This window comes from Bidens hawaiensis, unplaced genomic scaffold (genome assembly GCF_021521415.1).
Source record: "Bidens hawaiensis isolate Kalapana, Puna unplaced genomic scaffold, B.hawaiensis_p1.1 tig00016156_1, whole genome shotgun sequence".
Classification (NCBI taxonomy): Eukaryota; Viridiplantae; Streptophyta; class Magnoliopsida; order Asterales; family Asteraceae; genus Bidens; species Bidens hawaiensis.
The window spans coordinates 403311-459044 of NW_027492471.1; the positions used below are offsets into that span (position 1 = coordinate 403311).

The following is a 55734-nucleotide window of genomic DNA, read 5'->3' on the forward strand; positions in this document are numbered from 1 at the left end:
TGAGTTTTCATTCTATACATACCCTATATTTGTACATACATAGTTTTTTTTTATGTTTTTTCTAAATGTGTTTGTTGTTAAAAGAAATGAACAGTTTTTGAGAAAAGTGTTTAATATGATGAGAAGCTAATGTGTCAGTTTGTAGATATTTGTTATTGTGAGTGTTCTAAAGAACTGTTTGGCAACCTTGCGGTAAAACATTAAGAGGCATGATTGATTAAACTATTACTTGAATGGGTCTAACATGTTTAGAAAACATATATATTAAAATCAAATGTTTGTTTTTAATAAACCAAACATATATACTTTACTTCGAATTGTTAATATGAATGTATCCGTGATTGTATTTTGTCGTTTCTTGAGCAAGATACATCTTATAATTACCAAGCATGTAATTACGAAGGGCAATAGAAAATTAGAAATATAAAAATATACATCTTATAATAAACTGTCAACTTTTCTCTCACTACCATTTCTTGCTTATATATATTTGCTGCCATAGATTTCAAATGTTCATGCCAAAAAAAATGTCTTCTTTTCTTGTTTCTAGTGCTTCGTTTTCTTCATCTCTCTTACCATCGGTTAATAATAATAATAATAATAAGAAGAAGAAGAAAAAGAAGAAGAAGATGCAGCAGCAGCAGGATGTGAAACGCAACACTGTGAAATTCAGTCCTAGCATATGGGGGGATCAGTTTCTTACATTCGATGAGGTTTCTTTTTTTTTTGTCATTATAAACACTACTAGAAAACAATGCATTTTCCTACAAATAGTACACACAAATTTCCTACGACAAGTAATTCCAACAAATTTCAAACGACTTTTCAACAAAAAAAACTAGCTATAATTTTGCTAAAATATTGCAACAATGTAGTGATAACACGATTTGTTCAAGCGTAGGAGGTTTGTGTAGGAAAATTGTAGGAAGTTTACAACATGTTTTTGTAGCAACTTTGTTAGAAAAGTTGTTGGAAAATGGTTGAAAATAATTGTTAAGCATGTGTTTTTCCAATACAACATTTTTGTTGGAAAATTGTTAGAACATGGGTTTTCCAACGAATTTCCTACGAAATTCGTCGTAAAAAATGCATCATTTTCTGGTAGTGTTAGCTAACGATACACATTAATATCTGATATCTAATCCCACATCATTGCGACAGTCGTCCATGATGTCATGATCAGAATGACGTTTTGATGTACCAAAAAAATTCATAACCGTCGGATATTGTTCTTACTAATAATTTTTCAAAGTTTCATATCTCGTTTTTATCAAAATGACTGTCTCAGAGTTTTGATGGTGATCATTCGATATTATGTGAAATGATTGAAATTAGATTAGCATGACGTACCATAAATATAATTCCTGTTATGAGTGAGAAAACAATCAAGGCCAGTTATGAGGTAGGGTCGGGCGATTGACAGACGTCCCCGGCTCAATACTTCGATAGGCCTGAATATTTTTATTTTTTTTTAAATTATAATTACTTTTTTTGAAAAAAAATTGTATTCTTAATGTTTAAACCCAATCATTCAACTAATTTAAGGCCCAATTTTTTTTTCACATTCGTCTCAAAAAAATTTCATGATTCTCGGAGTTGACCCTGAAAACAGTCTTATAAGCTATTTTGTCATGTAGGCAGATGATATAGTGATTCAAAAACAAGTTATTGAAGAGCTCAAAGAAGAAGTAAGAAAAGAGCTAATGATCACTAATGCATCAATGCAACATGTGAAGTTGCTACAACTCATTGATGCAATCCAACGACTCGGTCTCGCGTATCATTTCGAACACGAGATCGAGGAAGCCTTGCAAAATATCTATGATACATATGGCGAAAAGTGGATTGATCATGATGCCCTACAAAGTATTTCACTTTGGTTCCGACTCCTACGACAACAAGGCTTTAATGTTTCATCAGGTATAATTGTGTTTGGGATTCCTTATTTTACCTCCTGGCTTTAATGTTTCAACAAGGCTTTAACTTATTTAAGACATGAGTTATAAGTTACAAAGTTGTAACTTATATCTTATACACTACAAAATCTAACTTTTCTAAACACAAAATAACTTAACTCATAATTATAAGCTATAAGGAGCTAAAATAAGGAATCCCAAACACCCCCTTAGTTACAAGCGGATCGAGTATGAAGATGTAACCGGAAAAAAAAACTAATGGTATAAAAAACTTATAATATATGATCTATTAAAAACTCAAAATATAATACTTTATTATTTATGATGATTTTATATATCTTATAAAGAGTTAGATGCACTTGAGTAGCAGACAAATAAAGACGCCTCAGTTTACTCCCATAAATTTCCTTTGGATAAAAGGTATATCTTTATGAAAAGACACACGTTTTAAATAAAGAAGAAAATCATAAATATATGTATCTTATTAGAGTATTCATATCCCTATTCTATCTTCAAACTTTAAATTATATAAAAGTCATTATTTATTTTTTTAATTTTAAAAAGTAGTAGTATTTTCATACTTTATCATTATCTTTTCTCTATTTCATTAACAACCACTTTGTAAACAAATACTAAAAAATTATAGAGGGTGAACATCTTTTCAAATATACAGAATTATCATTAACTCATCTGTTTTCTCTGGTCCAATGTTGTAAAAGTAGGATTACAGGGCCGAGTACTCTCCGAGTATTCGTTACAAGGTATGTAACCGAGGCGAGTTTCTGTAAATCCGCCTAGTTACTAAGAATCGGTCAAATGGGATCAACCTCAGCCAGAATCACATCTTATCGGTGAACTTGGACCGATTTTGACTCAAAAAAATAAAACATAATTGTTATTTCAATAATATTAAAGAACAAATATCAATTTTTTAATTAATGATTAGTAATTTTTAAAATATTTTATATTTAAAAATGTATTTCTTTTATTTATATTGATATTCACCTATTTTGTTATTAATATTAGTAAATTTGTTATATTTGACATATATATATATAATAACCAAATATTAATTTTCTTTATATTTACCATGTCCGAGTACTCTCCGATTACTCCCCGAGTACTCTCTCCAAGGGGGTCGGCCGCCTAGGGACCGCCTAGCGACTTTTGCAACATTGCTCTGGTCACAACAGCCTAAGCTATCCCCTACATTATATAAAACTCACTCACAAAATATAAAGAATAGGATGTGAATGCTATAAGACTATGTGTAGCGGTTTAACTAAAAAGTGAAAAATGTAGCGTCCCATTATTGTCACGTACGCATAGCGTTCAACAATTTTACTCAAAAGTAAAAATGCTTAATGGTTGAACTTAAAACACAAATATTGTTTTTTTATATAAAAATATGTGTATAAAAATGTGACTGATTGGATATAAATGGTGACACCACCACTTGAGCTCCCTTTGCCGCCCTTGGCTTAATGGTCTAGTGGAGGTTTGGTAAGCAAAAGATATTGAGGTGGCTTCACTAAAACCAACCTAATATTTATAGGTTGTGCATATATAAAAAAAGTATATGGTAAAACAATATGTTTTTTTTTCCGTAAGGTCATTTAACAATTTTGTTACACTTAAAAAAAATCTGTCTTTTTTCTTTTAAAAGTCAGTTAACAATATTGTTCACATAAAATTCTTTATACATATTAAAATTGAACATACATGATTTTTTTTACTTAATAATATTACGTGAGAAAAAAATCTGAGATGATGTATTAAGTTGAACATGTGACAAGACAAAATATTTTATATTTTGTTTATAAAAATCACTCTACAAGTTAATATCGACCACAATTGATTTTTATTTTTTACTTGCTAATATTATGCATGTGAACTAATATTGTGCATGTGAGACAAAACTTGAGATGAGTTGCTGTTTTAATTGAACACGTGGCAAGGTAAATTCCATACAGTTTTCATTTTTTCGAAAATTCTTAAAATAAGCGTTTATGAACATGTTTTTAAGGTTTTAGGTGTATTTTGCAAGAAATTTCCAAAATAAGTATTATAATCTAGTCGTGATGAGTAGTTTGTATAACCACGTGTCTTTAAACTAACCGTAACGAGCATATTTACTAACCATTTACTCGTCACGACTAAATAAATTTTATGTCTCGTAATCAACGTCCACGAGTAATCCATAAATTCTTTAGTCGCGACGAGTAGATTGTAATGTTAAATTAGTCGCAACGAGTTAACTACTAATAAACTACTCGTGTAGAGAATGTAAACTAGGTAAACTAGTCGTCATGACTAAAGGACTTATGAGTTACTCGTGAGCAGACATGAAGCTTATTTAGTCGTGACGAGTAAATGATTAGTGAACTTGCTTGTTACAGTTAGTTTAAGGGCGCATGCAAGTTTTAACTGGTTCTACAAACTACTCGTGTGTAATCATAAATTACTCGTCACGACTAGTTTATAATACATATTTTGTGAATTTCTTTCAAAAGACACTTAAAACCTGAAAACGTTTTCATAAACGCTTATTTTGGGAATCTTTCCTTCATTTTTTCTTTTCTGTTTTAATAAATTCAATAAGTTAATAATAACAATTATTTTTTTTGAACAACCAATTTTATTGAAAACCAAGGACTAGCGAGAAACTAGCCAACCAAACATCAATACACCCGCAAACAACATACCCGAGAACAAGATTATAAACAAAAAGAAAAGAAACACCAAGTTTCCCAATCTACCCTCACTAATTTTACCATGTTCTTCACCCAAAAGTTAATAATAACAAATAGTTTATAGAAAGCAATTTAATAAAATAAATCAGCTTAGATGATGTAACTAAAACAAAAAGAAATACTAAAAATATATACAAGGATTGTATAAATAAATTTATTACAAATTTATGTACAAGTGATTTTTATCACTATTATAATATAACTTGTGAATATGTTTTCATGATTTCATCCAATTATAATTAAGTGGGTTTTAAAAAATTAGTATGTTAAAATACTTTAATTATAAAAAAACAGAAAATATGTGTTTTTAAGTGAAAAATACTATTAAAAGACTTTTAGAAAAAAAAACAGAAATTAGTATGCTGGTTTTTTACGTGCATAAAATTATCAAATGACTTTTATGAGTAAAAATACAAATTAATATGTTGGCTTTCATGTGGAAAATATTGTTAATAGACTTTAGGAGAAAAATATGAAACTATGTTGTTTTTTCATGTTTAGCAAAGCTACTCCAAAAATTTTAAAATTGAGCTTTTCAAAAATACTTTTTGCTTTTCAAATATCAAAAAAACAAACAAGCAAAAATTAAAAAGCTCACTTAAACACCCCCTAAGTAAGCAATTCTCTCATGTATGTCATGTTCTACCAATCTTCCATTGTCAAATCACTTAAACTCTTAATTAACTACCCAAGTACCCAACACACTTTAATTTTAGATACCACTTCTCTCAACTACCATAAAACCATTTCTCTCTCGTAAATAAATGACAAATATATCGGATAATCGGTTGAGTGCCTAGTTCCAAATCAAACACCTAGTGTCTATTTCGGGTACTTATTACCGATTTACATGACCCAAAAGATGGGGTGTCCCTTTCTCAAGAGCACGGAGTTAGAAATTTTTTTATTTTAAAGGGTGTGATATGACACATTTAATATTCGATAGCGATATGGTATATTTAACTTTATCAAGGTCATGTATATATTTATTTATTATTGGCCAGGCTCTTTAACAAATATGGTGGGGGTACTTTATGTGTTTCTCTTTTCATTCATTATATATTAGGGTTTTTCTATAAGATGTTGGCCATACAGATTTTAATAATTCTTTTTAATTAAAAAGACGGGTATAATAATCGATTGATAAAATTTAATAGAGTTATATAATGCAACCGAGAGACCAAATGGTGACGATCTAGCAAATTAACAGTTGGGGTCATTTCCTTCAAAATTTTAAAGTTATGGACAAAAGATGAAGTTTTAACAAACCGCATAGATCAAATGAGTAATATATCGAGTAATTTATTTTAAAAAGAAATTATAGATAGTGATTTTTGAAAATAGTGTTTTGTATAATGATGGATAAAACGCTCCTTTTATATTTCATAGAAACATCCAAACGATTTACAATGAAGTGGCGGGCAACAAGCTGCGCCGCAACCCCCTTTTGGATAGCAAACCCAATCCGACTAAAAACAAAGTTTTGATTCTTATGGGCTGATACGTTACTATACACAACTTTTTTATGGACTGATACGTTACTATACACAACTTTCTTAAACACATATTTTCAAATATATGTTTAAAAGAGGGGTATGGGTTAATCTTAAAAAAAAAGTTACTATTCTACGGAGTCATGTAGTGCAAATCATCCTTTGAGAAATAAAAATAGCAATAAAATGATTATAAATAATTAAATATTATACTTTGAGTTTTTAATACAACATGCTATTAGTTAAATCTTAAATTTGAACCCTAAACTGAGATGAGGACTTGCATAATATACGTTACAGGAATATTTAAGAAACATTTGAATGAAAAGGGAAATTTTAAAGAGTCCTTGTGTAATGATGCTCAAGGAATGCTTGCTTTGTATGAAGCATCGTATATGAGGGTGGAAGGCGAAAAAGTACTAGATGACGCCCTCGAGTTCACTAAAACTCAGCTTTCTATCGTAGCGTCTTGTGACCCTTTATTAAGAACCCAAATACAACAAGCACTAAAGCAGCCGCTCCGGAAAAGATTGCCAAGGATAGAGGCCGTGCATTATATACATGTTTACCCACAAGAAGCTTCCCATAATGAGGGCTTGTTGAAGCTTGCAAAGTTTGATTTCAATGTCCTTCAATCAATGCACAAAAAGGAGCTCAGCCAAATTTGCAAGTACGTAGCTTATAAACAGCCTTTACTTTATCCTAGTTGAAGAGGTAGGTCCCAGCAGAGCCCAGTTGGACCCGCAAGACTCACCTTGAACAGGGACGTCTGCGCGGTTGGACCCGCAAGACTCACCTTAAACAGGGATGTCTGCGCAGTTGGACCCGCAAGACTCACCTCGAAGAGAGACGTCTGCGCAGTTGAACTCGCAAGACTCACCTTAGAGGGACATCTGCGCAAAGACCAACTGGATCCGCAGGACCAACCATGCTCAGAGACGTGACGTCCTTACGCGCAGTACGCAAGCTGTTCCCGCAGGAAAAGCCTCCCAATGGTGACGTACTCCGCCTGTTCCCGCAGCTACGGATACTAGCCATCAGGGAAGGCTACCCGCACAGCAAGGCTACACGCACAAGGCACTAACTCTCAAATAATTCAGTAATGTCACCTGAAGAGGGAATGAGCAAGCCGGGAATACTCCCGCCCAAAGCCGGGAATTTTCCCGCCCAAATGAGCCAGTCCGTACGCTACTGGAGGACCTTTTGTACTATACCTGCCAAGGTATGGACAAAAGATCTGACCAAAGCTGCGACAGCTCACTGACAACAGTACGACGAGCAGCACGCTCTAGTACTTAATGTCACTATCAGCCGCTGCCTACTCACCAACCCTTGTCGTGGCACGTGCATAGCCTGCAGTTGGTGGAAAAGGAATAGTACACAGCCGGCCATGTCACTATCAGCCGCTGCCTACCCACCAACCACCAGCACGGCACGTGCGTAGCCCACAGTTGGTAGAAAAGGAATATAATACAGCCGGCTGTACCTTCTTGGACACCTACCTTCGGCTATAAATACTCCAACACCTTGGAACGGTATCATCGTCTTCTCTCTAGCTATTTCTCTTAATATACCCTTATATTCAAGAGCAATCTAGTCTGATTCTCACGCCGGAGGGTGGTCACAAGGAGGTACCCCCCCCTTCTCAGTGACGAGCTCACGGTGTCTGTTTTGCAGGTCATCAGAAGAATAACCATCTTGACGGACCTAACCCTCGTGGGAAACATCTATTTAACCCCCAGATTATCCGTAATCTGCCGTGGTCAATTAATGTTTCTTCACTAGTTGTTTATTAATAGTATTTAGTTTAGAGCATGTTTGGGGTTGAGTTTGAAAATTGTTTATTGTCTTATTTGCTTTTTCAAAAAGCCAAGATTATAGGCTTTTTGAAAACTGTCTTTTAACCCTTTCAAAAAGATAAAATAAAAAGAATTTTTGTGATTGCCAAACACCATTTAACTTATTGACTTTTTAAAAAAGCCAATAAGGTATTTTCAAACTCAATCCCAAATATGCTCTTAATCAAGTTATGAAAACATATATGCTAATCGAGTGAAAGCTAGCTAATGCAAATTAATATATGATAGATGGTGGAAGGACTTGGACATGGAACAAAAACTACCTTATGTTCGAGATAGATTGATAGAAGGCTACTTTTGGATACTAGGAATCTTTTTCGAGCCTCAACATTCTCGTACAAGAATGTTCCTAATGAAAACTTCCATGTGGTTGATTGTTTTGGATGACACATATGATAACTATGGTACATATGAAGAACTCAAGATATTTACTGAAGCTGTTCAGAGGTACACATATATAGTGCATTATTCTTCTATACTTTTTTAACGGCAAATTTCGTAAAAAAAGACTAGCGGGAAACTAACAAAAACCCCGATACAAACAACCAACGAAACTAAAAGGCGGAAAGAAAAACACCAAAGAATTAAAACTATTAAAGAACCAAAAATTTCACAAGATCCAACAAAGGGCTTCAAACCCTTTTTCTTCTATATATAGTTAAACAAGATATTCCATGCCCTCGATAATCATCCTCAAGTCGCGAGCCAACCTAATTGTTGCATTAACCTCCTCCTTTGTATAGTCACGGGCCGTAGGACAATCCTTAACAACTTGTGACTCATCAAGCCCTTCCTCACTTAGCACATCATCCCGAAGATGCTCTTCAAACATACAATTATGAACAATCTCCTCCACTACCATAGGATCCGGCTGGTTAATTTTGACATTTCCAGTCACCAATTTATTATGTATAACACTAGCACTACAGTTCATTACCCAAAAAGACGGGCCAGTTCCTCGTCAACTCAATTACTTGCATCAACAGGATCAGAGAGCACTTCAAATATGTTATTGGCCAATTGGCCCCTGAACAGCTCGTGAATAGTTAAACCCCGTCTTAATCATGTTAGCACCACTCGCGTTACCACTCGTACCCGAATTTTTATCCTTACTTGAAACCGGTTTTTCATTTTCACATATCCCCAACAATCTATTACCTGTAGTACTGCCACGAACATCAGGACCAACTCTTTCTGACGTCGGAGCATGCTTAGGTGGTTCGTTAGTGGTACCATTACCTTGTCGGTTCTTTCTAAAAACAAGGGTAAAATCAACCAATTTATCACTAGCTAGAGATTCAACAATGATAGGTGTTTTTATTGAATGCTCTTTGGCGGCCTTTTATGCTAAATTAAATATCTTTATAATTAGTATAATATTCCATTGTTAATTTATATTGGGTAGATGTCAATGAGCTCCTTGGATGTGCTTCCAGAATATATGAAACTAATATATCAAGAACTATGGAATCATCACCAAGGAATGGAGGAATTACTTGAAAAGGAAGGGAAAGCATACCAGATGCACTATGTGAAGGAGATGGTAAGCTCGATATCCTCTTATGATCGAGCAATTCATAATTAACTTATAAATGTTAAGTCTTGTATAATTAGCAAAATAAATTATGGTTGTGCCATTGCTTCATATGGGGATACAGGCTGAAGAGGTAGGTCCCAGCAGAGCCCAGTTGGACCCGCAAGACTCACCTTGAAGAGGGACGTCTGCGCAGAAACCAACTGGATCCGCAGGACCAACCATGCTCAGAGACGTGACGTCCTTACGCGCAGTACGCAAGCTGTTCCCGCAGGAAATGCCTCCCGATGGTGAAGGACTCCGCCTGTTCCCGCAGCTTCGGATACAAGCCATCAGGGAAGGCCACCCGCGCAGCAAGGCTACACGCACAAGGCACTTAGCTCTTAATCATTCAGTGTCACCTGAAGGAATGAGCAAAGCCGGGAACAATCCCGCACAGTGGCGGGAGGGGGAATACTCCCGCCCAAATAAGCCAGTCCGTACGATACAGGAAGATCTTCTGTACTGTACCTGACGAGGTATGGGCAAAAGATCTGACTAAAGATACGACAGCTTATTGACAACAGTATGGCGAGCAGCATGCTCCTGTACTGTATGTCACTATTAGCCGCTGCCTACTCACCAACTCCTGTCATACCACGTGCATAGCCGGCAGTTGGTGGAAAAGGAATAGTATACAGCAGGCCTGGTCACTATCAGCCGCTGCCTACCCACCAACTACCAGCAGGGCACGTGCGTAGGCTACTGTTGGTTGAACAGGAATACTATTCAGCAGGCCACACCTCCTTGGAAACCTACCTTCGGCTATAAATACCACAAATGGTATGACCATCTCATCTTATCATATCTTACCATATTATCATCATATTATACCTGATATCTGCTCTAGCAATCTCTTAATATACATTTATATTTAAAGAGCAATCTAGTCTGATTCTCACGCCGGAGGGTGGTCACAAGGAGGAACCCCCCCTTCTCAGTGACAAGCTCACGGTGTCTGTTTTGCAGGTTATCAGAGGAACCATCTTCTCTGGGTCTAACCCCTCGTGGGAAACATCTATCTAACCCCCAGGTTATCCGTAATCTGCCCGGGGTCCGGTTAGTGTTTCTTCATTGGCGCCATCCGTGCATAAAAGCTAGAACTTCATTTTTCTCCAGTTTTTTCAAACTTCTAGAAAGATGGTTAAAGAAACTCCGGTAACCACAACCCCAGCTACTGGGGGGAATACCGGCTACACATTTTTTACAAACACTACCCCGGTTACCCAAGCCGGGGCAAGTGAAGTAAATTTTACAAACACTACCCCAGTTACCCAAGCTGGGGCAAGTGCAGTAAATAATCGCTCACTGGGATTCACCGATACCCAGTTAGAGAAACGAACAAGGCTCCCCCGCCAAACACTCGATGAAGTTAAGGCATGGGCGGAGGCACGTCAGAAGGAATTCCAAGCTGAGTTGGACGAACGCTTGCGTTCCGTCCAACAGGCTGACGAATTCGAAGAATACTTGGATGATGACTCGGAGGAATCCGACTCCGACGCGAACCCTCGCCATAGGGCAAAAGGGAAGCGTAAGGAAACGGACTCCCAACCGAGAAGGCATTTTGGAGAAGCCTTCAAACCAAAAAACACAGGTGGAAGTCTACGTGACTTCTCCAAAACATTCAGACCAAACGTTGCAAATGCGGGAACGTCCAAATTTGCAAGGGACATTGCGGAAGCAATCGCCCCAAAAAGTGCCAAACAAATGTCCAGCATAGGCACATATGATGGTATATCTGACCCAGATGATCATTTGAACAGATTCATAGCAGGGGCAACCGTCAGTAGTTGGACGGAACCTACGTGGTGCTACATGTCACACCCGGCCCTGAGCGGCGGAAACAGCCGGGCGCGCGCGAGTGGGGATTGATAATTAAGCACGGGCCATTGCAAACATTCAAAGATTTTCATTGCGCATGAAAAGTTTAATACAAATACATTACATTGTTTAAAAATTATAAAAACATCCAAGTATAAAAACTGTTGATTTCCACGCCATATCCCCTTGCGCGGCGGGAACAACCACGCGCATCGAAGGGATAGAACTAAAATCTTCCAAAAAGCTAGTTTTAGATGTTCAGCGTGAGGTGCTCTAAGTGTGACTCCATGCGCTACCTAGTTATCTCCTGAAAGACACGTAAAAACATTCGAATCAGTATAAACTGAGTGAGTTCACAAGTTTTAGTAACTTGATAAATCGTATTGCATCATAATCTTGATACAAATCATTCTGAAACATAATTCTGATATCTTCATTAAAACACATGCTTGGTAAAACATAGTTCCATCAACATATTCTGATAAAATCGTTCCGCGGTTTACGCGCGAACATTTCTGGGAACTGTGCTCGTCTATGCAAAGTGGCGCTGCCACTACGAGCTAAAATAAGTAATACCGTCCCGCGGGTTACGCGCGAACGTTTCAGGAAAATGTGCTCGTCCATGCAAAGTGGCGCTGCCACTACGAGCTAATCAATAATTCCGTCCCGCGGGTTACGCGCGGACGTTGTGCCGGAAAACAAGGCGCTCGTCCATGCAAAGAGGTGCGACCCCTACGAGCGGGCTCAAACCCATAGTACTGCCCCATGACCATACTAGGCACTCGTCCATGCAAAGAGGTGCGACCCCTACGAGTGGGTGGATCAAACCAGCAGTCCCTACCCTTAGAGTTCCAATGGTAAAGTGATCACTTACTCGAGTTCTAGCGCACACACATCGAAAACCTTAGATAACCGTTCGCATTGCTCATCATGAAATATAATTTAAACACATAATCGCTTGCATAGCTTGTAAGTATACCATGATAAAATATTACTTAGGTACGTGTCCCTCGCCCCGAAAACAGTTTAAAAACAGTGAAAACAGCGAGGATAGGGGCTGTGAGACTCACCTGTGGTTCTTGTTAAGGGATTAAATCGAGATTCGGGTTTTCTTGGTGTTGGCCTTGGAATTGAAGGTCTAGAATACGATTAAATAACAAGAAGCATATATATTAAGATCAAGAAATAGGAGAATATAAGGGTTGGAAAGTAGATCTCAAGGTTATATTCTCGGCTTACCTAGTAACAGGATCGGAAATGAAAACAACGGATGCTTGGGAGAGGATTAGTGCAAGTTTGCAGTTCTTTGAAGTGTGTTTTGGGTGATAATTTAGGTTACATATTTATAGGCAAACTCAAGGGAACACAATCCCTTGCTTTAGGGGATTGTAATCTTTTCATATCTAGGGGTAATGATGATAAAGTATGGAAATTATTATTATTTATTTAAGAGTGGAGTAGTGGATAAAAGATTTTGATTTGATTTGGTCAGGACATGCAGGTCTGGGGTTGGTGAGAATAGGGTGGCTGACAGTTGACTTTTCGTGTTACAGTGTGCTTTTTCAGGTACTTTTGTTAGTGTACAGTAAAAAGTGGAAAATCTCTGAAACACGCTACTGTTTCCTTTTGGGCGGGAGTAATCTCTTTACAACTGGAGAATAGACTAAGTGTTCTGCGCGTATTACTTTGTGCGCATAGCTTTCTGCGTGAAGGACATTTCTTTGCTGCGGGTAGGTGCGTGACCTTCTCGCAGTCAGGGACATTGAGTTTTATTTGTAGATTCTCCAGGTGGTCTTGGTATTTCAACATAGTGATCAGTTATGTTGAAGTCAACTCCATCTTGGAGCTTCAGACAAACTAGCTCTCAATGTTCCCGCCATGCGGGGAGGTTAGTTCCCTTCCGCACGCGCATAAACGATTTAGGATGCACCCGCCTTAGCATCATGCGTGACGGTCAACCCATTAGACATCATAACGTTAAGGTACATGAAAACATAAAGCCAAAACATTCGCGCATGGCGCATATAACATATGCCCACGCTGGTTCTTAACATGGCGCGCTCGCGCAGGGCGCACATAACAAATGCACGCGCTGATTCTAACATAGCGCGCTCGCGCAGGGCGCACATAACAAATGCACGCGCTGACTAACATGGCGCGCTCGCGCAGGGCGCACATAACAAATGCACGCGCTGACTAACATGGCGCGCTCGATATTTACAATCACCTAATTATTAGGTTGATTACTTAGTTTATAGGATTGAGAATTTTACCGGGTGTCACATTCTCCCCCTGTTAAGCGAATTTCGTCCCGAAATTTAGGAGACGTTGCTGGCAGAAGCCATGCTCTGAAAGAGGTGTGGGTATTTCTGGCGCATTTGATCTTCTCTTTCCCAAGTGAATTCAGGCCCACGCCTCGAGTTCCATTGAACCTTTACTAACTTGATTTTGCTTCTGCGCAACTTTTGTTCATTCCAATCGGTTACTGCTATAGGTTCTTCTACGAAGTGCAGCTGTTTGTCGATGTGAATCTCTTCCAACGGCAAAATCAACGTTTCATCAGATAAACACTTTTTGAGGTTGGACACATGAAACGTATCATGAACTCCACTGAGTTCGGCGGGTAAACGGAGTTTATAAGCAACCGGACCGATCCTTTCCAGAATCTCAAATGGTCCAATGTAGCGCGGATTCAACTTTCCTCGCTTGCCGAAACGGGGGACTCCTTTCCATGGAGAGACTTTCAAAAGTACTTTATCCCCTACTTGAAATTCCAATGGTTTCCTTCGCACATCTGCGTAGCTCTTCTGTCTATCGCGCGCTGTCTTAAGGCGATCCCTTATCTGAAAAATCTTGTCTGTTGTTTCTTGGATCAATTCTGGACCAGTCATTTGCTTTTCACCCACCTCAGCCCAGCACAGTGGGGATCTACACTTGCGCCCGTACAAAGCTTCGAACGGCGCAGCCTTGATACTTGTGTGATAGCTGTTGTTGTAAGAAAATTCAACCAATGGGAGATGAGTATCCCAGCTACCACCGAAATCGATTGCGCACGCGCGCAGCATATCTTCCAATGTCTGGATTGTTCGCTCGCTTTGCCCATCCGTTTGAGGATGATAAGCTGTACTCATATCAAGGCGAGTACCTAGAGCTCCTTGTAACGATCTCCAAAATCTTGAGGTGAACCGACTATCTCTATCAGAAATGATGGACACTGGGACTCCATGTTTTGAAACTACTTCTCGAATATACAATCGGGCTAACTTTTCCATCTTATCGGTTTCCTTGATCGGCAGGAAGTGTGCTGACTTAGTTAGCCGATCCACAATAACCCAGATCGTGTCGTAACCCCCAGGTGTCCTTGGCAGTTTGGTGATGAAGTCCATAGAGATTTGTTCCCACTTCCACATGGGAATTTCTGGCTGTTGAAGCAACCCTGATGGTTTCTGGTATTCAGCCTTTACCTTCGAACACGTCAGGCACTTACTGACATACGTCGCGATGGCGCCTTTAAGATTGGGCCACCAATACAGCGCTTTAACATCTTGGTACATCTTGTCTGCGCCAGGATGTACGGAATACCGCGTCTTGTGAGCTTCGTTTAATACTTGCTCGCGCAATCCTCCCTTGAGAGGGACCCATATGCGGTTAGCGAAATATAGATTGCCGTTCTTAAGTTCCAAATTCTTAATCATACCCCCAAGGGATTCGTTTTTAGCAAACTCTGGTTTCAAAGCTTCTTGCTGAGCGTCTCGGATGCGGGTAGAGAGATCTGCGTGAATGGTCAACCTTAGAGCCTTGACTCGTAGCGTTTTTATTCGCTCCTTCCTACTTAGCGCGTCTGCTACCACATTCGCCTTTCCAGGGTGGTACTTTATTTCACAATCATAATCGTTCAACAATTCAACCCATCTTCGTTGCCTCATGTTTAAATCCTTTTGATCAAATATATGTTGAAGGCTCTTGTGATCCGTAAAGATTACACACTTTGTACCATAGAGGTAATGGCGCCAAATCTTTAGCGCGAAGACAACCGCTCCAAGTTCCAGATCATGCGTTGCGTAGTTCTTCTCATTGGTCTTGAGTTGGCGCGAGGCATACGCTATGACTTTGTTTCGCTGCATAAGGACACATCCGAGTCCCTGATGTGAAGCGTCACAGTAAACGACGATGTCGTTCGTCCCTTCGGGCAGAGACAAAATTGGCGCACTACATAACTTCTGTTTCAACATTTGAAACGCTGCTTCCTGATTTTCGCCCCAAACAAACTTCTTGTCTTTCTGAGTTAGCGCGGTCAGAGGTAGAGCTATCTTGGAGAAGTTCTCAATGAAGCGTCGATAGTAGCCAGCTAGTCCTAGGAATTGCCTCACCTCAGTTGGGGTTTTTGGCGCTTCCCAGTTTTCGATGGCCTTGACTTTGGAAGGATCAACGTGTATTCCTTTCTCGTTTACAACGTGACCGAGAAAATGAACTTCTCTAAGCCAAAACTCGCACTTGGAAAACTTCGCATACAACTTTTCTTTCCTTAACAATTCCATAATCAATCTCAGGTGTTGCTCATGCTCGGCCTTGGTCCGAGAGTAAATCAGAATATCATCTATAAACACAATCACAAACTTGTCCAAGTATGGTTTGCATACGCGGTTCATCAGATCCATGAATACAGCCGGCGCATTAGTTAGCCCGAAAGGCATCACTAAGAACTCATAATGGCCGTATCTAGTTCGGAAGGCTGTTTTCGACACATCTTCCTCATGGACCCTAAGTTGGTGGTATCCTGACCGTAGATCTATCTTCGAATAATAACTGGATCCCTGCAACTGGTCAAATAAGTCGTCAATCCTCGGTAAGGGGTACCGATTTTTGACTGTCAGCTTATTCAGCTCCCTGTAGTCAATACACATTCTGAACGAACCATCCTTCTTCTTAACAAACAGTACTGGAGCTCCCCAAGGTGAAAAGCTTGGGCGTATGAAACCCTTATCCAATAGTTCCTGTAACTGATTGGATAGCTCTTGCATCTCAGATGGAGCTAGTCGATAAGGCGCTCGAGCTACTGGCGCAGCTCCTGGGACCAAATCAATACGAAACTCGACTTGTCGCGGCGGCGGTAATCCGGGCAAATCTTCAGGAAAAACTTCTGGAAATTCGCGCACTACTGGTAAGTCTTCGATTCTTCGCTCATCTCCTTTCTTCTCTACGACATGCGCCACGAAGGCGTAGCACCCTTTCCTTAGGCACTTACGCGCCTTTAGGCACGAAATCAGTTTCGTCGCAACTCCCCTTCTTTCCCCTTGAATTACCAAGGTTTCTCCGTTCAACAGTGGGATCCGAACCTGCTTCTCATGGCAAATAACTTCCGCGTGGTTCTCGACTAACCAATCCATACCTACCACAATGTCAAAACTTCCCAAGTCTATTGGCAACAAATTAATATTGAACCCGTGACCTCCCATGACTATTACACATTCTTCAGTTCTTTCGTTCGCGCATAACTGCCTACCATTGGCTAGTTCTATAGTATAAGGCGTGTCTAGCCTACTGGTTGCTAAGCCTAGGGAGTTTTTAAACTCAGCAGATATAAAACTTAGGTCAGCGCCAGTATCAAATAAGACAGATGCAAAATGTCCGTTAAGCAAAAACGTACCAGTTACCACATTCGGCTCTTCTTTAGCTTCGCCTGCGCCGATCACAAAAGCTCTTCCGCGAGCTTGGTTTCCCTTTTGCGGGCAATCCCGACTAAAATGCCCTGGCTTCCCGCATGCGTAGCAGTTGTCGCTTGCTCCAGCTTCTCTGACACGGCAATTCATCGTCTTGTGCCCTGGTCTGCCACATTTGGCGCATTCGATTCTTGCGCATTCACCCTCGTGGTGATACTTGCATTTGTTGCACCATGGGCGAGGCCCGCTGTATCCTTTCCTTGATGGCTCCGCGGCTTGGATCGCGTAAGCCCTTACGTTCTCCTGCTTCTTGAACGGTGGCTGCTTGGAGTCGGACCCTCGGTGGTGAGAGTTCCACTTCCTCTTGGGATCAGAGGTTCGCTGCTCGATTCCGCGCGTAGTTAACATACCCGCACGGACCGTATCCCTTGTAAGGGTGATGGCCCGCGCTACCGCCTCATCAAAGGTTGGAGGCGCTGCGGCGTTGAGCGGAACCCTAACAACAGGAGGTAACCCAAAAATATACCTCTCGATCTTCTTTTCCTCCGTGTTTGCCATGTCTGGCACCAACTGGCAAAGCTCGTTGAACCGGTTGTTGTAGGCGTCGATATCCGTTCCTACCATGGTGTGGTTCCAGAATTCCTGTTGTAGGTTCTGAATTTCTGCGCGAGAGCAGAACTTTCTCATCAACATTTCCTTCAGTTCCTCCCAGGTCTTGTGGAGAGCAACTTCTCGCCCCAATGTTTTCGTTTGAAGCTTCCACCAAGACGAAGCTGCTTCTTGGAACATGCAGGTCGCGTAAAGGACCTTCTGGTTATCACTACATCCGCTAATGGAGAGAACTGTCTCCATCTTGTCAATCCAGTTGTAGAGCCCAATGGCCCCTTCGGTACCCTTGAATGGCCAAGGCTTACAGGCCATGAATGTCTTGTATGAGCATCCTTTGTCCAAGGCTCCTGATTCGGGTTCTGGGGTCTCATTCTGACGACCCTGACTTGATTCGGCCTTGCTGGCCTCATGTGTTGCGATTGCTTGCGCGATTATTTCCGCGAGTTCCTCGGGTGTCATGGTAATTCCTTTGGCTTTAGTTGGAGGCATTCTCGCTTTAAAAGAGAATGAAAATATATCAAACTTAGCGCATGTACTCTGAGCACATAATGTTATCATTATTTACTAGACACTGTGTGACCCGTGTTCCTAAGTGTGTGTATAGTTTCTTTTGAAAATATTTTCTTTGAAAAGTATTTCATGTGATTCCCCAACGGTTATAGTCTAGGTTAAAACTTCTTTTCCTAGTTCGCTATAACCAGGGCTCTGATACCAATCTGTCACACCCGGCCCTGAGCGGCGGAAACAGCCGGGCGCGCGCGAGTGGGGATTGATAATTAAGCACGGGCCATTGCAAACATTCAAAGATTTTCATTGCGCATGAAAAGTTTAATACAAATACATTACATTGTTTAAAAATTATAAAAACATCCAAGTATAAAAACTGTTGATTTCCACGCCATATCCCCTTGCGCGGCGGGAACAACCACGCGCATCGAAGGGATAGAACTAAAATCTTCCAAAAAGCTAGTTTTAGATGTTCAGCGTGAGGTGCTCTAAGTGTGACTCCATGCGCTACCTAGTTATCTCCTGAAAGACACGTAAAAACATTCGAATCAGTATAAACTGAGTGAGTTCACAAGTTTTAGTAACTTGATAAATCGTATTGCATCATAATCTTGATACAAATCATTCTGAAACATAATTCTGATATCTTCATTAAAACACATGCTTGGTAAAACATAGTTCCATCAACATATTCTGATAAAATCGTTCCGCGGTTTACGCGCGAACATTTCTGGGAACTGTGCTCGTCTATGCAAAGTGGCGCTGCCACTACGAGCTAAAATAAGTAATACCGTCCCGCGGGTTACGCGCGAACGTTTCAGGAAAATGTGCTCGTCCATGCAAAGTGGCGCTGCCACTACGAGCTAATCAATAATTCCGTCCCGCGGGTTACGCGCGGACGTTGTGCCGGAAAACAAGGCGCTCGTCCATGCAAAGAGGTGCGACCCCTACGAGCGGGCTCAAACCCATAGTACTGCCCCATGACCATACTAGGCACTCGTCCATGCAAAGAGGTGCGACCCCTACGAGTGGGTGGATCAAACCAGCAGTCCCTACCCTTAGAGTTCCAATGGTAAAGTGATCACTTACTCGAGTTCTAGCGCACACACATCGAAAACCTTAGATAACCGTTCGCATTGCTCATCATGAAATATAATTTAAACACATAATCGCTTGCATAGCTTGTAAGTATACCATGATAAAATATTACTTAGGTACGTGTCCCTCGCCCCGAAAACAGTTTAAAAACAGTGAAAACAGCGAGGATAGGGGCTGTGAGACTCACCTGTGGTTCTTGTTAAGGGATTAAATCGAGATTCGGGTTTTCTTGGTGTTGGCCTTGGAATTGAAGGTCTAGAATACGATTAAATAACAAGAAGCATATATATTAAGATCAAGAAATAGGAGAATATAAGGGTTGGAAAGTAGATCTCAAGGTTATATTCTCGGCTTACCTAGTAACAGGATCGGAAATGAAAACAACGGATGCTTGGGAGAGGATTAGTGCAAGTTTGCAGTTCTTTGAAGTGTGTTTTGGGTGATAATTTAGGTTACATATTTATAGGCAAACTCAAGGGAACACAATCCCTTGCTTTAGGGGATTGTAATCTTTTCATATCTAGGGGTAATGATGATAAAGTATGGAAATTATTATTATTTATTTAAGAGTGGAGTAGTGGATAAAAGATTTTGATTTGATTTGGTCAGGACATGCAGGTCTGGGGTTGGTGAGAATAGGGTGGCTGACAGTTGACTTTTCGTGTTACAGTGTGCTTTTTCAGGTACTTTTGTTAGTGTACAGTAAAAAGTGGAAAATCTCTGAAACACGCTACTGTTTCCTTTTGGGCGGGAGTAATCTCTTTACAACTGGAGAATAGACTAAGTGTTCTGCGCGTATTACTTTGTGCGCATAGCTTTCTGCGTGAAGGACATTTCTTTGCTGCGGGTAGGTGCGTGACCTTCTCGCAGTCAGGGACATTGAGTTTTATTTGTAGATTCTCCAGGTGGTCTTGGTATTTCAACATAGTGATCAGTTATGTTGAAGTCAACTCCATCTTGGAGCTTCAGACAAACTAGCTCTCAATGTTCCCGCCATGCGGGGAGGTTAGTTCCCTTCCGCACGCGCAAAAACGATTTAGGATGCACCCGCCTTAGCATCATGCGTGACGGTCAACCCATTAGACATCATAACGTTAAGGTACATGAAAACATAAAGCCAAAACATTCGCGCATGGCGCATATAACATATGCCCACGCTGGTTCTTAACATGGCGCGCTCGCGCAGGGCGCACATAACAAATGCACGCGCTGATTCTAACATAGCGCGCTCGCGCAGGGCGCACATAACAAATGCACGCGCTGACTAACATGGCGCGCTCGCGCAGGGCGCACATAACAAATGCACGCGCTGACTAACATGGCGCGCTCGATATTTACAATCACCTAATTATTAGGTTGATTACTTAGTTTATAGGATTGAGAATTTTACCGGGTGTCACACTACATGTTCCAAATGACGCTTGTTGGGGCTGCTAGAGCGTGGTTCGATCGTCTACCGGTCAACCACATCTACGACTGGGCAGACTTCCAACAGAAGTTTAGCCAACACTTTAGCCAGCAAAGAAAGTATACCGAGGAGCAATGGACAATCCTCAAATGCATTCGAGAGGAAGATGAATCTTTGCTAGACTTCATCACTCGCTTCAACTCGAAGAAGCTAAGTCTGGGTAACGTTAGCGAAGATCTTGTTCGCGCTGCTTTTATTCAGGGCGCGAACGACCCAGAGCTCATCCGCACCTTAACGGGTAAAGATGGCATGCCATCCACATGGGATGCCATCATGACAGCAGCTAAACGCTTTGCAGAAACGGAGAAGCAACTGGGTAGAGATCTCCCACAGAGCACAAACCTCTACACCCAGAAAACAAGAGAAGACAACGTCCTTACCGCCCGATTAAACAAAAAGCGGAAGCTAGGCATTTGGCAGTCAAGGGTAAACTTTGACACCTCATCCGGCTTGCAACATCGGTTAGGCGGAAGGGGTAACGTACAGTCGAACCAGAACTCCAGATGGACGCCGCTCACCAAAAGTGTCACCGAGATATTCGCCACCGAGGAGCTCCCATGGCCAAAGCCTCAAATAATCCGACATCGTCACAATGCTGATCGGAGTAAATACTGTGACTTTCACAGGACAAAAGGCCACAACACCGAAGAATGCATAGACGTAAAGGACATGGTCGAAGCATTTGTCAGAGATGGGACGCTCGCGCACCTCGTGGCGCAATGAACGCTGAGCAGGCTGATGCGTATAGAACCCTAGCTGGGGAAAACACGAATAAAATTCCAGCTTCAATATGGAGACTACATGCTGCGTAAAGAACGAGACCCCGAACCAGGTGCGTATCGGCTCGATGGCACTCCCATCCCAACAACATGGAAGGGAGCTCAATTACACAGTTTGCATGTAGATCAATTCCAAATTTGTAAAGAAAAGGCCAAGAGCCACTTCTAATGGAAATGATTCTCCTTAAAACATCGACGCTGATGATTTTACATTAATACTTTATGAACTATCAACACTGATGCCGGTTTTCACCGCATACATAAGTGTGAGTCGTTGCATGGGGAAGGCGGCAAAACCCGCATAAACCCAAAAAACGGCAAACCTTCACGCAGGTCAGTTGAAGGGGAAAAGTTCAGTCATCCCACTAAATGAAAGTGCCGGTCTATCCGCATGAATCATGATAGAGGAAACTGAACACTAACCTATTAACAACCGCGCGTCGAACGGTTAATTTATTCAACACGGATATGCCGGTTTTTCACCGCATAATTACGTGGAAAGTCGTTGCATGGGGAAGGCGGCAAAACCCGCATAAACCCAAAAAACGGCAAACCTTCACGCAGGTCAGTTGAAGGGAAAAGTTCAGTCATCCCACTAAATGAAAGTGCCGGTCTATCCGCATGAATCATGATAGAGGAAACTGAACACTAACCTATTAACAACCGCGCGTCGAACGGTTAATTTATTCAACACGGATATGCCGGTTTTCACCGCATAATTACGTGAAAAGTCGTTGCATGGGGAAGGCGGCAAAACCCGCATAAACCCAAAAAACTGCAAACCTTCACGCGGGTCAGTCGAAGGGGAAAAGTTCAGTCGTCCCATTAAATGAAAGTGCCGGTCTATCCGCATGAATCATGAGAGGAAACTGAACACTAACCTATTGACAACCGCGCGTCGAACGGTTAACTTATTCAAGAAAATTTCTAACAAAAGGATGAGGAAAACCTACACGCAGGTCAGATATAGGTAAATTTTAGCCATCCTACTAAGTGCAAGTGACGGTCCTACCCGCACAATCACGAAAGAGGAAGCAAAACTTCAACCTATTATCTACCACGTTCAAAGGTTAACTTATCCTAAACACTTAGAAATTTCAAAAAAGGATGAGGAAAACCTACACGCAAGTCAGATGTACGTAAAGTTTAGCCATCCTACTAAGTGCAAGTGACGGTCCTACCCGCACAATCACGAAAGAGGAAGCAAAACTTCAACCTATTATCTACCACGTTCAAAGGTTAAATTATCCTAAACACTTAGAAATTTCAAAAAAGGATGAGGAAAACCTACACGCAGGTCAGATGTACGTAAAGTTTAGCCATCCTACTAAGTGCAAGTGACGGTCCTACCCGCACAATCACGAAAGAGGAAGCAAAACTTCAACCTATTATCTACCACGTTCAAAGGTTAAATTATCCTAAACACTTAGAAATTTCAAAAAAGATGAGGAAAACCTCCACGCAGGTCAGATGATAAAGTTTAGCCATCCTACTAAGTGCAAGTGACGGTCTACCCGCACAATCACGAAAGAGGAAGCAAAACTTCAACCTATTATCTACCACGTTCAAAGGTTAACATATTCTAAACACTTGGAAAATTGCTAATTTAAACTAAAGTATGCAAGTCATATAACGTTTATAAAGCAAGGAATCCAAAGAAGATAGCGGTCTTACCCGCACAAAGATTTATATTTCACAATGATTCATTACAAGAATGGCCGGGTAACTACCCGCCTACAAGAAAATAAATCTATACAAGCTAAATCTATCCTAGCAGCGGGAAGGGATCTTCAGGATCAGGCTTCAGGGCCACTTCCACTTGGACCAGCACCATCAGTAGAGCGTGGCAGTTCAAGGAAAGCTTTAAGGATAGCTAGCCCATCATCAGCAGCAGCAACTTGGTTCACCTTCTCCACCACCGGATGCGGGAAGGCGGCATATTGATTCACTGCTTGGTCATAAACAGCTTCAGGATCAACATTATACAAAGGGAAGTTGGAAGGCGGGATGCCTTTCTCAACGAACCCTAGACCAAGCAGGAAGCCGACCTTTTCCCCGTCCTCGTGAGAAGCGTTGAGGGCTGCGCTCATAGCATCGTCATAAGACGTCTCAGCAAATACCCGATGCACAACCTACAAGAAAATATACAAGTGTCAAAACCTTTTCTATTTACAAAGAAAAGCGTGAAGACATGAAGCCAAACATACCTGAGACAACGCTTCTCGAAGAAGCCATTCCTTGGCAACCAGAGCTTCTTGGAGGGCAGCTTGAGCTTCGTTACGGGTGCGTTCGGCTTCACTCTTGTTGAGGTTGGCAAGCAACACATCTTTAGCCGCAGCCTCTTCGACGCCCTTTAGCTTACGCTCGGTATGGTCAAGCACCCCCCTCTGGTCCAGGATTTCTTGAAGCTTCTTAGCGTCCTCCATCGCCAAGGCATCATGAGCCTGCTGGAGAGCCTCTAATTTGGCTTTAAGCTCTTCATTCTCCAGGCGTAGAGGCTCAGCAACAGCTTCAGCCTTGGTGGCCCTTTCAGTTGCGTTCCTAGCAGTCTCCTTAGCCAGCCGAAGCTGTTCATTAACAGCTTGGGCAGCCTTGGAGCGAGCCTCGAGACGGGCCTGAACCTCAACTTCAAGGGCCTTGAACGCCTTCTCCTTCTCCGCCGCTGCGGCGGAAAGCCTTTGGTTCTCCTCCCGGACAGCCCGCGCCTGAGCTACTTCTTTAACGCGAGCTGCTTTTAACTTATCATTTTCACGACAAAGCAGCTCGACGCGCGGCTGCATCCGGGCCAGGAGAACCCGAAGCTCATTGGTTAGCCTACCCTCCTGGTAGCTAGCCATGGCTTCCCCCAACGCACCACTAGGAGCAGCGTGACGAGCCCACTCCACGCACTCCACAGGGGTGCGAAGGGTTGTTCCTCGGCGAATGTTCCATCGTGGAATATACACTTCATTGGAATCCGACACTGCAAAAAACATAAAGCAGTTAGGAAAAGATGATAAAAATATATAAAATAGGCCAAAAGAACCCTACGCACCTGTAGGGTCAATAACAGGCCGATAGCCGCCGAACCCATCACCTGAACCTAAGGGAAATCCATCCAAGAGGTCAGGCAGATGGGAAGGTGGCAGAGTTTGGCGAGAAGCCCCATGCGTACCTGATGGATCGGCCGTCGTTGCCGATGACGGGGGCATGGTAGCGGCCGCCGCGGTCGCCGCTGCGGAATCCGCAGCAATAGTAACCGCCGGCTCGGTGAAAGATGCGGTAAAAATTGCACTCACAGCCGGCGCTGACGTCATCTCAGCTGGAACAGTCGGCTCAAAGGAGTGAGCAACTGAACTAGCGGAAGCAGGCGCAGGGGCCCGGGTCGACGCCTCAGGTAGGCTGACCAAGCCTACCGTCATTGGCGGAGAGGTACTCCTCTGCGCTCCACCCTGGAATGCGTCAACATCCACGCCTGCGTAAAGAAGATAAGTATTAATGATATTAAGCTATGAAGTTAAAGATGAAGAGAAGAGTGAAAGTGTGAATTACAAAGAACCCTCTCCCCCTTTATATACTAATCGCAATTAATGCGATGAAATTAATGCGGAAGAGAGAGAAATCGAAGGTGCAATGAAACTATGACACGTGGCAAAAAGCAAGCTGGCAACAGCTGTTGAAAGGACGCGTACCATTAATTTCACGGCCACGCGCCCGAAAAATCGCGCCCACGCGCCTGAAAAAGCGTCTGGAATGACCATGTACTGTCACGTCACCATAACTTCCTGCACGTCCTGACACAGTCAGAAGAAACCGTCGCACGACGTTTCAGAGGTTTGGACTGTTCTTATCTTTCCACCAACTCTTCGAATTTCAAAATTCAAAATTCAAAAAGATTCAAAAGTAAGCGGGAAAATACCCCTTACCTTGGCAACCAAGTAACCGTAAGACGGAAGCGGGTACAGTGTTAAGGCAAAACCCTTCACATACCTAGCACCCGCAGGGAATTGAAGCCAAGAATAACTTGGCAACCAAGTAACCGTAAGACGGATGCGGGTACAGTGTTAAGGCAAAACCCTTCACATACCTAGCACCCGCAGGGAATTGAGGCCAAGAATAACTTGGCAACCAAATAACCGTAAGACGGATGCGGGTACAGTGTTAAGGCAAAACCCTTTCACATACCTAGCACCCGCAGGGAATTGAAGCCAAGAATACCTTAGCAACCAAGTAACCGTAAGACGGATGCGGGTACAGTGTTAAAGCAAAACCCTTCACATACCTAGCACCCGCAGGGAATTGAAGCCAAGTATACCTCGGCAACCAAGTAACTATAAGACGGGTGCGGGTACAGTGTTAAGGCAAAACCCTTCACATACCTAGCACCCGCAGGGAATTGACGCCAGGAATACCTTGGAAGTAAAGTAACCGTAAGACGAGCGCGGGTACAGTGTTAAGGCAAAACCCTTCACATACCTAGCGCTCCGCTGGGAATTGAAACCAAGAAGGATCTTCTGGGCAATGCTTGCGGAAACGGAAATAACATCCCCGCATAGCGGGAACGTCGAGAACTACGTTGTTTGAAGCTCCAGGATGGAATTGGTGGTTTTAACATAATTGATCACTATGTTCAAAACTACCAAAACCTCATGGAGAATCCACACAAGTGGGACTCAACGCTCCTGACTTGCGAGGAGGTTACAGACCTACCAGCATCATACCCAAAGATCAAGCAGGAAACTCGGGAATTTCTGCAAGTGACAAGGACTTCCGCGGGAGGAATCCCCATGGAAAACCTTAAAAAACCCTTTTCAAAACCCTTTGCTTAAGTCCAAAAGTTCACCTCACTTTATTAAACACTCATGAGAAGAACATTGGACTGGGGGGACTTGAAGAGGTAGGTCCCAGCAGAGCCCAGTTGGACCCGCAAGACTCACCTTGAAGAGGGACGTCTGCGCAGAAACCAACTGGATCCGCAGGACCAACCATGCTCAGAGACGTGACGTACTTACGCGCAGTACGCAAGCTGTTCCCGCAGGAAATGCCTCCCGATGGTGAAGGACTCCGCCTGTTCCCGCAGCTTCGGATACAAGCCATCAAGGAAGGCCACCCGCGCAGCAAGGCTACACGCACAAGGCACTTAGCTCTCAATCATTCAGTGTCACCTGAAGGAATGAGCAAAGCCGGGAACAATCCCGCACAGTGGCGGGAGGGGGAATACTCCCGCCCAAATAAGCCAGTCCGTACGATACAGGAAGATCTTCTGTACTGTACCTGACGAGGTATGGGCAAAAGATCTGACTAAAGATACGACAGCTTATTGACAACAGTATGGCGAGCAGCATGCTCCTGTACTGTATGTCACTATTAGCCGCTGCCTACTCACCAACTCCTGTCATACCACGTGCATAGCCGGCAGTTGGTGGAAAAGGAATAGTATACAGCAGGCCTAGTCACTATCAGCCGCTGCCTACCCACCAACTACCAGCAGGGCACGTGCGTAGGCTACTGTTGGTTGAACAGGAATACTATTCAGCAGGCCACACCTCCTTGGAAACCTACCTTCGGCTATAAATACCACAAATGGTATGACCATCTCATCTTATCATATCTTACCATATTATCATCATATTATACCTGATATCTGCTCTAGCAATCTCTTAATATACATTTATATTTAAAGAGCAATCTAGTCTGATTCTCACGCCGGAGGGTGGTCACAAGGAGGAACCCCCCCCCCCCCCTTCTCAGTGACAAGCTCACGGTGTCTGTTTTGCAGGTTATCAGAGGAACCATCTTCTCTGGGTCTAACCCCTCGTGGGAAACATCTATCTAACCCCCAGGTTATCCGTAATATGCCCGGGGTCCGGTTAGTGTTTCTTCACAGGCAAAAGATGTTATTGCAAACAACCTAGTGGAAGCCAAATGGTTAAAAGAGGCGTATATGCCAACTTTGGAAGAGTACATGTATGTTTCATTAAAGACTTGTACCTACGGGTTGATGATAGCAAGATCTTATGTTGGTAGGGTTGATGATATGGTCACCGAGGATACCTTTAAATGGGTCGCTACATATCCTCCTGTTGTTAAAGCTGCATGTGTGATTTTAAGACTTATGGATGACGTTACCACCCACAAGGTACTATACGCTTACACAAACACACACACACATATATATATATAACCCTTTGAAAATTGAGAAATTTGAGAACCATTTTAGACCACTAAAAAAACCTCTAAAAAATATTTAAAACAAAATTTTTTTAAAAATAAAAAAACTAAAATTCTTATATTTTATTCCGGTTTAAAAAAATTCGTATTATACACATGTGTATAATTTTCATTTAATATCTAGTTACGTAATATGTACATATTATACATATATTTATAGTTTAGCTAAATCGAGATGATTTTTTTTCTTTTTTTTATGAAACCGGGATGATAAATAAACATTTTGGTTTTTTTACTTTATTTATTTTTGCGTTTATTTTTTGTTTTATGATTTTTTTTACTTTTGGATATTTTGTGGTCCAAAATGGTTATCAAAGTTCTCAATTTCAAAATAGTTTTCACATGATCTCAATCCTACATATATATAGGGTTTGAATCAAATACAAATGAAATTAACAAGCTAAACGTGAGAAATAAGTAGAGTAATTATGTATACAAATAGTGTAATTATGTAATTACATCATAGAGTAATTACTTATAATTACTCTACATGATTCTCACGTTTAGTACTTTAATTTCATTTGTACGTTAACCTTTTCATATATATATATATATATATATATAGGATCAGGATTATGAGAGAACTTTTTTGAAATTGAGAACTATAAGAACCATTTTGGACCACAAAAAACCCAAAAATAAAAAAATCATAAAATAAAAAAAAACACAAAAATAAAAAAGGTAAAAAAACCAAAATTCTTATTTTATCATCCCGGTTTCATAAAAAAAACTCGGTTTAGCTAAATTATATACACATGTGTATAATATACACATATATGTATATTTACATGTTTTTTTGTACACATGTGTATAATTTAAGATAAATGATACTGTACATATGTGTATATTACGTAACTAAAGATTATATAAAATTATACATATGTGTATAATACGACGTTTTTTTTATTTTTTTTTATTTTTTTTATTATTTTAATGAAACTGGAATGAAATATAAGAATTTTGGTTTTTCTTACTTTTTAAAAGTTTTATTATTTTTTGTTTTATGATTTTTTTAAAATGTGTTTTTAGTGGTTTAAAATGGTTCTCAAAGTTCTCAATTTGCAAAGGGTTCTCTTAGGATCATTACCCTATATATATATATATATATATATATATATATATATATATGTTTAAGTTCAAGAAACAAATCAAATTATTGCAAGAAATGAGATAAATGAATATGAGCCAATAGTTTTATTTTAAGTTTTAAATATTTAAAAATAAATAAAAAAGATGTAAATGGAACAATAAATGCAATCTCTCTCTTCAATTAATACAACTAATATAACCATAATAAATCTCTCTCTAATTAATATATATAACTAATTTAACTATAATAATTAAAAAGATAAAAACACTACTTTAGTTTTATTTTTTATTTACACATTATTCATTTTATTCAACATAAATACAATTTATTCATATAATACTATTCTTTATATTAAAAAAATAATTTTCACTCAATTTATTAGCTTATTTTTTAACATTAAATATCAAAATATAATATATATATTTTTTTCAATTATTATTCCTATAAAAATTATTGTCATAAATAATAATAATAAAATATCATACAAATATGTCCATTAAATATAAACAATAAATATACAACCTACACAAAGTTATATAACTTACACTTGTTTTGAGCGATAAAAACGTACAACATACATTTAGCATACAACTTACACTTGTAATTCGACATCAACAATTATATAAACTATACAAATATACACATATCCTGCACATGTGTAGGTTATATGTTTTTCGTATGCAGGTTATATGTTTTTTTATTCTTAGAACAAGTGTAAGTTATATGTTTTTGTGTATGTTGTATATTTTTTATTGACATTTAATACAAACATGTGTAAGATAGTTTTTTGTATTATTCATCACAATGTAACTACGTGTTGATGAATATTGATATGTTGAGTTTGAAAAAATTGGTTTTGAATAAAAAGAAATTAATGTATGAATAAATTGTATTTGTGTAAGATAAAATTTTTGTGTGTAGGTTATATGTTTTTCGTGTGTAGGTTATATGTTGTCTTATTCTTAGAACAAGTGTAGATTATACGAATTTTGTGTAGGTTGTATGTTTTTTTGTTGATTTTTAATGCAAACACATGTAAAATAGTTTTTGTATTATTTATTATAATGCAAGTATTTTTTGATAGATATTAATATATTGAGTTGGAAGAAATTAGTTTTGGATAGAAAAAAATTTAATATAAGAATAAATTATACTTGTGTAGGATAAAAATTTAAGACACAAAAATAAGTTATAAAATTAAATGAATTATTAATATTTTCCAATTATAATAATTTAATTAGTTATATTAATAAAGTAGATAAGTATTATGGTTTATTAGTTGTATTAATTGAAGAAGAGAATGATTAATACTTTCTTTATTTAGCTTTAAGCATTTAAAACATAAAACAAAACTAGTGGTCCATATTCATTTATCTCATTTCTTGCAATAATATCATTTCTCTCTTGAACCATCCCCTATATATATATATATATATATATAGAGAGAGAGAGAGAGAGAGAGGGTTACATATACCGAGAATCAATAATTAGTTTCACATTATCTTGATGTGCACATATGAGTGTACATTTAATCATTTTTCGTAATTGAGTTATTTTCTCTACGTAGCACTCATCAAAAGACATGTCACACTCTTTATTCAAATATTTAAAGTTAATGTAAGTAATAAATTATAAATGCACTAATATTGTGAAGTGACCTATTTAAACATTTTAGGAGGAACAAGAAAGAGGTCATGTTGCTTCAAGCATTGAATGCTACCAAAAGGAAACCGGTGCATCCGGACTGAATCTTGTGAATTTATCTTAAATAAAGTTGAAGATGCGTGGAAAGTTATAAATCGAGAGTCACTTAGGCCAACAGAAATCCCATTTCCTTTACTTACGACAATAATCAACTTTGCGCGTGCCGTTGATGTCATTTATAAAGTCAATGACAGCTACACTCATGCTGGGAAAACAATGATAAATCACATCAAATCGCTCTTGGTTCACCCTATACCTATTTAAGATTCAACATTAAACGTATGAGTAGGCTGATGTTTAGAAATAACACTTTTATAGTTCAGGTTTCATAAGCTTGTTGCATGTGTGATAGACTACATGTATTTGTGGCCATGCATGTTGTTCATTAGGCATATCATACCAGTGAATCCATGTGATGTGACACATACATGATTAGCCAAATTGGCAATATGTGTTTAAAGGCTTAATTAATTCGCTCGACAAGCAAAATGTTTACGGGTCTGTAGACCGAGCACCCATATACGTCAAACCAATTAGTTATAAATGAATGTCTTTGAAATAAAAGAAAAGGGGAAAAATGAGACTATGAGAATAAGACACAACTTTTAACACAAGGGATTTTCTATCACACTTGTTAAATACGAGGAAACTTATATTCAATCACCTATAATGGATACAAGAACCCCTTGATATTTAATCAACATCGCATTCTTAAAAAGAATCCAAATAAAACTTAATATGTCGTCACGACATGATTGTACGAGACACTTGAAATGACATTCACATAAAAACCCTAAAATGTTAAAATGCCCGAAGCATTAAAAATAGTACATCGAGATGTTTTGATATAAATCTCAAAAAATATGTTCGTATATGATACAATTGACTCATTAGATATTGTTAAAAAAAGGTACAAATTTGATAGACAGAATAAGGCATGTCTATTTATCAAAATGTTGTTCTTAATATATAGTTCATATAATTGCAGTATACAGTGTTGATTTAAATATCACCAAGAAGAACTATCGAACTATTAAAGAGTAAATTTTTTAAATAAATAAAAAACACGACCAAATTATATCTCGACTGAAAGTTCAAGAATATATATGTTTATCAAAATTGCCACTCTCAATGCTCACTATAATCACAAAAAACTCTCATGGAATTGTTGAACTTCAAGAGAGAGATTATGAAAGACATTAACACGAGTAATTATATCTCAACCTAGAGTTCGAGTATATGTTTAACTATATATTTTCCCATTATTCATACTATATATAAAATGTTAGCACATTTTAATATGTGCAAAGTTCATTCACTAATCACACTTACAAATATATGGTATCAGTCAAGAATATTGTTTGCATCTAATGAGTCAACATAATTGATCTAGGTAGTATTAGTTTGTTTATTGGTCTTGAAATACCAATTTAGCATCACCCTAAAGTACGATGTCAATGTGTATAATTAGATAATAAACAGTAATATGTCTAAGGGGGAAGTGTTATGAATAATCATAATAGACAGACATAATGCGCCATAATTCTCATAGCTTACGATTCAAGATACAAGAATAAAATGTGTATGTGTGTGTGTTATTGAAGATACACGAATAAAATGTATTTCTCTTATCTATTCTCTCTAGCTCATAACATATTTAAGAATTATTATTTTATTAAAAATTCCCCTAATGTAACTCTCTCTCTCTCTCTCACTGACTTTGAAGACCATCAATCAACCACCATTGTCTATGCCCTCCGGTAACCTTCACCATTGTCTCCGGTTTTCGGCACCATTAATGTAGATATCGTGTTATGATAAAAACAAGTATTTGTTAAACTTAAATACCTATAACTAGTACGAGTAAGTAAAGTCATCTCCACAACGAATCATTGGAAAAGGCAATTCACATTCATGTTCACTAATTTAACTAACTACAATGGATCAATGCCAAGCATACTAAGTATTGACTTGGTTGTAAAACAATTTAAGAAAACGGTGACAACACAATGCAAGGTTCAGGTAATACAATGAATTGACTGGCCAAACTTATACCAATTGGGGAATCATGTAGACATAATTTGATTATTAAAATAGGTAAATAATTACTAGACACATTAGTTTGGTTATTATAATTCACATAACCTAATCCGACGAATTAACACAACTGACGTGATCTACCTAATTACCAGTTTGTTAGTATAAAAGCTAGCAACATCTATTAATGCTTAATGTTTTAGTGACGATAAGAACTTAATCCTAAATGTTGATGAACACAAACCAAATAATTGATGATAAACGTAAATCCCAGAAAACAATTGTTTAACCAATTCAAACAAACATGTAGATTCAATCAAACAAAAGTTTAATCAAAACTAAACCCCAACACTTGTAACACTCATAAAACAATAAGCTCATATGCAAACTCTACACCTGAAATGGTCACAGGTGGTTTGGCCTTGCCTCTACTTCATGAATCCTTCAATTCTTGAGTGGAATCTTGAAACCATGGAAGAATTAGTGATCAGAAAGTGTTAAGATGATGAATCAAAGCCCCGAAATCGTACTTGGTGGGTAGGGTATGAAGATCTATAGACCTAATGTTTGAAATAGTTTAAATATGGAAGAAAAACACTAAAAACCAACTTTCAACGTCTGACGCGCCGAAAGCTACAGCAGGGCAACGTAGTTTACGGTAGGGGCTTGATGACCTTATGGCATACTATTTCTACCTTATCGTGCTCTGTATGGAAAACTCCACCATAAGCTATGGCCATCTGTCATAAGCTACAATGGATCCAATACTCAATTCTCCGTTTTTCATTTTCTTATGCTTGTGCGACGTTCTAATCCCCAGGTTGCTTTCTTTTTATCCATAACTTGATTCTTCATCGATCATCTTAAATGCTACAAATTAGTTCCTTCAAGCTCCAAGCACCTATAATCATATAACCAATCAAGCAATGGTATTCAATAGATATAAATAACTAAAACACACAATATTAAACACTTAAAGCACACTATTTCACCCACACATCAGCCATCATCACCACTCGTCTCTTCCAAACGAACATCGAAATCCAATAACAGTCAGAACGCAACCACTGTGGTACCTGACCACCTCTACACTCGTCATTGACTAAAAAAAGTCATTAACGAAGTTTTGTTGTTGAAAGTCGTGGCTGGAAAAATGAGGATTTGCAAGAATTCAACGGTATGGTATGTATGTGAAGAGGTAGGTCCCAGCATAGCCCAGTTGGACTCGCAAGACTCACCTTAAACAGGGACGTCTGCGCAGAGACCAACTGGATCCGCAGGACCAACCATGCTCAGAGAAGTGACGTCCTTACGCGCAGTATGCAAGCTGGTCCCGCAGGAAATGCCTCCCATGGTGAAGGACTCCGCCTGTTCCCGTAGCCTCGGATACAAGCCATGAGGAAAGGCCACCCGCGCAGCATGGCTACACGCACAAAGCACTTAGCTCTCAATCGTTCAGTGTCACCTGAAGGAATGAGCCAAGCCGGGAGCAATCCCGCACAGAGGCGGGAGGGGGAATACTCCCGCCCAAATAAGCCAGTCCGTATACTGAAGGATCTTTTACTGTACCTGACGAGGTATGGGCAAAAGATCTGATCAGAGATGCGACAGCTCACTGACAGCAGCATGGCAGACAGCACGCCACAGCACTGTGACCAATAGCCGCCGCCTACCCACCAACTCCTGCCATACCACGTGCCTAGCCTGTAGTTGGCAGAAGAGGAAGAGTGCACGACACGCCTGCTCTGTGTCAGCCGCTACCTATCCACCACTCACAGGCAGGGCACGTGCGTAGGTTACAGTTGGTAGCGTGTTGGGCCGGCTAAACCCCTTGGAAACCTACCTTCGGCTATAAATACCCCAAATGGTATGATCATCTAAACACATTATTACATCATCATATTATCATCATATATACCTGATATCTGCTCTAGCAATCTCTTAATATACTTTTATATTTAAAGAGCAATCTAGTCTGATTCTCACGCCGGAGGGTGGTCACAAGGAGGAACCCCCCCCCTTCTCAGTGACGAGCTCACGGTGTCTGTTTTGCAGGTTATCAGAAGAACCATCTTCCAAGGGTCTAACCCCTCGTGGGAAACATCTCTCCAACCCCCATGTTACCAGTAACTTGCCCGGGGTCCGGTTAGTGTTTCTTCATTGGCGCCATCCGTGCATAAAGCTAGAACTACAATTTTCTCCAGTTTTTTCAAAACTTTATACAAAAGATGGTTAGAGAAATTCCGGTAACCACAACCCCAGCTATTGGGGGGAATACCGGCAACACAGTTTTTACAAACACTACTCCGGCTACCGAAGCCGGAGCAAGTGAAGTAAATTTTACGAACACTACCCCACTTACTAAAGCAGGGGCAAGTGCAGTAAATGACCGCCTACTGGGATCCACCGATACCCAGTTTGAAAAACGAAGACTCCCCCGCCAGACTCTCGACGAAGTCAAGGCATGGGCGGAGGCACGACAAAAGGAATTCCAGGCTGAGTTGAACGAACGCTTGCGTTCCGTGCAACAGGCCGACGAATTCGAATACTGGGAGGATGACTCGGAGGAATCCGACTCCGACGCGAACCCTCGTCATAAGGCAAAGGGGAAGCGTAAAGAAACGGAAACCCAACCGAAAAGGCATTTTGGACAAGCCTTCAAACCAAAAAGCATAGATGGAAGTCCACGAGACTTCTCTAAAACGTTCAGACCAAACGTTACGAATGCAGGAACGTCCAAATTTGCAAGGGACATTGCTGAAGCAATTGCCCCGAAAAGTGCTAAACAAATGCCTAACATAGGCACATATGACGGCCTATCTGATCCAGACGATCATTTGAACAGGTTCATAGCGGGGGCAACCGTTAGCAATTGGACGGAACCCACGTGGTGTTACATGTTCCAAATGACGCTGGTGGGGGCTGCTAGGGCTTGGTTTGATCGTTTACCGGTTAACCACATTTACGACTGGGCAGACTTCCAGCAGAAGTTTAGCCAACACTTCAGCCAGCAGCGAAAGTATACCGAGGAGCGATGGACAATCCTCAAATGCACACGGGAAGAAGAAGAATCTCTGCCAAACTTCATCACTCGCTTCAACTCAAAGAAGTTGAGTTTGGGCAATATCAGCGAGGATCTTGTTCGCGCAGCCTTCATCCAGGGCGCGCAAGACCCAGAGCTTATCCGCACCCTAACGGGTAAAGATGGAATGCCATCCACATGGGATGGCATCATGACAGCAGCCAAACGCTATGCGGAAACGGAGAAGCAACTGGGTAGAGACCTTCCGCAGAACACAAACCTTTACACCCAGAGGACGAGAGAGGACAACGTCCTCACCGCCCGGTTGAACAAAAAACGGAAGCAAGGCATTTGGCAGTCAAGGGTAAACTTTGACACCTCATCCGGCTTACAACATCGATTGGGTGAAAGGGATAATGTAAAGCCGCACCGGAACCCCAGATGGACGCCACTTACCAAAAGCGTCACTGACATATTTGCTACTGAAGAGCTCCCATGGCCAAAGCCTCCAGAAATCCGACATCGTCACGATGCTGATCGGAGCAAGTACTGTGATTATCACAGAACAAAAGGCCACAACACTGAAGAATGCATAGACGTAAAAGACATGGTCGAAACATTCGTCAGAGATGGGACGCTCGCGCACCTCGTGGCGAAATAAAAGCTAAGCAGGCAGGCAGGTGCGTGTGGAACCACGGCTGGGGTAAACACGAATAAAAAATCAGCTTCAATAGACTACATGCTGCGTAAAGAACGAGATCCCGAAACAGGTGCGTGTCGGCTCGATGGCGCTCCCATCCCAACATGGAAGGGAGCTCATTTACACAGTTTGCATGTAAATCAATTCCAATTTGTAAAGAAAAGGCCAAGAGCCACTTCTAATGGAAATGATTCTCTCTAGAACATCGAAGCTGATGATTTTACATTTATACTTTTCTGGACGACATTCATATTACGTGAAGTCATTGCATGGGAAGGCGGTCCTACCCGCACGAACCCAATAACGTAACAAACCTTCACGCAGGTCAGTTGAAGGGGAAAAAATTCAGCACCCAAAAATGAAAGTGCCGGTCTATCCGCATGAATCATTAAGGAAACTGAATAATAACCTGTCAACAACCGCGCGTCGAACAGTTAAAACTATCCAACACTGGACGACATTCATATTACGTGAAGTCGTTGCGTGGGAAGGCGGTCTTACCCGCACGAACCCAATAACGTGGCAAACCTTCACGCAGGTCAGTTGAAGGAGTTCATCCCATTAAATGAAAGTGCCGGTCTATCCCGCATGAATCATTCGAAGGAACTGCACCAACAACCGCGCGTCGAACGGTTCAAAACAAAATTCTTAGATGAGGAAAACCTACACGCAGGTCAGATAAGGGTAAAGTTCTGCCATCCTACTAAGTGCAAGTGACGGTTCTACCCGCACAATCACGAAAGAGGAAGCGAAACTTCACACCTATTATCAACCACGTTCAAAGGTTAACTTATCCTAAAAAGATGAGAAAAACCTACACGCAGGTCAGATAAGGGTAAAGTTCTGCCATCCTACTAGGTGCAAGTGACGGTTCTACCCGCACAATCACGAAAGAGGAAGCAAAACTTCACACCTATTATCAACCACGTTCAAAGGTTAACTTATCCTAAAAAAAAATAAGAAAAACCAGCACGCAGGTTAGATAAAAATTAAAGTTTAGCCATCCTACCAAGTGCAAGTGACGGTTCTACACGCACAATCACGAAGGAGGAAGCGAAACTTTAACCCACTATCAACCACGTTCAAAGGTTCTTATTCTGAACACTTGGAAAATTGCTAATTTAAACATGCAAGTTATAAGTTTATAAAGCAAGGAACCCAAAGAAGGAAATAACAGTCTTATACGCAAAAAGATTAATATTTCAATGATGTATTACAACAGTGGCCGGGTAACTACCCGCCTAAAAGAAATCTATACAAAGCTAAGTCTATCCTAGCGGTGGGAAGAGATCTTCAGGATCAGGCTTCAGGGCCACCTCCGCTTGGACCAGCACCGTCTGAGCGTGGCTGCCCAAGGAAAGCCTTAAGGATGTTTAGCCCATCATCAGCAGCAGCAGCCTCATTCACCTTCTCCACCACTGGATGCGGGAAGGCAGCGTACTGGTTCACAGCTTGGTCATAAGCAGCTTCAGTATTAACATTGAATAAAGGGAAGTTGGAGGGCGGAAAGCCTCTCTCAGCAAACCCTAGACCAAGCAGGAAGCCAGTCTTCTCCCCATCCTCATGAGAAGCGTTGAGGGCTGCGCTCATCGCATCGTCATAAGAGGTCTCTGAAAGGACCCGACGCGCAACCTACAAAAGAATACAAGTTAGAACATTTTCTAATTACAAGTAGAAAAGAGAAAAAAAAAAAAAAAAAAAAAAAGAGGATACCTGAGGCAACGCTTCTCGAAGTAGCCATTGGAGGGTAGCTTGCACTTCGTCACGGGCGCGTTCGGCTTCGCTTTGGTTCAGATTGGCAAGTAATACTTCCTTTGCGGCAGCCTCTTCGACGCCCTTAAGCTTCCGCTCGGTTTGGTCAAGCACCCCCCTCTGGTCAAGAATCTCTTGCAGCTTCTTGGCGTCTTCCATTGCCAAGGCGTCATGAGCATGCTGAAGAGCCTTTAATTTGCATTTAAGCTGCTCATTCTCTTCGCGAAGTGGCTCAGCAACAGCTTCAGCCTTGGCAGCCCTCTCAGTTGAGTTTCGCGCAGTCTCCTTGGCCAGCCGAAGCTGTTCATTCACAGCTTGGGCAGCCTTGGAACGGGCCTCGAGTCGCGCCTGGACTTCAACCTCGAGGGCCTTGAATGCCTTCTCCTTCTCGGCTGCGGCAGCGGCCAACTGCCGGTTCTCCTCCCGAAGAGCCCGCGCTTCAGATACATCTTTGGCGCGAGCTGCTTTTAACTTGTCGTTTTCACGACAAAGCAGCTCGACGCGGGGCTGCGTCCGGGCCTGGAGAACCCGAAGCTCATTGGTTAGCCTACCCTCTTGGTAGCTAGCCATGGCTTCCCCCAACGCACCATGAGGAGCAGCGTGGCGAGCCCAGTCCACGCACTCCACAGGGGTACGAAGGGTTGTTCCTCGGCGTATGTTCCATCTTGGAACATACACTTCATTGGAATCCGACACTGCAAAAGAAACAAAGGCAGTTAGGAAAAGATGATAAAAATATATAAGGGAAAAAAGAACCCTACGTACCCGTAGGGTCAATAACAGGCCGATAGCCGCCAAACCCATCACCTGAACCTAAAGGAAATCCATCCAACAGGTCAGGCAGACGGGAAGGTGGCATAGATCGGCGGGAAGCCTGGCGCATACCTGATGGTCCGGCCGTCGGTGCCGGTGGCGCAGGTATAGTGGCAGCCGCTGTGGTAGCCATGTTTGGCGCCACCTCCTCAGCAACAGTAACCGCCGGCTCCGTGAAAGATGCTGTAAAAATTGCACTCACGGCCGGCGGAGACACCTTCTCAGCTGGAACAGCCTCAGGAAGGCTGGAACCAGCGGAAGCAGGCGTAGACGCCTGGGTCGACGCCTCGGGAAGGCTGACCGAGCCTACCGTCATTGGCGGGGGAACACTTGCTCCAACTCCACCCTGGAATGCGTCAACATCCACACCTGCACAAGCAAAAGTGTTAGAAAAATTTATTTGAAACAACAAATTTACAAGAATTATGGGGATACTCACGGGGTTTCTTGAGCTTGAACGCACGGACGAGCGGGGGCGAACCCGATGGAGCCAGCCTCTTGACACCGGTAACCGTCGTCGTCGCTGCCTCCCCGGAGGTAACACCTGCAGCCTCCGGAGCGGTGGTCTCCTCACCACCGGGCTTCCCCGCAACCTCTGCATTATCTGACTCCGAGTCAGATAGGACTACCGGGTCGGTCGTAGAGGCCACCTTCTCCTTGCCCTTCCCGACGGCAGCCTTTTTCTTCCGCACCAGTGGAGGACCTTCTGCGGATTCCTCAGAAGAAGAAATGTCATGAACTCCAGCAGCAGGCACAGCATTGAGAGGTTCAGGGTAGAAGATAGGCTTACCTGGCCGTCGGTGGCTCAGGATCTCTTGGCCTGGCGGGTAAACCTCCACGAACCGACCCGCGGTCTGCTCTAAGATGGGCAACTCGTTCTCATCCAGAGCACGAGTACCCATCCGCGCGGGACCATCTTCCTCCCGCGGGTTCAGGAGCGACTGAAGATCGTTCCCCTCTGAAATCAACAAGAAAGTTAGTAAAAATCGAAGTCAGCAAAATGAAACAAGACGTACCATAAGGGACAGAGTTCGAACCATATTCAAGGACGATCGGAACCTTATCCGCATTCGCCGCCTTCCACACCCGGCTCATCCCCAACATCACCATCGCCGACTCCGGAAAACGGAAAACCGGGGACTGGACCCGGGAAATCTTCGAGAACCATTCCGCCTCCTCGTAGTTGAGGGCGGGAAGGTTCGGAAGCGCCTGGCCATTCTTGAACTTCATGGCGATGGGGATGGCGCGAGCGGATATGAAGAAGAACTCTCTTCTCCATGAGCGAAGACTCCGCTCGGTGGTACAAATCTTTAAACCCTTGATACGGGTTGTAAGAGTGTACCACCCTTGGATGCACCTCCATGTATAGAAGGTCATCAGGCGATCAACGAGGGGCTCAAGGCCCAGTATCCGGCACACCCACTCAAAGTGCCGGACCTTGGCAATGGCCATGGGGTGCACCTCTGTCAGGTGCACACCGTGCCTCTCTAGGACACGGTACACAAACTTTGTCAACGGAAACCTAAGGTTCCCGTAGACAAAGAATGCAGCATAAACCCCGATCTTGCCACTAGGGGCATCGTACACAGTATGGTGGGGTTCAGGAAACTCAGGCTCGAGAGACTCGAGCATGAACTTCCTGATGATATACTGGTACAGATCGACAGGAAGAGAGCACTGGCATTCGCCAGCAGTCTTCTGGTCATCGGCATCATGAGAAGACATGGTGGAAGAAAGACGAAAAGAGATTTCAGGGTAAAGCTTTACTGAACAGAAAAATTCGCCGGAAATTACTTGAGAAGAAGAGATGAAAGTGGAAAGTGTGAATTGCAAATAACCCTCTCCCCCTTTATATAGTAATCGCAATTAATGCGGTGAATTTAATGCGGAGGAGAGAGAAATCAAATGTGCAATGAAACTATGACACGTAGCAAAAAGCAAGCTGGCAACAGCTGTTGAAAGGACGTGTGCCAGTAATTTCGCGGCCACGCGCCCGAAAAATCGCTCCCACGCGCCTGAAAAAGCGACTGGAATGACCATGTTCTGTCACGTCACCATAACTCCCTGCACGTCCTGACACAGTCAGAAGAAACCGTCGCACGACGTTTCAAAGGTTTGGACTTATCTTTTCACCAACCTTTCGAATTTCAAAATTCAAAATTTAAAAAGTGGGAAAATACCCCCTTACCTTGGCGAACAAGTAACCATAAGACGGATGCGGGTACAGTGTTAAGGCAAAACCCTTCACATACCTAGCACCCGCAGGGAATTGAAGCCAAGAAAACCTTGGCGAACAAGTAACCATAAGACGGATGCGGGTACAGTGTTAACGCAAAACCCTTCACATACCTAGCACCCGCAGGGAATTGAAGCCAAGTACCTCGGCAACCAAGTAACTATAAGACAGGTGCGGGTACAGTGTAAAGGCAAAACCCTTCACATACCTAGCACCCGCAGGGAATTGACGCCAGGAATACCTTGAGAGTAAAGTAACCGTAAGACGAGCGCAGGTACAGTGTTAAGGCAAAACCCTTCACATACCTAGCGCTCCGCTGGGAATTGAAACCAAGAAGGATCTTCTGGGCAATGCTTGCGGAAACGGAAATAGCATCCCCGCATAGCGGGAACATCGAGAACTACGTTGTTTGAAGCTCCAGGATGGAATTGGTGGTCTTAACATAATTGATCACTATGTTCAAAACTACCAAAACCTCATGGAAAATACATACAACTGGGACTCAATGCTCCTGACTTGCGAGGAGGTTACAGACCTACCCGCATCATACCCAAAGACCAAGCAGGAAACTCGGGCATTTCTGCAAGTGACAAGGACTTCCGCGGAAAGAATCCCCATGGAAAACCTTACGAAACCCTTTTCAAAACCCTTTGCTCAAGTCCAAAAGTTCACCTCACTTCATTAAACACTCATGAGAAGAACATTGGACTGGGGGGACTTGAAGAGGTAGGTCCCAGCATAGCCCAGTTGGACTCGCAAGACTCACCTTAAACAGGGACGTCTGCGCAGAGACCAACTGGATCCGCAGGACCAACCATGCTCAGAGAAGTGACGTCCTTACGCGCAGTATGCAAGCTGGTCCCGCAGGAAATGCCTCCCATGGTGAAGGACTCCGCCTGTTCCCGTAGCCTCGGATACAAGCCATGAGGAAAGGCCACCCGCGCAGCATGGCTACACGCACAAAGCACTTAGCTCTCAATCGTTCAGTGTCACCTGAAGGAATGAGCCAAGCCGGGAGCAATCCCGCACAGAGGCGGGAGGGGGAATACTCCCGCCCAAATAAGCCAGTCCGTATACTGAAGGATCTTTTACTGTACCTGACGAGGTATGGGCAAAAGATCTGATCAGAGATGCGACAGCTCACTGACAGCAGCATGGCAGACAGCACGCCACAGCACTGTGACCAATAGCCGCCGCCTACCCACCAACTCCTGCCATACCACGTGCCTAGCCTGTAGTTGGCAGAAGAGGAAGAGTGCACGACACGCCTGCTCTGTGTCAGCCGCTACCTATCCACCACTCACAGGCAGGGCACGTGCGTAGGTTACAGTTGGTAGCGTGTTGGGCCGGCTAAACCCCTTGGAAACCTACCTTCGGCTATAAATACCCCAAATGGTATGATCATCTAAACACATTATTACATCATCATATTATCATCATATATACCTGATATCTGCTCTAGCAATCTCTTAATATACTTTTATATTTAAAGAGCAATCTAGTCTGATTCTCACGCCGGAGGGTGGTCACAAGGAGGAACCCCCCCCTTCTCAGTGACGAGCTCACGGTGTCTGTTTTGCAGGTTATCAGAAGAACCATCTTCCAAGGGTCTAACCCCTCGTGGGAAACATCTCTCCAACCCCCATGTTACCAGTAACTTGCCCGGGGTCCGGTTAGTGTTTCTTCAGTATGCATATCAAATAGATCAAATATGCTGGCTTAGTAGATTTGTATGTGTGTTACGAAAGTTTTGAAACCGATTACGATGGCATGTGTGTATTGAACCGAAATTAGGGGTAGTAAATAAGGATGAGTAGAAATCGGAGATGGAACAAATCAGATATGGTGGCTTGGCAGATTGTAAAAATTAGAAGATGGTGCATGATGGTGATAAACGGTGGTTCAGGTAGATTGGGGAGCGGCAACGTTATGTTTTCCGGAGTCTATGGTCTCATCGGAAGCTTCACCTGAAGAAGATGATAAGAAGTTTCAACTATTGAATAGGGATTGAGTGTATGTGTAATACCTAAAAGGGATTTGTGGGATGTATTATTTTATGTTTTAATATAAATCTTTATATTAATTACACAAATAGTCCCTTAAGATTAAAATGATCAAAATTCCCTCTTGTGGAAAGCACATTATTGGATTTAACAGAAATGTTTAACGTTTGTTATTATAATAAGATGAGAATTGTAACAAAGTTTAAACATAAAGGATGTTTACTGGCATTTATAAAGGTAAAGAACAAATACTGAAAATCCAAGCTAACGTAAAGTACGAATTTTCTATTCTGTCCTATGGAAATTGAGTATATTGTTTAGGGGAAACAAATAGGAACTAATATAAAAAAGTGAAAACTTCAAAGAACAAATTGGTAGCAAGAATCTTACAAAATTTGTTGCAAGAAAAAATAATCAAAATCGTTGCTAGATTAGTAGAAGTAATCTAGCAATATCCATAGCAAAATCATGTATCATAATGATGAAGCACGAATCTAAACCCGATTAGGTTAGGCCGACGATTCCACCGGGTATCATAAGGCGTGCTCCACACACTCGTCTTCTACAAACAAAACTCACAGCAAGCCGAATTCAAGTAAACACCCCATACAAACAGATTTTACAAACTAACTTCCTCAAGCTATCTAGCCTAGGTGAAGCTTAATTAACCTACGGTATTCGAGCCAAGCTCGAGCTTCTGTAGCGGTTATTGTGGATTGATGGAACCAAACGAAGTATTGAGTTGTCTAAGCTAATTTGATCGTGGTAAAACACTTGGTTTTTTAGTTTTGATTTCATAAATGGTATAGATGAATCTAATATTGTTCCTGAGGGTGTGAGTATTCCAGTGGCGGATCTAGACGAAAACTTCAGGGGTAATCTAATTTTTTTTTGACCTAGCGGATAAGTGGCGCCCCCGGCGACGAACTTCTAAAATGGCGGTTGGAAGGTTTGAGAGGTCAATTGTCTACCGCTATATATAAAAATTTTTTCAGCCCATCTAGATCAGGTCGGGTCGGATCACATAACCAAAAGATAAAAATAAATTGTATTACAAAATCCAAATACATAACAAGATTATGCCAATCGTGAGGGGCACCATGATGACATGACTAGATTCGAAAAGTAAAAGTCCAATGATTTACATAGACAATAAAACATGAATAAGTTTTATATGTGATTTAATATGTAACTAATTATACGTATAAAATAGACTACTTGTATAACATACTTGTGCACAATATGAAACATATATAAAATATGTAGTTGACTAGGATTAATGTTGTTTGGGTGTACGAGTCGTAACCAAAAACTTTTAGCTGTGTCATATTATATACTTTTTATCTTTGATATTGTATTGTTTATCAAATTTAAACATGAATAAATACAATAATAAAGCAAAAGTAATAATTAAATAAAAACGAACTAAAGTTAATAAATTTTAGCAAGTGATAATTCAAAGGGTGACTGTCAATCAAATATTTAATAGTATTCCATTTTTAAATAAAAGGCAAGGTTGAAATGGATGCACAACGCATTGTTGTTCTTTTTAGTAACTATTAAATAGATAAAGGACCTTCAAATAAAAAAGCATCTTCGCTGCATCTCTTACCTAAATGCAGCCGCTGCAAGTTATCACCGCCGGAAAACAATAAGTCGTCAATATACGAATGAATTTCTTCAGTGTCCATCTTTTTCTTGCAGTGGTAACCTAATATTTGCTCAGGGGTATCCTATAACACAAAACAACAAATAAAAACAAAAAAAAATACACTAATTTTGCACTTCACTAAGAAAGTTGAGGGGTAACCCGGGTTACCCCTGAGACCTCATCCGCCCCTGGAGTATTCCATACATGGTAGATTCATTTCAATTTTTGATGATTGTCTGGTGCTTTTAGTATTATAGATTTCATTTGGAGAAATAAGGAAGAACAGATTTGCTTCCTCAATTTATTTTAATCAGAAGACTTTATTTAATACAACATACATAAAGAAGGGTAGAAATGTCCACATCATCATCATCATACTCAGTAAATTCTACCAATAGCAAAGCTATGATAACGTCTGATGAGGGTGAGATGTAGACAGCCTGACCTCTACCCTGTAGAAATAGAAAAGCTGCTTCCAGTAAGACCAGCGTCTGAGGAGGGTAAAATGTCCACTTCTGTTATTTAAAAAGGTGTTAAAAGAAAAAGGTAATTTTGGTACATGATTAACTGGATAAAAATTAAGGATATTACATGTAGCCTCAATTATAAATAGGCATAGGAGCATCGGAGCAACTTGAAAAATTATACCAATTAATAATCACATGAATATCAATATCATCTTCACCGAATGGACAGTGTTAGTCCTCACCATCTTATGCATCTTTATGTACATTAGTCTAAGATCCAACAACTCATCCAAGACTAAGCTTCCCCCAAGCCCTCCAAAGCTTCCAATAATCGGAAACGTGCACCAGCTACTTGCTAAACATCGTCACGAGGCCCTTTGGGACCTTTCGAAACAATACGGCCCCGTTATGCAAATCCATATTGGTTCAAAACCCTTCCTTATCATCTCTTCCCCAGCCATGGCCAAAGAAATCATGAAAACTCAAGATCACATTTTTTGTTCACGCGCACATTTCCAGGCTACGAAGCGACTAACGTACAACTATACGGATGTCGCCTTTTCGCCACACAGCGATCACTGGAGGGAAATGCGCAAGCTTTTGGTGACTGAGTTCCTAGGTCCCAAGAGAGCTAAACTGGCTAATCATGTGTTGGCAAAAGAGATAGGGAGCATTATCCGTAGTCTATCGTTAAATCCGCCTAACACGGAGGTGAATTTAAACGACATGTTCTTAGAAATAGTTAAACAAAAGGTGTGTAAGGTGGCATTTGGTAAGAACTATAGAGATCAAGTGCTTAAGGGTCCATCACTTGGTGTTATGCTTGATGAAACAGTAGAATTACTGAACGGTTCCATTGGTGATGCTTTTCCATGGTTAGGTTATTTTATTGACCAATTTAGTGGATGGAATCGTAGGCTGGATGATGGCTTTAGAAATATTAATGCATACATTGAAACAATCATTGATGACCATCTCAAAGAGAACGTAGAAGATATAAGTGAAGAGGACAAAGATTTTGTGCACAGTATACTTGAAATGTCGTCCCAGAAAGATGCTTCTGGCTATCGACCCACTAATGCAGATTTAAAAGCTCTTATGATGGTAAAGTAAATTTTTATATTACTTTTAAGATTAAATAATATTAGTTAAGAGTTAAAAGTTTGTTTTTCATGTGGTTTGGTCATTTTAAACTTTTTGGTTTAAAATGAGAATTTTCGTCATAAGTGGTTTTCTTTTTTTCCTTTTCGTGACGTAGGGGTGTTCGTCAGGTTGTACTTTTGGGTGTCAAGTTTCGGTTTCAGGTTTCGGTTTCTCTGGTCTTGTTCCTAGGGTTTGAGAACTTTAAATTTAGAACAGAAACCCAACCCTAATCTCTCTCGGGTTATTCGGATTCGGCTTATTCAGATTTGAAATCAATCCGTAGAATTAGTAGAATAAATAAGCAAGTATAACTTAGAAGTAGGATAGCCACAAAATTTGAAATAGAGAGTGCTAATCGAAGAGCCTGTGATGGAATACTAAACAAGTGTCTCGCACTAGTAGTAAGTACTAGGGTATGAAACGTAGAACCGGTTTTTCAGGTATACCCTAAACCCCTAAACGAGTAAATAGTAGCCGAGCCGAATTAGAACGGTTCAGTTTTGGGTTTTGTGATTTGGAGTTCGAGTTTCGTGGATATATCAGTACTTTCTGGTTTAGGTTAACAAATTATCAGGTTGGGTCACAGATAAATGTGGCAGGCTTACTTCTCACCCCAAACACCAGATTATTTTTAACCATATTAGTTTTGTATACGCTAACTTTCAGGACATAATTGCTGGAGGGATTGATTCGACTGTTGTGGCGTTGCAATGGGTAATGTCCGAGATCATTAAAAACCCTAGAGTGATGCAAAAGTTGCAAAGTGAAATCCGAAATAGCACTGGAAGAATACAAAAAGTGAAAGAAATGAACACCACAAAAATGAGATACTTGAAAATGGTGGTGAAGGAGTCACTAAGAGTGCACACGCCTGCCCCATACTTGATTCCACATGTAAGTTTAAGCCATACTAAAGTTGATGGTTATGATGTCTTTCCCGGTACAATTGTTCTAACAAACGCTTGGGGGTTGGCAAGAGACCCAAGCATATGGGGGGAGAATGCAAATGAGTTTTATCCTGAGAGGTTTGAAAATATTGATGGTGATTTCGGACGGGATAGGTTTGAGATGCTTCCGTTTGGAGGTGGGCGAAGGTCCTGCCCGGCTAAGAACATAGCTCCACAAGATATAGAATTCGTCATTGCGAACCTTCTTTATTGGTTTGATTGGGAGCTTCCTAAAGGAATGAAGACTGAAGATTTGAACATGGAAAGCCGGGGTATCCCGGTTCTTAGAAGGAAAGTTCCCCTTTGCCTTGTGCCCATAAAGCACCAACAAATAGGTTAATTAGTGCTTAAAATCAATAATAATTAACAATGTACTTGTGTTATTGTCTGTTTGTATTTCCTTGTTATATGTTCGCATCGATATTCTTTGATGTTAGTTGGCGTTGTTTGTATTTCAATCTAGCTACTTGCAAGTTTACATTAACCATGGTGTTGGCCCGGATCTTAATAAAGAAACACATAAATAGGAGTGAAGTCAAACTTTAGCTATTAGGGTGGTGGGACGGGAGTCATCCCACTAGCTTCCCGCATTCCACACCACTTTTTTACATTATTTCTCATTCACGCCAGTATCAAATCATAACATCCCACAATCATCGTAATCTATCACTCAATCTTTCAACCATTTTTTTTTCATTAATTAAATTAACTACATTATTTTTAAATTAAAAAACATATGTATAATATAAATTAAATAAAATTTCACTAATAAAAAAAATACAAGACTTAAAAGAAACTTAAATGATTACTCAAAAAAATCATAAATAAAATTTAAAATACTATAAACTGAATTTGAACTCGCTGAGTTGTGGTAAGTCGGTATTCCATATACGCTTAATAAGATTCAATCACAAATTCAAATGCGTATATCGGCTATGTAGTGTCATAATAAAGTTTTCATAGGAGACATTTTTGTTTGGAGGACGGGTATGCATTACGGTGATATCGAATTACACTCTCTCTCATTCACGTTACCCTCGTCCTTTAAGATCATGTTGTTTAAATAACGTAAGTGTACATGATCTTTCTTATTTTGTTAGGATGCAATGGCCGTCCGGTTTTTGAATTATCCCCCATTTGCTTTTCAAACATCAAATGCCCTTTCAACGTCCTTCCTTGACGCTTCTTGTGCCTTTGCATATTTTTTTCCTCAACTGGAAAAGGTAGTATTTTGGCGAACACCGACCAGGTTGAGTATATACCATCAGCAACATAGTGACCTAACTTAAATTGTTCCAATTCACATCAAACGTACAACTCGGTGCCGTTCCATGAATCTGCTCGTTGGATAATGGTGACTGGTATAGGAGTAATAGATCGTTGTTCAGCCCGACGGGACCAAAATAGGTATGCCACATCCACAAATCATGTGAGGCAACTGCTTCAAGGGCTATCGTTGGGTCCAAATGATATTCTTGCATGAATTGGCCTCACCACTCCGTAGGACTGAGGGCACATCATATTATTCATGATTCTAGTAATTGTAGGATCTAGTCTTTGATATAGTTGATCACGAATACGTAGGGCACGATGTGTGTTGGTGTGTGTTTTAAGAGTGTAATTGGACAGAGTAATGGTGCACAAGTTATCAAAATAATCAGATTGTTAATTTAGAATAAGTTACAGGACTATATAAAGACCCTGACTTATTCGCTAAACAAGCCTTAACGAATGAGTCACATTCGCTACGCCATTCACTAGATATTCTCTAGCGAATGGCCTCTATACATTAACTCTCATATGCTAACATTACCTAGTGTATGAGAAAACAAAAATTGATTCATTCGCTAACATTCCCTAGCGAATGACCATTACAATAATTACAAAACTAGTCCCTTGACTTATAACTAATACCAAAGCAATAAACAAAGACCGAGACGACAACTAATGTATCAACAAACTCCCCCTCGTCTCGAACTTTGTTCGTCTTCATTTCTTGAATATTGTGCTCTTCTAGTCAGCATTGCAATGAATCCCAGATGCAAAACACATACATACACCCTGCTAGAATTTCATGATCTCTTGTTTGGGCTCACCATATATTTATTATGGGCTTAGACGTTGATACCCGTGCCTACTTCACGCTGTGCTCATCGCGAGAAGCTAGGGAACTCTTTTGGGTGGACTTAAAGCGCGATGATAGACTATAAAGTCAAAATAAGAAAATTTCATTTTAGAGTTCGGGGACAAGGGGCGAAACGACGTCTCGATCTACTTATCATTTGGTAGATCCAAGTCCATGGCCTATTTCGGGTTCACTTGGATCTTTGGCAACCACCGTAGGAGGTGTGATGTACGTGCACTCATTTCAAGCACTATTTCGCGGTGGGGATTGTAACTTTCAAACGAGCTCATTATATTTGTCGTATGCCCATCTAATCTGATTTTTGAATAAGACATTGATATCAGACTCATACAGGTTGACCAGCCACATCGGATCCAAAACTCTGATAAACTTAATCCAATCACTCGAACCTAGCACAATGACAGCTTCATCGGTTTTATCTTCGTAATACCATCGATTGAATTCCTTACAAAAGTCATGTGACATGACTTTAGAGGAACTTTCTTCAGAGTGCACGACGGTTTAAATTTTAATATTAGCTTTCTCCACCCCATACGAGGATCAATCTCGTCTATATATTATATTTTAGGTGCCTGGGGTTTGAAGAACTTAAAACCATAGTGAACCTTGTGAACCAAGTGTCGATAGAACCAATCAATAAGCTCGTTATTTCCACAGTTCATAAACAGTTAGTAGGCCAGTGTACACACATGCCAACGTGGCATGGAGAGAATATCAATGAAATGATCAAAATACTGAATCCCGTTCTCCTGCTTCACAATACAGACTTTCATGTCAAGCTCGTACATCCACGATACGATACGATATTGCCTTTCACCGTTTTGACACTTATGAAGTTCTTCATTTGGTTTTCCGATACTTGGCCTTCGACTAGATATAGTATTGCTTCTGAGCATGTATCATAGTCTCTAACCACTTGTTCAACTTCTTTGCATTGTACATAAACAAACCATCTGAAGTTCTTCTTGGTTCTGCTGTTTCGGGTTCTTTCTATTTCTCTTTCTCTATACATTCTTCTCCATGTTGAAATGTTTAGTAGTGTAGAAATGAATCCCCTCGTCATAATTATTCTTTATACACAAGTAAGAATATTCCTCGGCCATAATGTCCTCCATTTCTACATTATGAAAGTGAGTATCCCCATCTGGAATACTTTTTATCAACTCCAACATCCTCAAACTCCCTATCAACATGTTTCTCCAATACCTCCACATCCTCCTTATTCTAATTCAACAATATGGCAATTTGTTCTTTGATCAGACAATGATCAACAAACCCGTCTTCCTCGATATCATCCGCATTCACCATACTCTGTACAACCTCATCCATATCAACAAACAAAATTGTATTCACCTTCAGCATATTGATGGGCTGCACATAAGTTGAATCTTTGTAAACAATCAACTCCTTTAACTTCCCCCAAGCAGGCGTTAGACCAGATGATGAAGCACCTGGTTGCTGATCAAAATGGCCCGCCTCGAAATCATCGCCGTGATCACGATCCTTCAACTTCTTTAACATATAATCTTGGTTTTATCCCCCTTGATCAGCTACAAGGGCTCTCAACTCAACATTTTTTCTGTTCAAGTATTATAACCCTTGCATCATCTTTAGCTGATCTATTCTCATTTGAGTCTAAACTAGGTTCATTAAATGAAACATCTGAGTCTGAACCAACAAGCTATGAAATGCAGGAGGAAGAGGCCGGAATCAAAGGACTCTGTGGTCTCACAAACGTCATCACTAGAGTATAAATCATCTGAGTGGGCCTCACCATTGTTCCAACTGACATCGGGGGACTTGTTGCAGCAAAAGTCTATAAAGGAGGAATAGGAGTGTTAATTTATTGTAGGCTTGTTTGAGGGATAGAGGAAAATCCAGGATCAGAAGATGTAGTAGTAACCAGCGTACCAACTGGAGAACTCTAAACTGTAGTAGGTGGAGGAGGAATAGTAGTAGGAACAGCTTCAGACACAGCTAGTTGAGTACCCCATTCTTGTTTGCCACTTCATTTCAGGCTCACTAGTAGCAACAACTTCGCCTTTAGCTTTTCTTTTGTGTGTCTTAACACCACCATCATTACCAACACCACCACTCGCATTATCTTCACGTTCTGAATCAGAATCATCATGAATCTAAGGATCATTTGGTGGTGGCTCGTATAACTCATTGATAAAATGACTGATCAGACGTTTGTTCTTTGGCTTTGTCTCATCGGTTTTACCACTATACACCATGAGCCTCTTCATTGTATCTTTATCCGTATGTTCTAATTTGATAACATTAGCAGTATTCTCATGATCTTTAAGCAAAATCGACACCAAATTGTTAATAATCATCTGAAGGAAACCAAGATACATGAGAAACTTGTCTCGTTTCTTTGTGCACCTCTCCTTCAATTGAAAGAACACCATCTCTGAAAAGTTGAACGGTTTGTTCAACACTAAACCCACCATACCGATAGGATCATGATTCGGCACTGATCAAATCCACTTCTTCGTCCACCCAAACAATGAATCAATACATTGAGAAGATACTTGTATTGCTTACACATAGCCTTTTTGTATTGAGAATCATCCAAGTTACCATCGTGCTTCAGTCTACTAGTCTACTGAATAAAACATCTATCAACTCCTTATCAAAAGTATATACATTGTTGTCATTATCACCAAATAACAATGTATCTCGAATGACTAGAGGAGTAATAATAATCTTGTGCCCTTGAAAAATAGCAACAATGTGATTCTGCATAGAAACATATCAAGTTGTCTCCCAGAAAGATTGAATAATGTTGTAGTACATAGGGAGATTTGTGGAAATTACTCGATAAATTTTTGATTGGCGTAAGAAACTGATTACACCTCCAAAGGTTATAACACAATCCGAGAAATTTTTCCCTAGAAAAGCCACAATATTGTGCTTAGGCACTTCAACCCATCTCGTAGCAGCAACTTCTTCTTCTTCTTGTTGTTGAGGTTCAGTGGTAGGAGCTTGTATCTGTTGTTAAATTATTTGTACCTGCTGAACCTTGGGATGCACACTAACTGGTTATTGATCAGCCATATCTGTAAACACAAACATGTTAGACTTAAAAGATATGAAGATTTGACAAAATACCATCATTCGTTAAAACAAAAAGTTTAACAAATGGAATCAAGTACGTTTCGCTAAAATTAATTAACGAATGACTCATTCACTATCTAACTCATATTCGCTAGTCTCATTCACTACCAACACAACGACGCATGAGCATCATTCGCTAAGAAAACTAACAAATGATGTTCATATGTTAAAGAAAATAACAAATGGGGTCCATTCGTCACAAGTTTAACGAATGAACTAATTTACCATAGCGAATGGACAAGAATTATTGAAATCCAATGAATGGACAAGAATTTTGCGAATGGGTCAAATCATATTAAAAAACAACCAAAAAAGTCAAACCCCAAATTCAAACATCAATTAACCCTAATACAAACAATTAAAACACATAAAACATGTCATAATAAAACTGATACAAGATCGATATGAGATATGTCGATTAATTTCATTTTAAAACAAATTTTATGAATCAATTAGATCTGTCAAGGTTCGATTAGGGTTTAATCGCCAAACATCCCCTAACTCAGTCCCTAACATCCATTAAAACATCAATGAAAACCAGTAACTAGTTATCGATGATGTAATGGATTCATAATCGGTAAATAAACACACAAATATGATCAATATAAATTTTTGCAGACTTTTGTTTAGAGAGAGGGCGAGAGTTTTGATGTGCACAGTGGTAGACAAACGATTTCCCATTCGTTAACCCTTGGTATTTATACCCTATACAGTTACCACTTGTTTTTCCCGATGAGGATCGATAAACTCGATATTGATCTACGAAAGAAAAACACATGGTGGTTGTTTCAATGTGTTTAAATCGATGAATGAAAACGAACGATTAAGAACACAAGATGTTAATAATATCTCGTTGAAGCTCGCTATAAATTTTGGCAGAGTTTCGTTACAATTTGGATCTTGTAAAAATGTGTTCTCTACTACCTAACTTACAAATGAAACTATTTATACTAATTAGCCAATTATTTAAATTTTCTCTTCATTCTCTAACTTTACCCTCCATTCCCTATTTTTCCTTCATTCTTTACGTTTACCCTTCATTCTCAGCACTTTTCACACCAATAGTGTACTAACAAACTCCCTCTTGACAATTGCCGGAGTTCGTTAAGCTTTAGTCTTTGTCGTTTTGCTTTTAGTTGATCTTCACATGTGTATGTAATGCCATGTAGAAAGTGCACTAACAAGGACAATTCTACCAAGGCGAATGCATACAGTTGATGCTTCCTGTCATCCTTGGAAATCCATGGAGTATGTCATGCACCTCGTATAAAAGTTAAATGTTGTGGCTGGTTGGTTTACGCAAGTATTCTTTTCCGCAATAATGAATTATAGAGTCACAAAAGTATTGTAATGTGTCGCGTGACATTCTTTCTGACTTCGCTAACCTCATCGTATGCGTTGGCAACAACCCCATGTGCTAGTTGTCGAATAGCGGACGTGCACTTTTGAAGGCATGTAGATATCAGTTTCCCCTAGCATTAATATGTTGCTGAAAATATTCAAAATTAATCTCCAAATTAGCAACAACTCGTAAAGATAATGACCGCGACAACAGAAACTGTCACATTCGGCCTTAGGGGCTGATGTAACACAAAGTGTACACATTTTAGCATCAAATTATCCTTTTATTTTGGTAAAACTCCATGCAAATCCGTTGTATTTAGTACTTAATTGAGTTATTTATGAATTTGCATGACCGTGCACTTTTTTGGAACCTGCAACCCTGAGCCACCGAAAGTGAAAGTTTAACTTACCCAAAATAGTGCACGACCATGCACTTTTTGTGCATGACCATGCACTTTGACCAGAAGCTTATAAACACTTGTTTTCACTTCATTTTGGTGTGTGGAGTCTTGGGGATTCTCTCCCAACCAAGTGCAGCAATTTTTGGGGATTCTTGGAGACTTCCACCAACACTAGATCCATCATTCCATCCTTCAATCCTCGCTTGATCTTAGTTTGCATTCCTTTGTTCTTGAACATGTTTTGTAAGCTTATTTCTAGTTTGATTGTAGTTGTATTAAGCCTTATGGGCTAATTACTTTTGCTATCTAGAAAATGTTGAAACTCTTATTAATGTGATATATTATTTATGCATGATGTTGGTAAAATGGTTTTCTTTCAAGAATATGGTTGAATTTATAAGTTGATATTGATGGTGTTCATGCTTTTTATGTACATAACCTTGTTAGTTTTGCAAATGTTTAGGCATTCATGTTGGAAAACTATGTTTTAGATGTTTGTTTGTAAACTTTGAATGTTCATGAAATCTTTGTTTACATTACTAAGTTAGGAATGACTAGTAAAAATTAACTTGGTTATATAATTATTAATGAGTATGAAACCCTACACTTAATATTGGAAAATTGATGAGTGTTGTTATGATTCTTGACTTGGTGATGACTTGCTAGTTAAAGTTTCATAATTTTATATTAATTTCATGAATTTGGCTACTTTAGTGTAATCTTAGGTGGTTAGAATATTGTTCATGCTAGCTTTCCTTTGATTATGAGACTTTGTTGTTTTGACAAACAAGTTAGTCTATGTTTATCTGTAAGGCCCCGTTCCCGGTAGCCCTACTTTAGCGTCGGATTTACTCATAAACACAGTTCTTACAAATCAGAGTTAATTAAAACTTTCGTGGAATATAAAAACTTTCACAAAACATTACATCAATCCAAAACTTGCCTTAATTAAACATCATTTCTTCCATCTTCATATGCCAGCCGTTCAATCCATGCCATGTGTCATCCTCATGCCCTCTCAATGAACATATGTACCTGCGTGCATACTAAAAGTCAGCTACGCTGAGTGAGTTCTAGTTAATCAGGCAACATACAATTCGTTCTCATACATTTTTACACGTATCCGAAGACACATAATAATACTGTAACTCTGTATAATTATCCATAAGAGGAACGTCACATAATATTAAATAAGGGAATCAGTACTACTACTCGTACTGTATATGTTTTCCATGAAAGGAACAATCTATATATATTATCCATAAAAGGAACACTCTATATATTATCCATAGAAGGGACACTCTATACATATATTAGCCATAGAAGGAACACTCTATATATATATTATCCATAGAAGGAACACCCTATATACTTTCCATAGAAGGAACACTATACTTTCCATAGAAGGA

At 40.5% G+C, this 55734-nt stretch overlaps 1 protein-coding gene and 1 pseudogene across 2 annotated transcripts; both read left to right on the forward strand.

Annotated features, from left to right (window-relative positions):
• Positions 1-526: 526 nt before the first annotated feature.
• LOC143550754 ((E)-beta-farnesene synthase-like) lies at positions 527-30898 on the forward strand (annotated as a pseudogene). The gene is made up of 7 exons (XR_013138381.1): positions 527-713; positions 1638-1920; positions 6463-6832; positions 8250-8481; positions 9427-9564; positions 27403-27654; positions 30512-30898. The product of XR_013138381.1 is annotated as a (E)-beta-farnesene synthase-like (transcript).
• Positions 30899-45351: 14453 nt separating this feature from the next.
• On the forward strand, positions 45352-47754 carry LOC143550748 (parthenolide synthase-like). The gene is made up of 2 exons (XM_077041344.1): positions 45352-46325; positions 47031-47754. The coding sequence occupies exons 1-2, from the start codon at positions 45417-45419 to the stop codon at positions 47649-47651; spliced, it is 1530 nt and encodes a 509-aa protein (XP_076897459.1). The 5' UTR covers positions 45352-45416; the 3' UTR covers positions 47652-47754.
• Positions 47755-55734: the final 7980 nt, after the last annotated feature.

Coding starts and splice junctions, on each gene's coding strand:
- LOC143550748 (XM_077041344.1), top strand. CDS start 45,417: ATGAATATCAATATCATCTTCACCGAATGGACAGTGTTAGTCCTCACC. Junction 46,326..47,030: donor ATTTAAAAGCTCTTATGATG/GTAAAGTAAATT, acceptor GCTAACTTTCAG/GACATAATTGCTGGAGGGAT.